Genomic DNA, 72,089 nt, shown 5'->3' with positions numbered 1-72,089 from the left:
GCTGCCCCATTTAGATAGAAATAGTCATTGAATTTTTTTCTTCTTCACTTTGATTAGAGATTTATCAATTTTATTGATATCATAGAACCAGATTTTGGGTTCATTGATTTTCCATTGTTTTAATTTTTTTGCCTTTCATCAATTTCTACTTTGATCCTTATTATTCTCTTTCTTCTGCTTATTTTGGGGTTAATTCTCTCTCTGTGCCACTTAGGCACCTCTATTGGGACTTATTTTTATTCCACAGAATATGATTCATATTGTTAAGTGTTCCATGTGTACTTGAGAAGAATGTATATTCTACTGTTGCTCAGTAGAGTGTTCTATAAGTGTCAATCAAGTCTAGTTGGTTGATTGTGTTGTTCAAGTCTGCTTCATATCCTTGATGATTTTCTGCTTATATTTTGTATCAGATATGAGAGAAGAGTATTGAAGTCCTTGACTATAGTTCTAGATTTGATTATTTCACTTTGCAGTTGTGAGATAATAGAAAAAATATATATTGGTCTCAGGCCCCAGTTTCTTGGACAGGGCTCCTAAAATCCTTGTAAATTCCTATGTGAGAAGAGTACCAGGAACATCTTTTGTTATAATATTTTCTCTTTGACCCCGGTTCCAGACACAGGGCTCCTGAAACCCTCGCAAATTCTCAAGTGATAAAAGGACTAGTGATGTGGGAAACAAAGGCAAAAGAGAGGTAGTTTAAATTAAAATCTCCTTACAGCTTGCATCCCACTGATAGATACCTGAAACATGTAAAGTGTGACCTTCAAGGAACTTGTGGCTGCCTTAGTGCCTTAATGTTTGAAAGGAACCTGATCTCGGCAGCAGCGGCCGACCCCTCAAGGTCCTGAAGCCTTTCTTCTAGATTCTTAGAGACTTGCACTATCCCTATCTCTGACTGATTAAAAAATATTCAATCAGTCACCCCTCACAATCCCAGAATAGTCCTTTCTGCCCACAAGTCCTGTCCCATGAATAGGGAAGGGGTTAAGGTATAAGCAGAAGAGAGAGGAGGCCCCTGAGTCCTCTGACTAGGCTCTGGAACTACTCCTGGCAGGTGGAGATGCTGAGACAGAGTGGAAAAAGAGATAAAGGAACAAACCTTGATGGCACAGGAATCTCAAGGCCACAAGCTTCCCAGTCAGTTCTCAATAAAAGACTATCACTAAAGGTCCCTTCAGGACCACTTTCACTCTAGAGAGTTTTTTCTTTCCTTTCTGCTCTCACCTTCACTTAATAAACGTACACTTCACTTCACCCTTTTGTGTCCATGAGATTCATTCTTGGACTCCTTGAAACAAGAACCCTGTAATCCCGCAACACTAGGCACATCTTTTGTTCCAGTGAGGCTGCTCTAGGTGTGATCCTGGGTGCTGATTGGTCACCAGAAAGTCCAAGCTAAGATTAGAAACTTGGAGTTTTCAGCCCTATCCACCCCATCCCCATCCTCCAGAAAAGGGGACAAGGGCTGGAAATGGAGTTAATAATTGACCATGCCTATGTGAGGAATTCTCCATAAAATCCCAGTAAGTATGGGATTCAAAGAGCTTCTAGGTTGGTGAACACATCCACATAGTAGGAGAGTGATACACCCTAACTCCATGTGGATAGAAGTTCTGGTGCTCAGGACCATCCTAGACCTAATCCTATGTATCTCTTCATCTGACTGTTCCTCTGTATCTTCAATCATATTCTTTAATAATCTGGTAAATAGGGGTGCCTGGGTGGCTCAGTTGGTTAAATGGCAGCCTTCATCTTAAGTCATGATCTTGGGGTCAGGGGATCAAGCCCCACATCAAACTCCTTGCTCAGTGGGGAGTCTGCTTGTCCCTCTGACCCTCACCACCTCCTTGTTCATGCTTTCTCTCTCTCTCTCTTTCAAATAAATAAATAAATAATTTTAAAAAATAAACTGGTAAACATAAGTGTTTCCTTGAGTCTTCTGAGTCACTGTAGCAAATTTATCAAATCCAAAGATTTGAGCTTCAGATTTCTAATCCATTAGTCAGAAGCAGAGGTCTTATGGGCCTGAGTTCTTAACCTGTGGATCAGGTAGTGTAAGAACTGAATTGAATTGAGTTAAATCACAGGATACCCAGCTGGTGTAGCAGAATTGCTTGATTGGGAAAACCCCACACACATCTGGTGTCAGAAGTGTTATGGGTGTGGTAGTACTGTGAGAATAAAGGAGAAACACAGGAGGAGGACTGGATTTTATCCTAACACAACAGTTCTAACAGGTTTTCCTCCATATGTTTTAATGTTCTGTTATTAGGTAGATAAACATAATTGTTATGTTCTTTTATCTAATTGACTAATTTATCATTATTAAATATCCTTATTGTAATGTGGTAATATTCTTTGCCTTAAAATCTACTTTGTCTCTTCTTTACACTAGAGTTAACATGGTATATTTTTATTGAAACTATTTTTATTCTATTTGTTTTTAAAAGTGAATTGTACCTCTTATACGCAGCAGATAGTTGTTTCATTTTTATCTGATCTGCCAATCTATGACATTAAACTGGAATGTCCAAACCAGTAATATTTTGTCATTATTGATATGATTTGGTTTGAGGCTAGTATTTTTCTATCTTTTATTTGTCCTATTTGTTCTCTGTTTCTTTTTCTCTCTTTTTCTGCCTTCTTTTCCCTTAGTCAAGTATTTTTCTGAATCCATTTTATCCCTGTTGCCAGCTTACTACCTATACCTTTTTAATTTTTTTGTTTAGTGGCCAGTCTTGGATTTATGGCATACATCTTTATTTTTTTAATTTAATTTTGTTTTGTCAGTGTTCCAAAATTCATTGTTTATGCACCACACCCAGTGTTCCATGCAATACTTGCCCTCCATAATACCCACCACCAGGTTCTTCCAACCCCTCACCCACCTCCCCTCCAAAACCCTCAGAGTCCACAGTCACAGTTTCTCAGGGTCCACAGTCACTCATGGTTTGTCTCCCCCTCTGATTTCTCCCAACCACTTCTCTCCATCTTCCAATGTCCTCCGTGTTATTCCTTATGCTCCACAAGTAAGTGAAACCATATGATAATTGACTCTCTCTGCTTGACTTATTTCACTCAGCATAATCTCCTCCAGTCCCATTCAGGTTAATACAAAAGTTGGGTATTCATCCTTTCTGATGGAGTCATAATACTCCATTGTATATATGGACCATATCTTCTTTATCCATTCGTCTGTTGAAGGGCATCTTGGCTCTTTCCACAGTTTGGCGACTGTGGTCATTGCTACTATGAACACTGGGAGTACAGATGGCCCTTCTTTTCACTATGTCTGTATCTTTGGGGTAAATACACAGTAGTTATGGCATGCATCTTTAACTTACTGTAGTCTACCTTCAAGTAATATTATGCCAGTTTGGGTACAATATAAGATCTTTAAAATAGCTTGCCCATTCTTGCCTCTTGACCTTTATTCCATTATTGCATACATTTTACTTTTACATATTTTATAAAACTTAAAATACATATTATTATTTTTGTTTAAACAGTCAATTTTCTTTTTAAAAGTTTTAAAAAAGAAAAACACTTTCTTATCCATTTTGTTGCCATTTCTAGAGAAAAACACCCTTCTGTGTGTCTCCTCCACTCTCAATACTCTACTATAATACAATTTCCTTTCTAACACCAGATGTGTGTGTGTGTGTGTGTGTGTATAGGGAGGCACTTCCCCATACCAAACAATTCTTTACCAGTTGAGTTTCCTAAAACTTAATTCCACAAGTTAAAGGCTCAATCCCACAAAACTGCCCCCATAACTTCAGACACCAATAGCAAGTCCAAGTTGTTACCTATGCTTCTGACCAACTGATTATGAATCAGGTTTTCGCATGACCCCCTCCTTGAGTTTAATTAATTTTCTAAACCAGCTCACATAACTTAGGAAAACATTTACTTACTAGATTACTGGTTTATTATAAAATATATAAATACTTATTTATAAATATATAAAATATATCTCAGGAACAGCCAGATGGAAGAGATACATAGGACAGAGTTTCCATGCTCTCTCCAGGCACACAATTCTCACATCCCCCAATATTTACCAACCTGAAAGTTCTCTGAACCCATCCATTTTGGTTTTCATCAAGGCTTTATTACATAAGCATGATGGATTAAGTCTTTGGCTGTAAGTGATTGAACTCAATCTCCAGCCCTTCTCCCTTTCCTGCAAGTTGGAGAGGATAGATAGAACTGTAATTTCCAACCCTGTTATCAGGCTTGGTTCCCCTGGCAACCAGCCTCCATCCTTAGAAGCTTTCCAAAAGTCACCTCATTAACATATTTTCAGGTGTTGTTGAAAGGGGTTTGTTATGAATAACAAAAGACATCCACTTCACCTTTATGCTCTGAAGCTATTTCAAGAACTGAGGACAAAAGACCAAATAGTATAACAAAGGAGGTCCCCATGGCTCTTAAGAAATTATAAGGGTTTTAGGAAATATGTGCCAGGAATAGCAGACAAAGACCAAATATGTATTTATTATAAATAGCAATATCACACCATTTTTGGCCCTCTTCATTCCTTTCTATAGATGCATATTTTTTTTAAAGATTTTATTTATTTATTTGACAGACAGAGATCACAAGTAGGCAGAGAGGCAGGCAGAGAGAGAGGAAGGGAAGCAGGCTCCCTGCTGAGCAGAGAGACAGGTGAGGGGCTCGATCCTAGGACCCTGAGATCATGACCTGAGCCGAAGGCAGAGGCTTTAACCCACTGAGCCACCCAGGCGCCCCTAGATGCATATTTTTATCTGCTATCATTTTCCTTCTTCATGAAGCACTTTCTTTAACATTGCTTATAGTACAGGTCTGCCAATAATAAATTATTTCAGCTTTTGTAAGTCTGAAAAAATGTCTTTATTTTACTTTCACTTTCAAAAGATTCTTGTCAGATATAGATTTTTACCTTGATTTTTTCTTTTGGTATGTTAAAAATGTTTCTTCACTGTCTTGAGTGCATTGTTTCCAAGGAGAAATAAGATGTCATCATTATTTTTGTTCCTCCAGATATAGCATGGCTTTTATCTGTGGATGTTTTATGACTTTGATCAGGAAAAAAATAACGACTTCCTCTTTTTCATCTTTTTTTGGCTACATAATAAGTTAAAAACTATTTTTAAATACATGATTTCTTTCTGAGTTTATGATTTTTTTCTGCCAATTACTAATATTTCATGTTTCCCAGACCTCAGCAACCAAGAAGTAGAATAACAATTAAAAAGGAATATTCCTTTAATTCTACTCTCACTATTCAGACACATTAGTCCTTACCAAATTCTACCTAAATGGCTTTGAATGAACCTATGGCAATTTCTTATGCCTCCAGTTTTTCTCACCTTGATCATTATCAAAATTATCTCAGATCCCATCCTCAAGGAACTGTTATGATTCCTTTTATTTTGTATTCTGCTTTTATTACCATAATCTTTCCCTAAAACTCAATCTTTGGGTCCCTGAGGCAGGGCTGATGGACAGTCTGAATGACTGACTAGGTTATATTTATCATTTTTCTCTTCGTGGCTTTGATATGCATTTTCCTGATGCATAAAAATGTTGAACATCTTTTCATGTACTCATGGGCCATTTGAGTAATGTCCATTTGGATCCATTTCCCATTTTTTAAGTTAGATTATTCATTTTTGAGTTGTACAAATTCTTTATATATTACATATACAAGTCCTTCATCAGATATATGATTTGCAAACATGTTCTCCCATTTTGAGTGTTTTCTTTTCATCTTCTTGATGGTATCCATTGAAGCAGGAAAGATTTTAATTTTGAAAATTCCAAATTTACCTACTAGTTTTTTATTTTGTTATTTGGACATTTGTATCATATCTAAGAGGGCTTTGCTTAACTTGTATTTACTCCTGTATTTTTCCCAAGATTTGTATAGCTTCAGCACTTATATTTAGGCCTATGATCCACTTTGTGCTAATTTTAGTATATAGTATGATGTAGGGTCAGGAGGCTTCATTCTATTCCTAGTTTGATGTTGTTCTTGTTGTTTTTTATCATTAAAGAGTATTGGATTTTGTCAAGTTTTTTTTCTGTGTCTGCCCAAATGATTATTTAGTTTTGTCCTTTATTTTATTGATATTGTGCTTTACTTTAGTAGATTTTTAGATGTCATACCAACTTAGCATTTCTTGGATATATTACACTTGGTTATGGAGTATAATTTTTTACATATGTCAGTGGGTTTGGTTTGATAGTATTTAACTGAGAATTTTGGCATAAAGGTCTGTGGTATTCTTTTCTTGTCATGCTTTTGTCTCCTTTTGTTAGCAGGAAAATACAAGCCTTACAGAATTTGCAAAATGTTTCTCTTCTATTTTCTGTAACAAATTGTAAACAGTTGATATTGATTATAATTAGTTATTTAAAAGTTTTGTAGAATTTATCAGTGAATTTGGACATGGACTTTTTCTTGTGGGAAGTTTTTTAAATTACAAATTCAATCTCTATGCTTGTTACAGGTCTACTTTGATTTTCTGCTTCTTGAATTTGTTTTAATAGTTTGTTTCTTTTTAGGAATATGTCCATTTCACCTACTCTATCTAATTTACTGGCAAACGGTTATTCATAGTATTCTCTTATTTTCTTTTTCTTTAATGTCTGTAGTAACAACTGCTCTCTCATTACTCCTTTTAGTAATTTGAGTCTTCTTTTTTCTTGGTCAGTTTAGCTAAAGATTTATGAATTTTGTTGGTCTTTTCAGAGAAACAATATTTTTGTTTTGTTGATTTTCAATGTATTGAGGCTTATTTTCTGGCTTAGTATATCGTCTATCCTGGGGAATGTTCCATGTGTACTTGAAAAGAATATGTATTCTGCCTTTTCAGAGGGGAGTATCCTATTAATCCTAGTTTTTTTATATTGCTGGGTTAATCTCCTATTTCCTCTTTGATCCTCTGCTTTGTTGTCCTTTTCATTCCTGAAAGTGGAGTATTAAAGTTTCCAACTATTGTTGAATTTTCCATACCTCTCTTAAATTCTATAACTTTCTGTTTCTCTTCTTTGGGGCTCTGGTTTTAGGTGGATATGCACCTGTGTTTGTAATTTTAATATCTTATAGATGGATATACTCTGTTATCATTATCAATTTTTTTACTTGTAATAAAATTTTCTGTTTTAAAGTCCATTTTTTCTAATATTATAGCTACTCCAGCTTTACTTAATGCTGAAAAATTGAATGCTTTCCCTTTAATTTCTGGAACAAAACAAAGAGACTCTTCTCATCACTCCTACTCAACATTGCAGTGGAAGTCCTAAACAGTGCAATTACTTATGAAAAAGAAACAACATTAGTACTAATTGAAAAGGGGAAAATCTTTCCTTATATGCAGACAACATAAGTGCCCAGAAAAAATTCCCAAGAAATCTACAAAACAAAACCCCTTAGAAATATCAAGTAAGTTTAACAAAAACTCAGGATATAAGTCAGTACACAAAATCTATCATATATCTAAAAACCAGTAATGAAATATAAAAAGTTTACAATACATCTAACAAACAAAATTGAAAAAAAAAACAATACAATTTATGATAACTCAAAGAATGGAAACAATTAGGTGTGAATTTAGCAAAAAATAAACAAGATCTGCATGTTGAAAACTATAAAGCACTGATTCAAGAAATCTAGGAATATCTAAAGAAATGGAAAGACATCTAGTATTCATGGATTTTTAGGATCTACATACTAAGATGAAGGATATCCCCAAATTAATCTAGATTTAACACAATTTCCACCAAAATCACAAGATTTTTTGTAGTTATAGAAAAGCTGATTCCATAACATATAGGAAAAATCAAAGGAATTAGAATAACTAATTTTGAAAAAGAAGAATAAATTTGAAGGAATCACACTACTTGAGATTAAAATTGACTTTGAAACTACAGTTATCAAGACAGTGTGGTATTGGTAATAGGAGGACATATATATTAGTGGAAAAGAATAGTGTATTTAGAAATACACCAATACAAATATGGTGAGCTGATTTTTTACAAAGGTGCAGTTTCAATGGAGAAAAAATAGTCCTTTTAACAAATAGTGTGCATATTAAAGCCACAGAGATTCTATGTACCACATACCTATTTGAATAATTACCATTAAGAGAAGTATGAATGGGTGCCTGCCTGGCCCTGCTGGAAGAGAATGTGACTCTTGATCTTGGGCTTGTGAGTTCAAGCCCCATGTTCGGAGTAGAAATTACTTAAATAAACACTTTTTAAAAAAAGTATGAAGAATACCAAGTGCTGGCAAGGGTGTGAAGTAACTAGAACTCACACATTGCTGGTAGGAATGCAAAGTGGTTCACCCACTTTGAAAGACATTTTGGCAGTTTCTTATAAAGTTAGACATCCAGATACCATAACCATTTATGAGCAATCCTATTCCTAGGCCTTTCTTTTGAGATATTAAGACTATGTTCACACAAAAACCTGCATATATAAATGTTATAGTCTTTTAACTCATCATCTCCAAAAGTAGAAATTACCCAAGTGTTTCAATTGGTGAATGGATAAACAAGTTGTGATATACCTATACAATGAAATACTATTCAGAAATAAAAACTAATGAATAATTGATACATGTAACAACTTGGATAAATCTCAAAGGTGTTATCCTAGGTAAAAGAAGCCTGTCTCAAAAGGTTACTTGTTCTATGTTTCCATATATAGGACATTTTAGAAAAGTAGAAACTAGATTGAAAGAAAACAGGAGTCTTTGCAAGGGTTTTTGGTCAAGGAAGACTGTGTGACTAAAACAGGGGGACTTTTGGGGGTTAAGGGGTTGTTCTGTATCCTGACTGTGGTGTGGTTACATGAACCTATGCATGTGTTAGTACTCATAGTACTGTTCATACCAAAAAAGTAATTTATTATATGTAATTTTAAGAAATGACAAATCTCTTTATGTAACAAGATGAAACACATGCCTACATATATATAGTTAAGTAAAAAAATTCTTGGTGTAAAATAGTTTGTATTATATGCTGTTGTTTGGTAAAAACATAAAAAATATATATACATGTGTATGTTCGCGTATGTATAAAATATCTTTGAAAGAATAACTAAGAAATTCACTAGGTGACTAGGGGATAAGTATAACATGGAAAGTTTTTATTGTATATGATTTTCTGTCAGTTTGGGTAACTGTTTAAAATTATTCTTTATGTCTTTATCATATATGGTATATACAAAATAATACATGTGGTTTTAATGGGCACCCAGAATTGAAAACTACTGCTTTATAAGTTCCATATTTATTATGCTATTTTTGTTTATTGTTTGTCTTCCTCACTAAAATGTAAGTTTTAAAAGTGTGAGGATTTTTTCCACTCCTTTGTTTATGCAAGTATCTCTACTGCCTTAAACAGCGACAACCTCATAGTAGTTGACCAACAAATGTTTGTTGAGTGAATAAAATAAAATGATAAGAACAGGATGTATGGTGGACTCAAAAAAGAGGAACAGTTGTCTGGTTTGGGTTAAGGAGTGAAATTAAGAGTCAGTAGGTCTTAATGAAAGAGTTAAAATATCAGCAGATATATGAAAGGTGAATACTAGATAGCAGAGTGAAAGCATACATTATTTGAGATCTCAGTGCACTTTCCAAATTGTAAGCACTTGTGTGAGACTTTGACTTAGGGCGGGAAAAGCTGAGTGGTGAGAGATGAGGCTGGAGAGAGAGACCAAGTTAGACTTTTGTATATCATGCTAAGAGGTTGGGATTTGGGGAGAAACATGAGGGGTCTGAACTAAGTGATCCTTATGACTGAGAGAAATGGATGAAGTCTATAAATATCCATATATCACCCTTTCAACTTTTTCATGTGGCAATCTTCACCCCCTCCCCCGTGTACATTGCTATCCTACTTACTTGCTTTATTTCTTCTTAGTACTTGTCACTTTCTGGCATGTAATTTCTTAAATATTTTATTATCTGCCACAAGAATGTAGTTTCTGTGAGAGCAGAAATTTTTGTCCATTTTGGTCATGGTTCTATCTTTAGAGCCTGGTGCATATTAACAGTTTGATACATATTTGTTGCATGAATTTTTTAAAATTTTGAACATAGAGGAAGTCAAGGGAAAATTATCAAATTTCAATGCCTCTGGATTTCTGATAATCCACTGGCTAATTTTTCCAGATCAATTTGCAAATACAATTAATTATTAATAGCATAAGACCTAATTTTCTGTATTTATTCATTGACTACCACAATATCCTCTAAATCAACTTCTGTGCCTCCAGATTGCACCAGTACAGTCCATTTTCTATATTGTGGTTTTAAACATTACCACATACTTTCTTGTTTAAAATTCTTCTTTGGATTTCTGTTTTCCTTATAATTAATCTCAAACTCCATGATGTGGCTTGCAAGGTCCTTCCTTCTCTGGCCTCTTCTTACATTCAGCTTCATCACTCATTACTGTTCCTTTTACACTATAGTTCAAGTTCACTGACATTCTTCACTTTTATTCATCCATTCAATAATCTAGTCAACATTAAACAAGTCTTTATTGAGCAACCTTCAGGAGATAAGGTATATTTCAGGTTTTTAATATTCACCAATCAATGGGATGGCCACAGTTCCTAAACTGTCTCCTCTACCTATTATTTTGTCACATTACAGTGCTATTAGTTGTTTATGTATTCATTTCCCCCACTGCTTGGATATCCTTGAAATCCAGGACTGTGTCTTACTTTTCTTTATATGGGCAATATCAGGAACAGAGCCTTACACTGAGTGGTTGTTCAGAATCTCCTGGTTGAATGACAAAATATGAGTTAAAATGTTGAAATGAACTATAAAAATACCAGCAAAAGTAAGGACTTGGTACTGGTCCCTGTCATTTCCCTGACCACATTTTGGTTATTTACTCATCAGACAAACATTGATAATCACCTATTTTATGCCAGGCTCTTATGTGTTTAAAAATATCATCTTTAGTCCCTAAGCTGTGGGCTCCTATTGCAAAGCTCATGGTTGTAGCATAGTATTTGGTACATGGTAGATTCTCACTATATATTTATAGATTGACTGAAAATAACCACACACAAAAAGGGGAGAACTGGAGTACAGATTTGGGGCCCAGAAGAGCTTTCTGGAGGTAGTGGCAATAATTCAACACTGAACTTTTTTTTTAAAGGGTTTTATTTATTTATTTATTTGATAGAGACACAGCGAGAGGGGGAACATAAGCAGGGGGAGTGAGAGAGGGAAAAGCAGGCTTCCCCCGGAGCAGGGAGCCCAATGGGGGGGTAGATCCCAGCACACCGAGACCATGCCCTGAGCCAAAGGCAGATCCTTAACGACTGAGCCACCCGGGCGCCCCTCAATACTGAACTTTTAACCGCAGCAAAAATTATTCTTATTATTGAAAATTTGTTAGTTGCCCTTATCGGGCGGGGGTTGGTATATACATATACAAGAATGCTTTCTACATGAGTTTCCCTTATTTATTTGGAAATCTGAGTATGATATGTAGTTCTTTGGATACCGTTCCGAGACAAAAACTGATTCAGATTTAAGATTTTTAAAAATCTTGAGATCAAAGTATGCCACTAATAAAAATGTACTTTTTTTCCCCAACATAATGTCAGAAAACAGTAAAGCAGTATGACAAATACGTAATTGTTGACATCCAAGAGTCAAGGGACTAAGGGTTAGGAAGGTATTCAAAGGCTAAATCGACAAGGCGAAGTGACAAATTTGGGTACTTGGGGGCTGGCTGAAATAATGGGTTCTTGGAATGACTAGAGCTAGGATTTGTAAAAGGTTACGGATTCCCCCTCCTAGCGGGTTTACATCACTATCCAGCTTCTGATAGGGTGAGAGGGCCAGGGCGATAAAGTATTGTAAGGGATTGCTAGAGAGGCACAGGAAGTTGCCTGGCAAAGGGGGCGTGGCGGCGGAAGCAAGGCTTCTGCCAAACGAAGGAAAATAGCACTTCCGGTCACGCCATCGCTGCGTTGCGGCTTTCTTCAGGAAGGTGAGTGTAAAGAAAGAGGGTGATAATTTTCCCAAGTGAGTCCCTAGACACCCCGGAAAAACTTTCCTTCAACGTGGGGCGGAAAGAAGTTTTCATCCCCAGAGTACGTTGTGTGAAGGATGTTTCTGACGCTTAGGTTCCGGTCGCCTATCTAACCCCCTCTTCTGAAGATGACAGGCCGTCATCCTCTTCCCTTTTTCTCTTATAGTCCTTTTATCCCTGGTCATTCTTTACCTCTCCTCGTTATCCCAGATCCTGTTCCTGATCTTTCTGAGCCTGGGTCATCCGCTCTACCACAGATTCTTTTCCTACGTCTTACCTCTCACCTTGTTCCCCACCCTCTTTTAGCCTTAAAATTTTTGGATCCCCTTTCTCCCGCTCTTCCTTTTCCTTCGACTCCAGTACTTTGCTCCTCTCCCTGCCCCTTCCTCTCCCTCCCTTCTGATGCCTCTTGTTCCCCTCCTACAGAGGCCATTGAATTACATAATTCTGAAAACCAGGTATGTCTTCAATTTCATGGTCAATGCTGTTTTTGTTCTTAAAAATATTATTTTACTTGTTAATTATTTTTTTAAATTTTACTCTAAACAAAATGATACATCAGAAACTGCCCTGATTTTAACCCTCTGTTCATGACATTAAAAAAAAAAAACAAACAAACATGGGTGCCTGGGTGGCTCACTTGGTTAAAGAACTGCCTTGAGCTCAGGTCATGATCCTGGAGTCCTGGGATCGAGTCCTGCATCTGGCTCCCTGCTTAGCGGGGAGCCTGCTTCTCCCTCTGACCTTTTCTCTGTCATGTACTCTTTCTCATTCTCTCTCTCTCTCAAATAAATAGATTTTAAAAAATTGGCATAGAACTCAGTCTCCACTTTTTAAAGGAGCAAGAGTTTTGCCTGTTACCTGGTGTCAGCTCTTGACACTGGCAGTTTTCCCATCTCCTTTAGAACTTTTCATGGAATAGGACTGGTTGACAGATATGACATCCAATCACAAATTTATTTTTTCATATGAGTTACATTTATTATGCAAATCCTTTTCTGTTCTCTGGTAGCAACATTGAACAGGAAACTGGAAGATTTTTCAAAGTTTTCCTGGGAACTTTGCATGTATTCTCTATTTGGCGCAGAAATGCATTTTTCTGTCCCATTCATCAGGTTCAGTTCGTCTTGTGAGAACATTAGTTAATCATAATTTATTATTCCAGTTTTACCCAAGAGAGGGACATCATGATCATTAAACTTATGATGAGGGTCAGGGTTTTTCAGGCTCTAAAAGGGAATTTAATCAAGGATCTCCTTTTCTAATTTTGAAGATTTTTTATTTATTTATTTGACAGAGAGAGAGAGATCAGAAGTAGAGAGACAGGCAGAGAGAGAAGGGGGGAAACAGGCTTCCCGCTGAGCAGAGAGCCTGATGTGGGGCTCCATCTCAGGACTCGGGAGATCATGACCTGAGCTGAAGGCAGAGGCTTAACCCACTGAGCCACCCAGGTGCCCCTAATCAAGGATGTCCTTGAACAAGCAATTTATTTTTCTCCTCTTGTAACTACTGTGTTATACTTGCCAAATAAGAGGTAATCCTATTTTTTTTTCTGGGCCATGTATAATTTTCAGTTCTTTTAGAAGAAATGAGGCAGAAATTTTCTTGATACTAAAACACTTAGAAACTTTTTTGAAGGGTATTGCTGATGTCTGTGTATTCTTTATTCAAGTCATAATTACAGGGCATTTAAAAATCGCATGGCTTCAATCCAGTGGGCAACCATCATTTATTCATCCAAGAATTTTTTATTGAATAACTTTATGTGTCAGACAGTGTTGAGCACTGAGGATACAACAGTGGAAAATAGTTTATTAAACTGTAGTTGAGAGACAGTAAATGAATATATAATAAATATGAATAGGTTGTGATGGACAGGGGATGTACTATTTTAAATAGGATGGATAGGAAGGCCTCCCTGTAAGGCAACATTTGAGCAGAACCTAAAGGAAGTGAGGGCACAAACTAGACAGCTATTAGTGGGAAAAACAGGATGTATCTTTGTTGATGTCTCTATTTTTTGTTCACTCGCTTTCCTACACACCCCTTTTGCCTGTGGTCACTTTTCTGCATAGCTTTAATGCAGCACTCTGCATAGTGAAATAATCTAATCCAAGCACTTATATTTCCCATATTCTTTTTATCCTGGCTAACTTCTTGCTATCATTTAGGTATATTGTTATTTACCAACCCTGCTAGGAAGACATCTTTATATCCATCCTCACTTCTCTTTCAGTCTGTGTATCCATGGTGCATTGTGTGCTATCCCACAGCATAGTTAATTACCTCTTTCACTGCTCTTATCACTGTGTGTTCATGATATGTTGCCCATAAATGTTGGTATGTTAAATTGGAAGAATTTAGTACTTGATCTGTCTGTACAGGCAACCTTTTAAATATAGTTGTTCACTTAATGTTCGAAACCATCCTCTAAGGTCAGTATTATCATTGTCATCTTACTGATGATAAAACCAAGACTCAGAGCTGGATGGTAACTTACTATTGGTGGTGGAGTTCATGGAGGTATGGTCTGCGAAACACTCAGTCCTGGCCAGATTCTCTTTGTCTTTATGTCTGTCTCTCTTTCTCTGTTTATTAATGAGAAATAGAAAATATGTGGAGTATTTTACTGTTTTATAAGACACAATCTGGGAATAGAAATTTTATTTTAAAAATTTCCTTTCATAAATCAGATTATATTAGGTACGTGTTATAAATATTAAGAGCTGAGAGGCATGGTGACTCTTTTTACTTGAACATTTTTTAATTTAACAAGCATAATTTGAAAGAAGAGTATGAATACTTTTATGCTCTGAACCTAGATTCAACAGTTAACTTTTGCCATATTAGCTCACTTGTTCACTCCTTTGCTCACTCATCCATCCATCCATTCATTTCACAGTGTAAACACCTGTGTAACCAACATCCAAATTAAGAAATAGAATATGATTAGCATCTGAAGGCCCTTGAATGCGTCCCCTACCATTTGCATCTAAACTCCCATTAGTCACAATCCTAGCTTCTGTCACATTATAATAATTTTGTCTATTTTGGGACTTTGTAAAAATATTATAGTATAGTATTTTTTGTATGTGCCTGACTTCTCTGGCTTAAGATTTTTTTAAGGGGCACCTGGGTGGCTCAGTCGGTTAAGCGTCTGCCTTTGGCTCAGGTCTTGATCTCAGGGTCCTGGGATTGAGCCCTGCATTGGGCTCTCTGCTCAGCGAGGAGTCTGCTTCTCTCTCTCTCTCTCTCTCACTCTCAAAAAGTAAATAAAACCTTTTATAAAAAAGATTTTGTTTTTGAGATTCATCCATATTATTGGGTGCAGTGGTAATTCCTTCATTCTCATTGCTATGTATGCCATTGTTTGAATATATCATAGTAGATGGATATTTTGTTTATTTCCATTATTGGTCTGTAAATAATACTGTGAGCAATCTAGTCTTTTGGTAATATATGCACACATTTATTTTGGGCATATACCTAAGAGTAGAATTGCTGAATTATAGATTATGTATATGATTAGCTTTAGTAGATAATGTCAACTGGTTTTCCACAGATTTATTGCACTTTGCTTTGTTGCACTTTGCAGATACCGTTTTGTTGTTGTTGTTGTTGTTTTGTTGTTGGTATTGTTTTTTACAAATTGAAGGTTTGTGGCTGTCCTGAGTCAAACAAATCTATAGGCACCATTTTTCCAACAACATTTGCACACTTGATGTCTCTCTGTTACATTTTGTTAATTCTTGCAATATTTCAAACTTTTTCATTATTATTGTATTTGTTGATAGTGATCTGTGATCAGTAGTGATGACTTGCCAAAAGTTCAGATGACGGTTGGCATTTTTAAGAATATTTTAAATTACAGTATATACATTATTAAGCAATGCTATTGCATACTTAATAAACTACAGTACAATGTAAACATAACTTTTATATGCACTGAAAAACCAAAAAATTCATTTTACTTGCTTTATTGTGGCATTTATTTTATTGTGCTGGTATGGAACCAAATCCACAATGTCTCTGAGGTATGCTTGTACTATAAAACTCTCAGTATAAATCTTTAACAGTTCCACTTGCTCTAGAATATTGTCAGCACTTGTCATTGTTTTTGCTTTTGAAGTGAAAAAAAAAAGCCATTCTAGTGGTTATGAATGGTATCTTATTGTGATTTTAATTTGCAAATCTGATGATAAATGTGCATATGTTCATATGTTTGTAAGCCTGGATATCTTTTTATGAAATACCTGTTTAATCTTTGACTTTTTCTCCTGAACTATCTTTTTGGTTTGTAGGAGATCTTTTTATATTAAGAATGTTGATATTTTGGGGGCGCCTGGGTGGCTCAGATGGTTAAGTGTCTGCTTTTGGCTCAGGTCATGATCTCAGTGTTCTAGGATCAAGCCCCACATGGGGAAATCCCTGCTCAGCAGGGAGTCTGCTTCTCCCTCTGCCCCTCCCCCTGCTCATGCTCTCTCCCTCTCCCTCACTAAAATAAATAAATAATATCTTTAAAAAAAAAGAATGTTGATATTTTGTTAGATATGTTTATTACAAATCTCAGTTCCTTGCATTCTCAGTTTTTTAATGGCGTCCTTTGATGAACTGAATATCTCAATTTTAATATTGTTCAGTTTCATAGTTTTTCCCCTTTATGGCTAGCGCTTGTTTTGTTAGTCTGCATTTCTCAAAGTCCTGAAGACATTTTTCTGTGTTGTGCTATTGTTTAATCTTTCATTTGTATTCACAATTTATTTGAATTGATTTTGTGTATGATTTCAGTATGAGTAAAGCCACCCCCTTTTTGTATGTCAAAATGGGCATTTAGGGGCACCTGGGTAGCTTAGTCGCTTTAAGCGTCATGATTCCAGGTCAGGTAATGATCCCAGGGTCCTGGGATCTACCCCACATCAGGCTTCCTGCTCAGCCGGAAGTTTGCTTCTCCCTCTCTTTCTGCCCCTCCCCCCCGCTCATGCTTGCTCTCGCTCTCTTAAATAAATAAACCTTTAAAAAAAAGAAATGGACATTCAATCAACCCATTATCACTTATTGAAAAGATCATTGTTTCCCTTGTATAGAGTCATGTTTTTCATAAATCAAATGACTAGATTATATATGTGGGTTTGTTTCTGAATTCCTTTCTGTTTGGTTTATTTCTCTATTCTTGTATAAGTACCACTATCATAATGTCATTTTATAATATATCTTATATATAGTCATTTAGTCCTACAGTTTTGTTCTCTTTCTTCAGTAATGCCTACTTATTCTTGGTCTTTTGCATTTCCATATGTATTTTAGAATCAGCTTGTCAGTTTTCACAAAAATGCTTCTTGACATTTTGATTGAGATACCACTTAATAGATCAGTTTGAGGAGCGTGGATCATGGCACTTTACCCCTAAATATCTCATTGTTCATCTCCGAATATTACAGATGTTTTGTAAATAATTTAATTACCATTATGTTACCAAGAAAAGTTAAGAATAATTTCCTAATACCATCTAATACCTAACCATTTTCAAATTCCTTTTTTCCCCAATTAGCCTTTTATAGCTGTATTTCTGGTTTTTTAAAAAAGACAAGTAGTATTTACTAAGCATCTATTTTTCATCAGGAAATATATACATATCTAATCAAAACAAAAAGACTAAAGATGTACATATTCTTCCATTTTATATGAAAGGAAAGGAATTATACTTGGTTAAGAAATTTTTTTTTAATACTTGGTTAAGAAATTTAATCATAAAGCTTCAAAGGCTGTTTTTTGTTTTTTGTTTTTAATTTAATTTTATTTTTTCAGTGTTCCAAGATTCATTGTTTATGTACCACACCCAGTGCTCCATGGAATATGTGTCCTCCTTAATACCCACCTCCAAGCTCTTCCAAGCCCCCCCAAAACCCTCAGTTTGTTTCTCAGAGTCCACAGTCTTTCATGGTTCGTCTCCCCTCCAATTTCCCCCAATCCACTATTCCTTTCCTCCTCCTAATGTCCTCCATGTTATTCCTTATGCTCCACAAGTAAGTGAAACCATATGGTAATTGACTGTCTCTGCTTGACTTATTTCACTCAGCATAATCTCCTCCAGTCCCGTCCCTGTTGATACAAAAGTTGGGTATTCATCCTTTCTGATGGAGGCATAGTATTTCATTGTATATATGGACTGTGTCTTCTTTAACCATTTTTTGTTGAAGGGCATCTTGGTTCCCTCCACAGTTTGACGATTGTGGTCATTGCTGCTATGAACATTGGGGTACATATGGTCCTTCTTTTCACTACATTTGTGCCTTTGGGGTAAATACCCAGTAGTGCAATTGCAGGGTCATAGGGTAGTTCCATTTTTAATTCCTTAAGGAATCTCCATCAAAGGGTGTTCATATTCAAATGCATAGTTCTGTAATATGAAATCCCATGCTCTTATCACTGAAGATGATGTGTATGATATCATACACAAAAGAATAAAGCCCACGGCACAATAAAAAAAAAGAATAAAGGTAAAAATCAAATAATAAAGAGGAAGAAATCCTGGTGAGGAAACTGTTAATTATAAAATGTGAAATATAGGTCTTACAGCTGGTTTTTAAAACCATCACCCAATCGGGGTGCCTGGGTGGCTCAGTGGGTTAGGCCTCTGCCTTCGGCCCGGGTCATGATCTCAAGGTCCTGGGATTGAGCCCCATATCATGCTTTCTGCTCAGCGGGGAGCCTGCTTCCTCCTCTCTCTGCCTGCCTCTCTGCCTACGTGTGATCTCTCTCTCTCTCTCTCTGTGTCAAATAAATAAATAAAATCTTTAAAAAAAAACCATCACCCAACCTAAATTAAAGTATACTTATATTTTTTGGGATGTCTTTGTTGTCCTTTTCTCTATTTTGCTGAACTTGTGGCTATTTATATATTTAGTACTTTTCAATCCATTACAGTCATCATTTCTTCTGTTGCTCAAACTGTCCAGTTTGGAAGGAGCCAGTTGCAACCCTTGACATTGGCTTCTTTTTTCATTTATTACTGAAATTTTCAAATATATTTAGAGGATAGTAAAATAAACCAGAATGTATCCATTTCTCATCTTCAACAATTAATATCATTTGGCCAGTTGCCTTTGATTTTTTTCTCCTCACCTGCTTTTTTTCACTGGGTATTTTAAAGCAATCCCGGACGTTATATCATTACATGGGTAAATAACTCACTATCCATCTCTAGCTTTTTTTTTTTAAAGATCTTATTTATTTATTTGAGAGGGAGAGAGTGAGAGAGCAAGTAAGAGCAGGGGGAGGGAGAAGCAGACTTCCCTTGCTAAGTAGGAAGCTTGATGCTGTGGTTGGTCCCAGCTGCTGGGATCATGACCTGAGCCCAAAGCAGACACTTAACCATCTGAACTGCCCCACATCTCTAACTCTTAAGTGCATTCTATTAAGTAACCACAAGACCATCATACTTAATAAGATTAACAGTAATTCCTTATATTATCTAATGCCCAGTCCATATTCAAATTTCCATGACTGTCTTAAAGATGTCTTTTTAGGGGCACCTGAGTGGCTCAGTCAGTTAAGCGTCTGACTCTTGATTTTGGCTCAGGTCATGATCTCAGGAAATGATATCATGCCTGGTCCCTGTGTGGGGCTCAGCATTCTTTCTCTCCCTCTTCCTTAGTCCCTCCACCCTCACACGTACATGCGTGCTGTCTCTCTCTCTGAAATAAATAAATAAATCTTTTTAAAAAAGTATTAATAAAAAGATATATTTTTATAGTTGGCTTTGTTAAATCTATATCTAACCAAGGGCTACTGTTTATTGACATTAGATATTTTTCTTTTAAGTATTTTTTCCTAACTATCTGTAGTCACCCCCTACATTTTAAAGACCATTGATTTATTAGAGAAACTAAGTCATTTATCCTATCAATAAATGGATTTAGATGATTGCTTCCTTGAGGTATTCATTTTGTTTTCCCATCTGCATGTTTCTGTTCACTGGCATTTAGAACTAGAGGCTTGATTAGATTCAGTTTCAATTATTTTTTTAAAGATTTTATTTATTTATTTGTCAGAGAGAGAGCACAGTAGGGGGAGTGAGAGGTGGAGGGAGAAGCAAGCTCCCGCCTGAACAAGGAACCTGCTGTGGGACTCGGATCCCAGGATGCTGGGATCATGACCTGAGCCAAAGGCAGATACTTAATTGACTGAGCCACCCAGGCATCCCTTCATTTATTTTTTAAGGGAAAAAAAATCATTGCAGGTAGTGATACGCACTTTCTATTGTATTTCATCATATCTGGTTTAACTTTTTAACTGATTCTGGGATTGATTTGTGTTTTCAGGTTTTGTCAGCCTGATCTCTCCATTGTAGTATATCCTACCAAACTTTCTCCTGTTGATTTTAGCAGTCATTGAAGATAATTGTCTAAATTCATAATTTCAGTAGTAGTTGAAAGAAAGTGGTCTAATTTAATCAATCCTTCTGCGTTTATTAGCTGAAATTATTATATAAAAAGGCTTTTTTTAATCAACTCTTTTTTTGTTCCAAAATATAACTTATAAAAAGAAAGTCAAGGTGAATGCCCTTTTTTTCCTTTTTTTTACTTGTTAGAGTAAGGGTTGGTTTCCTAGAGACTTTCATTGTTTTCTTTAATATTATTAGGAATTCATGGATTTTTATGTGTTTTATTGTATGTATCCACTGTGATTGATTTTTGATGCTCAAACTGTCATTTTAGAAATTAGACTTTTCTATTTTGCTCCTGTATCCTTTACATGATATCATTAGCTCTTGCCTTCCTTGCTTTTTTTTTTTTAGCTTAAATTTTAGTTAGTTAACATACAGTGCAATATTGGTTTCTGGAGTAGAATTCAATGATTCATCACTTAACATATAACATACAGTGCTCATCACATCACAACAAGTGCCCTCTTTAACACTCTTCACCCACTTAGCCCTTCCTTGCTTTCTGACACAAGGTATTTTAGGCTCATTATGTACATTCCCTGCCCCAGTCCTAGAATCAGCCATTTTGCAAGGAGGCATGTATTCCTTCAGTAGGGATTGGTACTTAGAAAGCAAGATGTGAGTGCTCAGGGGATTATTACTATTTTCCTAGTCATCCTACTTGACCTTTTGTTGTGCCTTTTTCCTCACTATTTTGAATACAAGTGAATGACTCCACCAGCATTCCATTGAAAATTAAGCTAAGCATGGCTTTCATTTATTTATGTAGTCATTCATTCAGTAAAAATTTATATAACACACTACCTTGTATCTGATCTTAGGCTGGGTACAGAGGATGTAAAAGTAAAACTGACTGGTTTCTTGTTCTTAATGAAGATACTTATAATGGGTATGAGTAAATGAACAGACAGTGTCTATAAAGAGTATGATGAGTACTATGGTGAGTATAGGCAAGTGGAGCAAGTGATAGGCTGTGGGGGAACACAGAAAGGGCATCTGCAATGGCTTTGGAAAGAAAGATAATGTTTGATATTGGATGAATAGAGAAAGTATGAAGGTTTAAGAGCTTTGAAGGGTGTTCCAGTCAGAGGAAACTGGAAGAATTGTGGAGGAGGGATCTTGATATATTCAAAGAAAGACATACATGTATTTGGTTATAACTGGAACATAAGTTTTATGTAGAGGAGGAGAACTGAAACTGGAGACTTAGGGGCTAGGAAGTTGAGAACCCCAAAAGTCAGGTGAGAGAACTAGGATTTCACTCTGACGCCTGTGAGGAAGAAATAATGGAATTGTCCTAAGTGGATGAGATACACAGTTCTCTTTGTGATATACTGATGATACACTGGGTGGACTGATGGGCGTGGGACAGTAGGAGGCAGATGAGAGAGGTGTAACGGTCCGGGAGAGAGAGAGAATGCCATGTTACACTGCAGCCTGTGTGGGTGGGAGAGTCGTGTTTGTGTATTACATCTGTTATAATTTATTATAATACATAATAGATATACAAACATATGGTGCAGTGTAACATGACATTTTATATATATGTATAATATATATGGGTATAATATGTATATAAGATAGATATGTGCATACACATGTACATAGTGTTGCAAGTCTATAATTCTTTATGTGCATATATATGCAGGGGCAGTCTCATTGCAACAGGTCTAAAATAGAGAATATTTCTGTGAAGAAACATTGCCCAAGGACAGCCGAAAAGTGGAAAAGGGCTAACAAACACTCCCACCTTGACCAAATGTGAGTCATTCTCCTTGGAGCCCTCTTTTTCAACTAGATACCATCTTTGGATGTTGTCTTTGGCCTCTTTGGTCCAGGTTTTGAAAGAATCCTTGCTGAATCAACTTAATGAGATTGCCTCCCCACCCCCTTGATATGTGATCATCCAGGTCTGCCTTCAACAAGAATTCTAAGTCTCTTTAACAAGAATTCCCCTCTTCTTGATATTTTAATCAAGAATCTTGATGTTTTAAGCCCCTCCCCCACCATCCCCACCCAAATCTACTCCTTGGCTGTAGATTCCCAGCTGTCTTTACTGTATTCAGAGTAGAATCCATTTTCTTTTCCCTATTGCAATAGTCTTGACACCTATCGCAATAGTCCTTTTAATCTTACCATTTTAACAAGTGTCAGGATAATTTTTTCTTTAACAGACCCCGTGAGAACTTTTATTTATTGTGTACTTTTGCTTCAAAGCTCCACTAGTTGGCACTGAAGCCCAATTGTGTATCCTTGAGTAATCTGAGAATTCCTCTTCTTCCTGGGATTTAAGGATATGATAAGGAGTGAGATGATTGCTCAGATTCTCCCGGAGGTTGGAATGTAGCCTTGGCAGTTATGTCTGGGAGAATGGAATGATAATTGAAGATACTTATCTTCTTGTATGTGTTTGTGTGTGCCAGGCACTGTTGTATACTAATGAACATGTATTGTGTTTGTTTTTTGAGACTACTGTCTTAAACTTTTTTGTTTGTTTTAAACTTTTTAAAATATAAAAGTGAAATTCCTATACATGGTTATATAAGATGTAGACTGAGGGTCCTGTTACATTAGAGATTTAGAGGAAACAAGAGTAGTGAATATGTATGGATCAGTGTTAGTGAAGACTAATGTGCAGAGGACTAATAATATAATTGGTGAAAGTGTTCATGGAATGAGTGTAGACTTTCATGTCAAAGATCTTGTCTGTGAAAAGTGAAATAGATAATTGGTGGTACATGTATATTTTTAGGATGAGTGATATGAACATGTTTATGTGTTCTGCAGTAGAGGAGCTGATAAAAACAGAGGTTGAAAATAATAGAGAAAGGGGATAACTGGTGAAGCAAAATGTGGAAAAGATGTGTAGAGAACGTATGAAGTACTGGCCATGAACAAGACAAGGGGCGTCACTTCTGACACTGGTGTTAAGGAGAGTCAGAAAGGGATGTTTTTAATTTTTATGGTTTTGGAAAAGCAAGAAATAGGGAGAGTTTCTTTCTTTGTGCCCCTATATTCTATATGAATAAGGTAGTAAGGCCATTCTGGACTGTAAGAGGAGATGGCCAGGGGCTAGAGGAAAGAAGAGGAAACTTTGCATTCTTCTAGGAAGTGAAAGAAGATTGATGGGCAGTAATGAACACCTATCTAGGTTGGGAATGAAGTGTTTGTAGTTTTGTCTTTTTTTCTAGGTGTTCAGCTGCCAAAAAGTAGGTGTAAAGAAGGCAAACATTGGGTTTGATTTTAGACTGTGAATGTGGTCATGATGATTGTGGGGGGGTGGAAGGTTTGAGGGGCTAATAAATTGTTGAGATTACTGATGAGATTTGTTCAGGTTCTAGTCTCATCAGGGATCTAGTCTCACCAGGGAAAAGTATATTCTCAGGAAGATCCTGTGGATCCAGAGAAAGAGAAGCTGTGTGAATATATGTGTGGTTGTGGGAGAAGTTGTATAGAAATTTCAAAGGTTAAAAAGTAGAAGTAGCAAGGTGATATGGCAGAAAAGAAATTGTGGAGTAGATTATAGGAGTTTAACATTTCAGAGGATAAGTAGTTCTGGATGATCAGTGAGTTGTTGGAGTAGAGGAGGTCAGAGGATGGTGAAGCTGGGGTGATGGACAAGTTAGCCATGGGGTCATCAAAGATACTGTGGAAGATTAAAGGTGATAAAGAGTGGAGAGGAAGATGAGGAAGATGTTGTATTTTGTGAAAGGGGTGAGTATAGCTGTGAGACAGATGGCACTGAAATTCAAAGGAGCAGAGATTTTCACAGCAGGGAGATGATTTAAGGAATGAAAGCAGCAATGGCTCACATGAGTTCTTGCCCTTAACCAGTTTAGCAGCAGATTTCCTTGGATGGCCCTGGCTTTGTTTGTCTCAGTTTTGTCTTTGTCTCTGTCTTTGCCCTTTTTTTGGGGACGGGGGCAATAACCAGGGTTAGGGCCAAGAAAGGACTTGTGGTAAAATCTTGAATGTCAGGGAGCTAAGAGCATTCTATATTGGTTTCTATCTTTGGAGGGACTTAACTGCCCTTAGAAACTTCAAGGGAAATGGTACTGCTCTTAGGACCCTGGCTTGCCCATGTGTGTGTTTCCAGAAATCCTACTGCAGATGGATATGTTAGCCAGTTCATCTATAGCTTCTATTAGAGAGAGGTAGATACTTTTTATATAGTATTATTCATCATCTCAGAAAGATTGAGAACACATGCTTTAAGGGAATTCTATAGGAAGGCCCTGGATTCTTTCTTTTTTAAAAAAGTATTTTAAAATTGTGCAATATTAACAAAAATACCGAAAGTTGTGGAAAATGTAAATGTACACTAAAGTGAATAATTATAAAGTAAACGCCCATAAAAGAACCTTCCAGAACCAAACATAGAACATTGGAAAGTTATTCGGAAGCCTCCACTCATAATCCTCTCTCTCTTCCAGAGGTAACCATTTATCCTGACTTGACTTTTATGGTAATTACTTTTGTGCCTGTGTGTATAGACACATGTGCACATATACACCTATTTATACATTTTACTGTTAATAGATATTTGGATTGCCTTCTGGTTTTGGCTGTTGTGAATAGTGCTGCTAAGAACATTCTTGTACACCTGTTGGGTATGTGCATGAGTTTCTCTAAGATGTATAACTGGCAGAGGGATTACTTGGTAATAGTATGTGCATCTTTTCAACTTTATTAGATAATGGAAACCTGATCACCACAAGGATTGTACCAGTTTTGACTATGAAATATATGTGGATTTATACCTTGATTTTTTTTCCCTCCTTCACAGTTTTGAGGACAGAGATCTATGGCTTGGAGATGATTCCGAGTAGCCAAGACTTGTGATTTGCTGTGGATATGGGGGACTTGGTTACTATTTCACATTTCTCCTGAAACAATTGCATTTAGCTGCTTCAGAAGGCTTCCACAGGAGAACCTTCATTTGATCCTATCTTCCCCAGAATCTTAAGGCCCAAGAATTGGCCCAGCCTCTGAGGCCATTTGAGAATGAAAGAGGCTACATCATTATCCTGCAATGCAAACAGTTGATTTTAGCAATTAGCCAAGAGTTCTGTAGGGGGGGCTCTGAGTCAGTTTTGTCTTTTTCAGACTCAAGGGTGAAGAATCAGAACCAGGAAGTTAATAATCAGCATCTGTGGATGGCAGAATTTAAAGACTAGTATAGTGGCTTAGATGATCCTGTGTCTTTGGAGGGTCCTTGAACAACTATCCTTATCCAGCTCCCTCCTTGTTCCTTTCTTTCCCAGAATTTGTCCTTTAGGGAGTACTTGCACAGGGCCAGGAGGGTCCTAGCTTGTTTATTTCTTTCCCAGAGTTTCAAGGTTTTACAGAAGTACACTTGTAGTGATTAAAAATTAGGACTTTATTAACTTTCAGAAAATTGACAAAATGTTCTATATGAAGATACAAAATATCATACATATATTTTTTTTACTTTAAAACAAATAATGGAATAATAATTCCAAACATGAATTACAATCAGTATTTAATGTACCTTTTGGACCTGACTATATTTTTTAGTTATTTCACAAAAATTAATATATTAGCATATTTATACTTAGAAGATGCTTAGTTCATGTTTTAGTTCACTGTTTACTTTTTGCTACTATTATTATTTTTGCTTTCTCTATACATGTTGAGAATTTGCATTTTCAAGGTATGTCATTGAAGACAGTGGCATGTTTATTGTAGCTCTTCACTTGACATCCTTTCATCCGTTGGCTATTGTTTGTGTCAAGCTGTTTAATGCCTTGACTACAGCCCCTCACATACTTGCAAGGCAAAGATATTCTAGAAAACATGCCATCTTTCTTTATTATTGGTTGGATACTGCATCAACCCTGCTAGCTTTTACATGTTGTGCTCTGCTCTGTATTACATGGCAACCCACCTGAAGATGTCCATCTCACAGATATTGCTTGAATGGTATGTTATGCACAGGTTTGGCATACCAGCGTGCTGTGTTTTAGTAGTTGGGAATGTTAGGACCAGGGGTGTGGAAGAATCAGCAGGCTTATGAGAAAACTGTCTCATCTATGGCTAGATGAAGGGGTTTTCTAAAAATAACTGAAGGGTGTAGATAAGCTTATTTTTCAAGGAGGGGGATTCTCAAGGAATTCTTTCTTACCTTGATTTCATAAAGGTATTCTACTATATTCCCCTGTAAAATTTTTGTAAATTTCTTTTCATGATTAGTTTCCAGTTGTAATTTATTTTTGTGTATTATATGATGTAAAAAACTTACATTTTTTTTCTGAATGATTTATCTGTTGTTCCAGAACTATTTACTGAATAGTCTGTTCTTTCTCCACAGATTTATAATGTTGTCTCTATCATATACCAAGTTGTAATAGATGTAAATGTCTGCTTTTAGGCTTTCTATTCTGTTCCATTGGTCTATTTGTATCTCTTACTAGTCCTGCATTGTTAATTACTATAGCTTTGTAATGCATCTTAATATTTAGTAGGGAAAGACAGCTTTCTTATTACTCTTCCTCAAAAATACATTTTTTACCCTTACTTTTCCATGTGAATTTTAAGGTAAGCTTAACATGGTCTGTAAGAAACATTGAAATTTTGATTAGAACTTGTTCCTTTTCTCCATAAAGTGTCTCATGCATATTTTGTTAGACATATTTCTGTGTACCTGATAAGTTTTTTTGTTCTTGCTGATACTTTTAAATTATATTTTGTAATTGATTGTGACTGGTGTATGGGACTGCTTGATTCTGGTGCATTGTTTTTAGATCTGTTCACATTGCTTATCTCTTTCTAGGTCCAATTGTGGTTTATAGGTTTTGTTGAGTTTTTATATAAACTTTATATAAAACATACTTAAAAGTATGTAAATCATAACTATACTGCTCATTGAATTATCACAAAGTGTTTTTAGCTTGTTAGTGTAATTTGTGAATAATTCTAATTTTTCCCCTTTCAGTCCTTGTACCTCCAAATATTGATATCATTCTGTGTAAAATAAAATAGAATTTCTTTTCTAAAACTATTTTCACTGAAGCATTTCTGAGGCTTCATGCTCTAACTAGTGGTGTTTGATATGTAAATACATCTGAAGTTATCAAAGAAAGGAAATCACCTTTACTTGGAAATTCCAGCAACTTAATAAAAGAGCCTGTAGGGTAGTGGTATTTCAGTTAATTGACTGCAGTCCAGGATTTGGTGTTCAGCATTTTTGAAATGCTGATATGCAACTTGGGTGATAAACAAATATATACAAATTAATGTACTGAGACTAAGATAGATAAAGAAAGAAAAACACACCCATCCTACATGAATACATACTTTCTAGTGGCCAAAACACTCAAGTTCTCTTTCCAGAGCATGTCAGTTCCCATATTGGGATACTTAGGAAATCAAACTAAGAAGACAGCTTGTTGCTTACTTTGGGCATGGAATTAAAGCAAAGAAGGCAGAGAATCTCACAAACATGGGTTCTTTTGTGCAGTTGTTGATAATTTGAGGAATACAAGTGCTCAAATGTATTCAAAATGCTCTACCCTCTCTTTATCATACTCCAAGCAGTTTGAGGGACAGCAAAATGTAGTGGAAAAATATTGGACTTTGTTGACAGTCGAAGGGACTTGAATCCTAGCCCTTTGCTTATTGATCTTAGGCAAGTTACTTGTCAGAATTTCATTTTTCTCACTGGTGATAAAGAATCATGACACTGTTAATTTAAAAGAAATACAGTCTTTCAAATTATTTGTTATATAGTGTGTCCTACAGAATTGTAGGTTTATATTTGTTTATCCATGCCTGTAGGTGAAGAGGAAAGTGCCAGTGATTCCTTCTGATTTGTCAGAATGATCTTATAAGTATTAATCTGTTTCCAAATACAGAGATTGACATTACGACTTGATCGCTAGGTTGTATTAGCTTCCTGTTGCTGCTGTAATAAATTATGACAAATGTAAATAATAAATATATTTATTATCTTACAATACTGGAGGTCAGCAGTCCTAAAAATCAAGGTGTTGGCAGGCTTGAGCTCCCTCCAGAGGCTCTAAGGAAGAATATTTTCCCTTTCTTTTTTCAGCTTCTAGAGATCACCTGCCATCCTTTGTTCATGGTCCTTTTTTCTCTCTACAGGTCCAGCAGTATAGCATCTTCATCACCTCTGACTCTGACATTCTACTTCCATTGTTATATCTCCATCCTTTGATCCTTCTGTTTTTTATAAGGATTCTTGTAATTACATGGAGCCCACCAGGGTAATCCAGGATAACTTCTTCATTTTAAGATCCTTGATCACTTATGCAAAGTCCCATTTGCCATATAAAGTAACATATTCACAGGATCAGGACATCTTTGTTAGGCTACTGTTCTGTCTACTACATCAGGTTAATGAGTTAACAAGCAAGATACCTAGTTAGAATTACACATTTCTTTAGTAGGTTATTTTTATAGAACAAAACATCAGTTTCTAAAGTTGTGGGAGAGCTACAAAATGTCTTTCTTTAAATAGTACTTCCAAGGAAAGATTTGTATTAACAGAGAATAGAATTATTTGGTAGCAGTTATGATTATTCATAAGTCTCCATATTGTAAAAGAGAACTAGATTGACATTCTTGTTAAAATTTCTCAATTTAACATCTTTTAAATTTAGACTATTTGAAATAAGTATGAAGCAAGATGGTTTCTACCCCTCCACAGCTTGAGGGAAGGGAGTACAAAGCCTCCATCTTTCTTTGAGTTTCCTTTTGTTGATTATGAAGATTTGTATTTGTAAAGTTAGGCTCTGGAATTTCATTCACTAATTTTAAGTAAACACGTCTGGAGCCCAATTTTGCTTGTGGAAATGGACAAAGGGTTGAAAAGAATTTTATTATCAATGAAATTCTATATTTTGTGCCTTGTAAAGTAGTTCTTAATATTCGCTGTGATCACTTTACAAGGCCCTGACCTGTTTAGTGAATGAAAGGAACTTTAATACTCTTTTCTGTATTTTCCACCTTTTTGTCTCCTTGTCCTGTACTGTAATAATTTTTACAAATTATTTTCTTAATTTGTTGATTAATGCAGTACCTTGGATTTTTCATTTGAGGCACTATTTTATTCTTCCAAAAGTTTGATGAGATTTAATTGTGATATACACCATTAAAGTTTCCTGTTGCTTGGAAATACTTTCAAGTTTGTTATTTACTTCTTTATCTGTAGTAAAATATTGATCTTATAATTTGTGTTTGCTAACCTCAGTGTTAAGTCTTTTCTGTTACTAGCTGATCCTGCTGTTTTGCTCCTTTATCTAATTCAAGGCTCAAGAATCTCTAGGGCAAGTCATGTAATTCAGCCAGAGCTGCAGAATGACCTGCTTCCATTCATCAGCCCCCTGAGAGGGTAGACTTTTGGGGTCCCTGATTATTGTGGGGAGAGTCTCCTATTAGTTTTCCTACTCTGTATATACTTTAATCTTAATCTTTAATACTTATATACTTTAATCTGTCTCTTTTGCCTTCAAAACAACCAAAATGAAAGTTAAAATTTTTTTTGGAATGGACAAATGCCTTCAGGGCAGAAAATGCCTCCCTGCTTATCTATTTCTCTGGATTCCCATTTTCCCCTGCTGTTTCCCTGATGCTTCCATTTTTTTTTTTATTGTCCTGTATTTTTATTTTTATTTTTATTTATTTTTTTTAAAGATTTTATTTATTTATTTGACAGACAGAGATCACAAGTAGGCAGAGAGACAGAGGAGGAAGCAGGCTCCCTGCTGAGCAGAGAGTCCGATGCGGGGCTTGATCCCAGGACCCTGGGATCATGACCTGAGCCGAAGGCAGAGGCTTTAACCCACTGAGCCACCCAGGCGCCCCTGTATTTTTATTTTTAAGAAGATGTTATTTCTTTTTCATCAAGATTTTGCTTTGTTTTGAGCATGAGGGTTTGTCCAAACAACCTTGTGGGGAATAACCAGAAGTAGGAAAATTTCCTATAGCTCTTTCCTACATTTTCTTTGAGATTAGGTTTAGGCTCAGAACTTCTCATTACCTTCTGGGTTTTCTTTTCTTTATTTTGTAGACAAAACATACAGTGTTCAGAAGAGTAGGTACTTGCCCAGGGTCACCTAGCAAGTAAATAGTAATACTGTTTTTTTTTAAAAGATTTTATCTGTTTGACAGAGGGAAAGAGATCACAAGTATGCAGAGCAGCAGGCAGAGAGAGAGGGGGAAGCAGGCTCCCTGCTGAGCAGAGAGGCCCCCATGCAGGGGCTCCACCCCAGGACTCTCAGATCATGACCTGGGCCGAAGGCAGAGGCTTAACCCACTGAACCACCCAGGCGCCCCAGTAATACTGGTTTCAAGCCCAGCTTTGTCCAGTCCTGAAGTCTGTGTGCTTAACCAGTCCAATGCACTGCATCCTTTGGATTCTGTTGTTTTTTGTTCCTGGAATATGGGACAGCTTTCTTCTAGGAGGAGGATAAATGTTGCATTGTGTTTCTCTTACCAAGTTTTTATCCCTCAAGGGATAAAAGGTCTGCACCCTCTGAGGAACACATGTATTTCTGTGCCTCTTTCAGAAGATTGATGCCTGTTTCCAAGACATTCTAATAAATACGAGACCCTCTTCTACCACCTACCCTTGGCCTTTCAGAACTGAATTTAGGGACAGTCAGTATCCCAGATTTAACCACAAAGTTTTATTTTCTTTTTAACTGCAGGATAGTCCACTCGAAAGACCAAAATGCACTCCCAACTGAATTTAGAAGGAGCTAAGGACAAAGGGATCCAGGAAGAAATTCTCTTAGGTGAGCGAAGACGGGAGAATGAGACAGGTAGGAGCTTGAGAATTTATAGTTTTGTTAGTGTTAAGAAAATTTTGGAATTTTGGTTGGTGAATGCCTGCAGGGCACCTTGACATGGTGAAAAACACAGGAACTTTGGAGCCAGACACAGTTGAATTGACACTCAGTTCCCTTACTTATTAACTCTAAAATATTGGGTGAATCATTTCTCCTCTCTGGCTTCAGTTTCTTCATCTATATTATTTGAATAATAATACCTATCTCTCAAGGTTTTCATGTGAAATATAGGTAATATACTTTGGTGAAGTGTTTGTGCTTGGTACAGGCTTACTAAATAATTATAGTAGTGTTATCATTCTTGTTGCAACTGTAGGGGCAAAAAATGTTCACTTCTTTTTTTTTTCTAGGTGGACTATTTCATGTATTTATTATCTGTTTGCATTTCTTTTTTGTGAATGGTTCACTCATGTTCTTTGCCTGTTTCTGTATTTGGGTCTATCATTTAGTTGATAAGATTTTGACTGAGAATAGTATCTACTTCAAAGAGGGAAATTTCAGAAAAAGAGTTCTAAAGAATGTTAGAGACCCAGAATTCAGGGCCAGTTCATCATAGTCTCTGCTGTGGAGAAGACTTGGCATGTGATGACATAGGCTGCAAGAAAGCTTGGCAGGGAAGGATCTAACATAACATACTCCCTTCTCTGCAGAAATCTGTTATAGGCACAATACTGCCACTTACAATATATAATCCTACCAAAGAGACAGACTGTAAGTACATTGAGGAAAGACCGAGCTAGATGTTTTTGTATGAGGAAAACCTTTAGGAGAAAGAGCAGAGAGGTATGGTGGTTTATTTTTTTCAATTTATTTTTTTATTTAAGTTCAATTAATTAACATACAATGTATTGTTAGTTTCAGAGGTAGAGTTCAGTGATTCATCAGTTTTATATAGTACCCATGCTCATTACATCACGTGCCCTCCTTAATGTCCATTGCCCAGGGATGGAGTAACTGGGTAACAGAAGTATAGTTTATAGGACCATAACTCTGTGAAGGTTTTAGAATTTGTGAGACACTAGAAAATTTCCAATGGGGAGAAAGCCTTTTGTTGGTGTTCAAGGTCGATGCCTCAGAGTACTCATAGTAGAGACAAACCCTGTGAAGGTAATGAATATAGAAATTTTTTGTCATGATGCTGAGCTTATTTGACATCTGAGGATTCACACCTGAGAATTTATTAATTCATATGGCTATGAAAACATGAAGAGGCCTCAGGCCGAATTTAATTCTCTTTCAACACCAGAGATTTCTTTCCAGAAGTTTTCACCAGAAAACTTTCCCATTGTGAGAGAAATTACATTGGGTAATCAAGCTTTTTCAATTATATGAAAATGCAGAGAGAAACTCTTTGAATGTTTTGACTATGGGAAAGACTTGAGGACAAGCTCAGACTTAAAAATTTTTTTTTTAATTTTTACTTTTTTTTAAAGATTTTATTTATTTATTTGACAGAGAGGGGGTGGAGTGGGGGGAGAGAACAAGCAGTGGGAGCAGCAAAAGGAGAGAGAGAAGCAGGCTCTCTGCTGAGCAGGGAGCCTGATGCAGGGCTTGATCCCAGGACCCTAGGATTGTAACCTGAGTTGAAGGCAGACATTTAACCAACTGAACCACTCAGGCACTCCCAGACTTTTTTTTTTAATGTAAGAGGGTTCATAGGGGAGGAGAACTCTATGTTTGCAATGCCCGTGGGAAGACTTGCAGATCCAGCTCAAACTTTGCTAAGCATGAAAGAATTGACAGTGCAAAGAAACCTTATGGTGTGTAATAAATGTGGGGAAGGGATTTTGGTAATAGTCAGCCCTTATGGAACATCAGAAAACTTAAAATGGAGATAGAAGGAGATCCTTGTTTATCATCTGTCAATTCATTGTGGAGGAAACTGTACCTGTAATGAATAAGCTTTCATTTAGAGGCTGTTTTATCTATCGTCAAGTAATTCATAAGGGCGGGATCTTCTATGTTTATAAAAAATGTGAGTATGCTTTCAGCAGGATTTAGTCTTTGGTGGGTCCATAGTGGAGAAGAATCTTTCAGGTACAGTGAATGTAGAAAGGCCTTCAGTTTTATTTGAAAGATTTTATTTATTTATTAGAGAGAGAATGAGAATACAAACAGGGGGAGAGGCAGAGAGAGAAGCAGAATCCCCATTCAGCAGATAGCCTGATGCAGGACTCCATCTCTGGACTCTGCGATCATGACTTGAGCCACCCATGCATTCTGAAATGGCCTTCAATTTGAAGTGTAATTGTATTCAGCATTAGACAGTACAGGTATCTTACTGATGTAATGATGTGGGAAGGTCTTTGTGAGAAAATCAGATCATGGTAGAAATGAAAAAAGATTCATAATAAAAGTTACACTTGTTCCATATAATTATACACCTGCCATGTGCCAAGCAGTGTAAGAACTTTATGTAGTTTGTTTAATCATTTAGCTCTTGTAACAAGCATTTGATATAGGAATTCTTATCCTTGTTTTACATGTGAAGAAACTGAAGAAATGAGATGGAAGAATTTTCCTAAGGTCACATAGCTATCACTGGAAGAGCCAGGATTTGAATCCTACATAATTTAATTGTTAGGGGTTTCTAATGGCGATGTGTATATTTTCAGAGATGTGTTAGCCTTTATTCATCATTAAGGAATTAATTCCAGAAATTGGAATTCACTCTTTAGTGCAGTGAGTTTTGGAAGCCTTAAGTCAGTTTTGGAATCTTGTAGATGGTCCCAGAAATTGCACATTGGGCTCCATAAAATGGAGTAAGTTTCTCTGGCTCCCTTTGAATAGGGATTACCTCTAATCTTAGAAGATTTCACTCATAACAAAATTCTGTTCTCAAATGTCCATCCTGTAACCACTTCTCATGGTTTAGGCAATTTGGTGTAGTGTAGAGAGCACAGACTCTGAGATTAACTAGGACAGCTTCATCATCAGGAAGTAAGGGAGAGCTGTCCAATTCTAAGAAAGACTGAGTAGGAATGGAAGACAGACAGATGTCCTGGGAGCTTTAGAAACAGAGTCAGGTCATTTTAAGAATTATAACTATTTGAGCCAAAATAAACAGAATCTAGTCCATAAGGAATAAAGAAACTAGGCTATATGCTATGATTTTCTCCTTGGGTGGGTATAAAGCTTGCTTGTTTGTTACCTAGTATTCAGAGGAACTGCTACTTGAAATTGCCACAGGAATATTCAATTTTCTAGCACTCAGAAATCAGTGTGAGTGATATTAGAATGAGATTTTTGGGATTTGGAAAAAGTGCTCCAGTAGGTTGTTTTTCATTTGAGAAAAAGGTTTTTTTAGTCTTTACTGTACTTTTCCAGGGGGTCTGGATGCAGAAGAAATGAAGGTGATAAGTTGATCCATTGTTTCTCCAAGTGTGATAGGCCTGTTACCTGGTCTTTCAGGTTAGCACTTTGCTTGTTACCAGATTTCTGATCCTTAGAGATGAATATTTTCTGAATGAATTGACAAAACTGAAGTATAAATCAGAATGTCAATATATGGGATTTTGTCTTCTCTGATAACAAGATGTCTCTCCAATGGGCAGTGCTGGATGCACATGAACAGAATTTACCTCACAATGTTGATTTTTGCTACAACATTCCTTTGTTACATGTGCCATTGCTGTAGTCATACTGTTGCAAATGTTGTTTAGGAGATACTCTACCTAATCCCATATTAATTCTCTTAGATCAACTCTGATAATTATTGAGGCACATCATTGTGGCAGCCCATGCTCTAGGAGGAGAAATAAATTGTATATGTCATGCCAATTCCAGCTGATTGAAATAGGTTTTCATAGTATGCTGTCTTGAGAACGAGTCTGAGGTCCAGGGAAACAATATTGGAGATGATAACTAATGTCTGCTATAGATGTGAGTTTGGTGTCAGACTGGCCTCATATATTATATCCTCATGATGACTCTTAGTCATTCAGAAACATTTGTTAAACATCTTCTCTATACCAGGCACTGTGATAGATACTTTGAGTAGAGATGTGAGTAAGACACGCTTTTTTGCTTCCAAAGGAGCTAATACTAGTAGAAGAGACATGTAAACAAATATACACAGCAGACTCTTACACATGTTTGACAAAAAAAATACATATAGAGTACATTAGAGACACAAAGGAGAAAATAGTTAATTTCAGTGGGTGGGAGAGGGTTACAGAAAGAAATTAATGCTTAAGTTAAATGATGAAAGGTGTATAGATGTTACCAGTGTTAGCTTCTGGGGCTGAGGAATAGCAGAGGGTCAGTCATTCCAAGCAGTGGTGGTATGAGCAAAGATACATCATATGAAATAACTGTTTACAGTATGTTTATGGTATGTTTAAGAAGCTAAGTATAGTTGGAACATAGAGAGTGAGAGAGGGTGTGATGAAAAGGAGACTGGTTAGATCAGGGAGAGCCTTGAGTGCTATACAAATAACAGTGGGGAGATATTTGGAGATTTTAATCACAGGATTAACAGGATCAGATTTGCATTTTAGAACTATCTAGTCAATGAGAGTATAATGGATAGACTGGAAAAGCAGAACGGGGTACAGGAAGACCAATTCAGAGGTTATTACAGAAGAGTAGAGCTGTTGAAGCCTGAGTTAAGGCAATGGGAAGGAAATGAGAATACATACATGTGAGAAATTAAGAACTCAGTCACTGACTGAATATGGGGCGGGGGGTGAGAGCCAGTGGAGAAGAAGAAATCTAGTGTGATCCTCCATTTTCTTTCTGCCATAGGTGGTTGAGATGTAAAAGCCACCCGTGGGGGTGCCTGGGTGGCTCAGTCCGTTAATCATCTGCCTTCGGTTCAGGTCATGATCCCAGGTTTCCGGGATTGAGCCCTGCATTAGGCTCCCTGACCATGGGGAGTCTGCTTCTCCCTCTCCCTCTGCCCCTCCTTCCCCCACTACCGTGTTCGCTCTCTCTCTCAAATAAATCCTTTAAAAAAAAAAGCCATTCCATGAGCTGCGTAGCTTAGAATGGGGAGCGGATTTGGCAGGGGGAAGTGTGGCGGGGGGGTGGTGGTGATGAGTTCCGTATTGAACATGCAAAGTGTCAAGCACCTTCAGAGTGTCCAAGCGGAATTATCCAGTAGATAGTCAGGAATTGATTAAGCTGCCATTAAGCAAGTAAGATTATAGATAGATTTGGAAGTCATTAAGCATAGAGGTGGTGGTTTTAAGGTATGAATGGGACTGATCCAGGGAAGTGTATGGAGTGAGGGAATAAAAGGCGAGCGCAGGAGAGCAGAGCAGAATCCCTGAAACAAGCATTTTAAGGGAGGGCAAAAGCAAGCTGAGAAAGAGCTGCAGGAAAAGTAGGAGGGGGACCAGAGGAACTATTACATTCTTGTTGTGCCCTCTTGTGGTGGTCCAAGCTTCTTTCCCAGAATAAATCTTCCCTTTCCTGTTTTTAGTCTCTAGGTTCCCTGGTTCCTGACTGATTTGGACCCCAAATTCCCAGTACACGCTACCTGTAAGACTGGGGCTACCAAGTCCTCTGGAAGTCACTTCTCATGTGTAAAACTCCTCTTTAATAATTTAAGAGCAATTTGGAGCACCCCTTTATGAAAGAGTTGCAAAAGAATAAAAAGCAAACATCGGGGGCCCCTCAGTTTCTACATTTACATGTACTCTACCTCTTTTGATCTGTTCTGTTGGCCATATTAATTTCAGCAATTCCCAGGTCTCATCACATCCCTTTCCTTTATAATTAAATGGCTCTGGTCATAACTAAAGTATATTTTATTTTGTGTTTTTATTATATATATATTATAATAACATAATATATATTATTTATTATAGTAAGACCTATATATGGCTTAAATACCAAATAGTAACAAAAAATAGTATTGTTTACCTTCACCTTTTCCACTCACCAGGCTCAAATACCTGAAGTAGCCTGCTTTGAAATACATTGGCTATTTCTGGTTTTTATCTCAATAATGCTAAATAATATGGCTATACTGGCATAGCTTGGAGATACTCTGGGTTCAGTTCCAGACAACTGCAAAAGTGAATATTGCAATAAAGTAAGTCAAATGAATTTTTTTGGTTTTGCATGTAAAATTTGTGTTTACACTATACTGTAGTCCCTTAAGTGTACAATAACATTATGTCTAAAAAAGCAACATACAGCCCTTAATTGAAAAATACTTTATTGCTAAAAAATGATGACCATCATATCATCTGAGCTTTCAGTGAGTTGTAATCACTGATCACAGATCACCATAACAAATATGATAATACTAAAAAATTTTGAAATACTGTGAGAATTACCAAAATGTAGCACAGAGACACAAAATGAGCAAATGCTGTTGGAAAATTGGTACCAATACATTTGCTCGATGCAAAGCTGCCACAAATCTTCAATTTGTTTAAAAAAAAAAAAGGCGCAACAATCTGGGGTGCCTGGATGGCTCAGTTGGTTGTTTGTTTTTGGCTCAGGTCATGATCTGAGTCCAGGGATGGAGCCCCACGTTGGGCTCCCTGCTCACTGGAGAGCCTGCTTCTCCTTCTCCCTCTGTCCCTCTGCCCCCCTCCCCGCTCTCTCTCTCTCTCGCTCACTCGCTCTTGCTATCTCTATCCCAAATAAATAAATAAAATCTTTTTGAAAAAACGTAGCTATCTATGAAGCTTTATAAAGTGAAGTGCAACAAAACAAAATACGCATGTATATTGCATTATTTCAGATATTAGCTGTTGATTGCCCATTTATAGTAGATAAAAATTAAACTCTCTACCATTTTTCTTCTCCATCCTTTTAATATAGTTATAGCATATATTTTGGTTAATGATAATGTTTATTAACATTGGGCAAACTACTAAAGAGACGAGTAGTTAATTGTGATTACATTTCTCTTGTATACCTTTTTGTCATTTCTAGAGATAATAATTGCTTTTCCCCTCCATTTTTTAATATATTCCTATCCTTTCCATCAGATCTCTCATGTCTGATTTTTTTCTGCATGTTCCCAAGTAAGTCAGAGTATCCAAAAAAATTTTTTTCTGGAAATCCCCTTCCTAGGGCCTTTTCTTCTGCTTCAATCTGGACTATTTCTACTCCTGATTCCTGGAAGCTTTTAGGATTTCCACTTTATCACTGATTCCCGAAATTTCGTGATGGCATCTGTTGTGCTGGACACTTGGTAGTCTCCTTCAGTTCGTATTTAGGCTCTAGAAATTTTTATTATTTCTTTTTATAATTTGCAAGCTCCGTAAGGACAGTGATTTTTATCTAATTTCTGTGTCTCCAGTGCCTGAGTAATAATTATGCCTGATACATGATAGGCACTTATTATTTGTTAAATGAATTGCTATTTACATTTAAAATAATATAAATAAAGTAATATCAGTAAACCCACTAGCCAGGACAAGTAAGAGAACATTGGTGGTACCTTAGTGCCCACCCTCCCCATGTGCCCTTCTGGTCACACTCCTGTCTGTCTCCACCTAGAGATAGCACTACACTGGCCATTGTATTAATAATCCCCCTGGTTTTCTTATAGTTTTATCACCTGTATGTTACAGGTGATACTGTAAACAACATTCTGTTTAATTTTGAAAAAAAAATGAAAAGCAAGCACAAATCTAGTTGCATGAGGAATGGGTGATTTGCCCTTGTTAGTCTTCCAAGAAAACGGGTTCTGGGCCGAAGACTGACTTCACCTTCCCTGAAAATTTAATAAAGCCATTTCTGGGAAAATTAGCAAATGACGTCATGAAGTTTGGTGTTAGATGAAAGTCCTATGTCTATCCAATTTATTTTTTCTATTGTAGGTAATTTTTTTCTTTATCTGTAAGCTTATAGGATATTTTCTTTATTATTTGAATTCAGAAATTTTGATCAGGGTATGCTTAAGTGTGTCTTAGAATGGAAGCTCCATGAAGGCAGGGATTTTTGTCTATTTTGTTCACTGATATATCTTAAGTCCCTAGAAAAGTGCCAGATACATAATAGATCCTTATTAGATGTATTGATTAAATGACTTGTAGAAGCATAAATTAATAAATGGATGGGTGAATGGATAGGTAAGTCAATCTTGTCTGGAATTCAGAGGGCCCTTTTTCTTCTGTCATTTATTTAATGTGGCCTCTCCTGCCCATGTCTCTTTTCTCCTTTAACTCCCCTATCTACCCATCTATATTCACATGGTATGATCCTAAGTATCTTGTCCTTCAATGACTCTATTACTTTATAATAATTGTAATTTTTATTATTATTATTATTATTAAAGTGTTGTGTATAAATTTCTATAAATTTCTAGTCCGGTAACTCAGAGCTCATTAGTGACCCATCATTTTTCATTTTATTATTTAATTGGAACATTTTAAAGCTTTGAACTTCCAGAAAATTTTTGATAAGTATGTGCTGAGCTTGACTTTTCTTAGTTGTACTTATTACTCTTTGGTCAGGTTTTCACATATTTTATCCAACAGTTTTTTTTTATTTCTCTTTGACTGCTGAGATGTAATTTTGTTTGTATTTTTGCTTTTATGAGTGATCACTTTATTAGCCTCAATGTAGATTGGAAAAGGCACATTTGAGTCAGTACCTCTAGAACACCAACTATGTGTAAGTATGAAAAGTGTTCCTCTGCAAAAGTGGTCACATATGAATTCTAATCCTTACACTGCTGTATTTACAGAGAACAGTTGGCATTCCTTCACAACACTGATTGTTCCAGGGTAGAACTGAAAATTTCAATATTTGGGCCTAGTCACCTTGGACACAAATTGTTCTCTGAAATGGTGGTCTTTTAGTGAGAGCAGACAAACACAGTATTTAAGTTTGTATGCAGGGGCTCCAAAGCTGGCATGAAGCTAACTAGCAAAAAGAATGAGAACTAAAATGACTGCTGGATCCAAATTTTTAGAGAACTTGTTTTTAACAAGAGCATCCTATCAGACTAAATTCTAGTTTTTTATTAAAAGTTTTTTTTACCCTATAAGGAATGGTTCACACTGATCTTCCTTTAATAAGGCTTCCGTAAATCTGGATGAATGGCCGAACCCCTTTCTAATATTCCATATAAAGTTTTGCCACCCCATTCCAGGACAGAGCTCTTTTGGTTTTGCCATCCTAAGACTTAACAGTATAGCCAAGTAAGATCAATCCGGTTGGTATCTGCTCCCCCACTACTCTGATTAAGTAGTACTTACTGTACAATGGTAACTCTACTCCTTCAGATTCTGGACTCCCTAATCTAGAGGAATTGGGAGTTTAGGGGTGGTGACATACAGTTTCCTTGTTTAGACCTATTCTTAGTTGCTGCCAAGTGTTTGTCTTGAGTTCTAATCAAAAACAAGCCTCACTTAAAAACTTACCTGTGTTCAAACAATAAAGCCAGTAAAGAATTTTCATGATTTCAAAGATGTGGGAATTTTAAGAGACTAATAAATAACACTTTGTCTTCCCTGCCTAGGTTCAGACCAGTTGAAATACAAATTCAGGAATCAGATAGATGGAGATCAAAATATCATCTTCATTACTGATACAGATGGTTGGAGAAGGCAGTTTTAGTGTGAACTTCCTAATGCTGGACCCCAGCTGAAAAACCAAGAGACTCCAGGCCAAAAGTAGGCCCCTTATTGAATGGCAAGGAGCTAGTCAGAATGCATGTTCTCCATAGGCATACAAACCCCTGGGAGAAAAGCAGAGAGCAAGGGCATGAGCCAAGCACACACAGATATGTCTTTCAAACATACTAGTCTTATAACTTATTCATTCTCCCGTGGGCAGAAAAGCAAGAGTGTTAGTCTACTTGAAGTCCTTCCACATGGAAATATGAGAAGTAAAGATTAAGTGTTCCGTCTAACACAGCTCAGTGATATATTCAGTATTGCTGCCATTTGCTTGAAGCTGTCTGTCTCTGCAGGACCAAAAATATCACAGTTTTCCTGTAACAAGAAAAGCTATTAGAATGTTTTGGGAAGTCTTAAGTATAGTGCAAAGAGCTTAACTGCATAGATCATAATTAAAAACGGACACATCAGTGAAGTATTTAAAAACCTCATCTAAATGCTGTACTAAAACATGAAGAAATGCTTCTTAAAGGCAAATATACCAAAAGGAATCCATTCACAACTATTTACCAAGTGTGAACATTAAATATTGTACCTTTGTACCTTCTGAGCATGATATGTTCCTCTACTTACTAGAGCTTTAAATGAAGCTTCAGGTGAGAAATTTCTCTGTATTATCTGGGTGCATGTAATATCTTCATATTGGGAAAGTGTGTGGGTATGGGTGCGGAGAAGAGAAGGGAAGGGAAAAAAGAAAATGGGATTTCAGGGGATGGGCACCATGTGTAAAATTGGATGATCTGGGCCACGTTTTTGATGCAGAGGTGAGGAGAGTATTGAGTGACAGTAGGATAGTGGGAGTGATATGAACAAGCAAGGTGTGTGATAATCATGACATTGGGGACAGTGAATAATGGGGGAGAATGGTCTGAAATCACTGAAAATGAAGGAGGTTCAGTGTGAATGATAGTGATAGGACAAGATCAGAATATATGTGATAATGGTAGTTATGGACATGATGTATGTCATACTGTGGAAGATGAGAATTGTGTGTGTGTGTGTGTGTGCATAGTTATGTGAGAAAGTGAGGAGGGAGAGATAATGGTAAAGGACACAATGAAACAGTGGTATTATTATGTGTAAAAATGTGGATGGGTATTTCAAGTAATCATAGGAGGAAGTAAACAGTAGGTGGAATGAGGAAAGTTTAAGCTATAGTAGAAGATAGATTCGTAGTAGAAGTGATAGGGTTAGTGTTTGTACGTATATGTAATGCAGGGGGAAATGAGAAGTGTATCCACTTTTAGGAGCAGAGAGACGTGGTGAGTATGTGTGATAAGGGGGAGTGTAGAAAGTGTTATGATAATTTGGAGTGTGGTTATCACGAATGTCTGAGTGAGGTTGTTGAATAAAGCATATGATGGGAAAATTGCAGTTTCGGGTGTCATTGAGGAGTGGGAAAAGTATGTGTGTGACAAATCTGAAAATGAGTTGTTTAAAATGATTAGGAGATATCTTTATTTATCTAAAATCCAGTGGGTTGAAGTTCCGCATGATTTCTTCAGTGTCTCAGACCCCAGACATATATTTTTTTTTGTTTCATGACCGTTAGCGTGCGGCTCCCATCTTTCAGGTACCTCATGGTTGCAGGATGCCCTATACAATTTTATTCATCATGTCTGCTTCAGGTAGGAAGATAAGGAAGAGGAGAGGACAAAATACCTTGTCAGTAGAATTAGTTTGCTTTATACAGCACTTTCCCAAAAATCTTACCCAACAATTTCCACTTACATCCATAGGACAGAACTGATACATGGCCACCACTATCTACAAGGGTGTCTGGGAAGTGTAAGTTTACAGCTAAGAATGTTGTCACCTATAATAAAAGTCAAGGTTTATTTAGTAAGAAAGAAGGGATGTTAGGTAGGATATAGCTAAGAGAGAAGGAGAATGGTTGTGGATATGGGAGAGAGGGTACCTGTACCCCTGAAGCAAATAATACATTATATGTTAATTAAAAAAATAAATAAATAAGGTGTGCAATGTAAAAAAAAAAAATCCCAGAGGTAACAGATACAGGTAGGATTCAATGTACAAGGGGCACTATAAGACTGGCATAGTTTGAGATTCTGGAGATAAAAATAGACATGTTTTCTCTGCCCTCATGGAGCTTACTGTCTTGCAATTAAAGACAGACATTAATCACAGACCCAAATATTTGTGAGGTTGACACTGTAATAAGTGTTGTGGAAGCTAAGTGCATGGTTCTGCAAATAGATTTAAAGAGGGTTTGACCTACTCTGGAAGGCCAACAAAGGAGGGAAGTGACAATTGAATTGAGACCAGAAGGCAGATTCAGAATTAATTGGTTGAAGGATGGATGGATGGTTGGGATGGGGAAGAGTGTTCCCAGAAGAGGAAATGGCATGAACAAAGGCACTCCTGTACTCTTTTTATTTTTAAAATGTATTTTATTTTTATTTCATTTAGAATATTTGTTTCTGTTGTTTCTTCAAGTTCACTAACGTATTCACTAATTAATTCCATCCAGTGAATATTTCATTTCAAATATTATGGTTTTTATTACTAGACATGACTTGTACTTTATTAAAAATGTCTAATTTCTCTACTTAACATGACTATTTTTCTAGCTTTTTGCACATAAGGAATATAGTTATAGTACTTTTTTTTAGAGAGAGAGACAGAGAACTCTCATGGGGGTGGAGGGAAGGGCAGAGGGAGAAGAGAGTATCTTAAGCAGGTGCTGGAGCCTGAGGTGGGGCTTATTCTCACCACCCTGAGATCATGACCTGAACTAAAATCAAGGGTCAGATGCTTAAATCAGCTGAGCCACACAGACATCCCAATTATAGTAACTTTTTAAATTAGCTTGTCTGCTAAATATAACATCTTTGTAAGTTGTGGGTCGATTTGGATTGATTGATTTCTTTTGCCCTCACATTTTTCTGCTTCCTTGCATGCCTGGTTTTGTTTTTTGTTTGTTTTTTGAATGCTAGGCATTATGAACTTTACCTTTGAACTTTACATTTTTGTGAAATTTTGGTAAATTTTTTGCCTGTTGGTGCTAGATATTTTTGTATTATACATCTTCTTGAGGTTTTTATGGGATGCAGTTATTTCGAAGGAGTTAAATCTTTCTTGAGTCTTGGTTTTAAGATTTTAGGCAGGACAACAGCAGTGTTTTGCGTAAAGCTAATTATCCCAGACTAGTGAAGCGAGGCCCATCTGAACACCCCATGCCTCATGAATTATGAGTTTTTCTGCTCTGGATGGTAGGAATAGGTGGGAACAGGCATTATCCCCAGACATGTGTGAGCTTTTGACATTTGTACCCTCTAATCTTTTCAGGTGGTTCTTTCCCCAGCTTTGGGTAATTTACTTATATGCATTTAACTGATCAATATTCTGCTGGATAGTTTATGACAATCTTCCAAAATTCTTCAGAATTCTCCTTAAGTGCAGCTCTCTACTTTTTGGTATTCTTGTTCTCTGAACTCTAACCACCTTGTTCTTTCTGATCTCATCTCTGTTAACTCAGCGAAGGAAATCCTCTGGGCTCCGACTGCATTCTCCTTCATTGCACCATGAACTAGAAACTCTTCCAAATTGTAGAGGCCCACCTCATTCCCCGTCGCCGCCACCATGACCATCTCTCAGGGATCACTATTTTTTCACAGCCTGATGTCTGATGTCTTAGAAATAATGATTTCATATGTTTGTCCCCCCCACCTTTTTTAGTGTTTTTGCCAGGTTGGAGGGTAAATCCAGTCCCTGACTTGCCTTATAGGAATCTGTATGGTGGAGACTTGTTAGACAGTCCTTTCCTTTTCCTTTTCCTTTTTCTCTTCCTTTGCTTCTTCCTTTTTTCTTCTCCTCTCTTCTCCTTTGAGCTTGTTAATTTCCTCAGTACTGCCAAGTATCAGATATAAGTGACAGTTGTACTTCTAAAATTTTTATTATCAAGGTGAGAAGGAGGAGTCTGAACAAAACAAGAAACATTCAAAATCAGGGGTTTAAAGAAGATCTTTATTTTTTTTAAGATTTTATTTATTTATTTGACAGACAGAGATCACAAGTAGGCAGAGAGGCAGGCAGAGAGAGAGGAAGGGAAGCAGGCTCCCTGCTGAGCAGAGAGCCCTATGCGGGGCTTGATCCCAGGACCCCGAGATCATGACCTGAGCCGAAGGCAGAGGCTTAACCCACTGAGCCACCCAGGTGCCCCTAAAGAAGTTCTTTAGATCACAGAGAATATGACCACATATTCCAAGAGTATATCTTCATGACTTCAAACTTAAGAAACTTATGAGTATAAAGTTAGGTTAAAGAGGCAGATTTACTTCCCTTCAAAGGATAGATGTTTAAGGCTTGGGATAGATACAGGATTGGAAACAAGACTACAGTAAATGTTAGAATAATTGTGCTCTAATCTCAGACACTGTTGTTCATGAGGATGAACCCATACATAGGGCAGGCAGCCCATGGTGTGGGTCATAGGATCTTAGCTTTCTTTATCCAATTTCAATTTCAGAGATTATAGGTCACCAAAAAAGTTATGATAGTGAGAAAACATGTATAAAGCACATTAAAGAGCCTTTAGCCGGGCTTCAGATTTTGCTAACATCAGAAAATTCATCAGTAGAGATAAACCCTATGAATGTAGTGATCATGGGTCTTCAGCCAGAGTTCAAATGTTAGTTCTGTATAGTTGAATACATAGTGAAGTGAAGCTATAGGAATGTAGTCAATGTAGAAAAGCCTTTAGGAGCGACAAACCTGAGTAGTCATCAGAAATTTGAATCTAGGGAAAAACTATTAAATATCTAAAATGTGATAAAATACATCCCTCTGTTCTTATCCCACGCAGGCTCCCCGATCTCTATAAGTGATTCTTTGGATTGCTGCTCCCATGGCTTTGATAAAGGAGGGAAAACACTCTTTCCCAAACCAAAGACTTACAACACTGAATTCTTGTCTAATTTTTTCTAGTCTTTAAGTACATTTGGTCATGAAGGAATAGGATAAGTATCAACTGGGTGACTACTCTGCTATTCTACGTAAGTCCTGTAGGAATGTGTTCAGAACTCCTTGGTGGCTCCCTTTAGAATAGGGAGATACTTGGTATCTTTTTTTTTTTTAAGCTATGTGGCTTTAACTAAAATTCTGAGGCAACTTTAAAAGTCACATTCAATAGCCTGCTAAATTGGTATTGTGTTTTCTTCATGCTGTAATAAAAATAGGCTTCTGTCATTGTTTAAACATCAGAATAATTTAGATTTGTATAATTTCTCCCTAAGAACAAAGTCTTAATAAATAAATTACTAAGAAGGTATGGATTATTTTAGGTGCCTAAGTATGCATTTCTGAATTACTTTCCTTAAAAATGAGTATTTACTTGGCTTTTGAATGAGTAAGGACACCCCTAACATTTTTTTTAAATGGAGGAAATGATGGTAGAAAAGAAAGTAATAATTTGCGTGTTTTCCTAGATCAAGAAATCAGAAACAAAATTAAATGACTTAATTAAATAACTAAATTAATTAAATGACTAAAAAACATTGAAAAGTGTGTTCTCTTAGTTAATTAGTTAATTATATATTAACTATTTAATTAATTTAATTTATTTAATTAAGTGCTGTCTTCATTAATCATAAATACAATGTAAATCAATTGAATATCTTGTCTATCAAACCAGAAAAGATACTTTTAAAGCAAATACTGAATATGATCAAGGGCACATGAGGACTCTTCTACATTGCTAGTGTTGATAAAACTTTCTGGAAAGCATTTGGATATTGAATAACAGCCTTAAAATAGTTCATGCCTCTTTGACCTAGTAATTCCATTTCTAATAATATACCCTAAGGAAATAATTGGAGATATACAGAGAGCTTTGTGTGGAAAAATCACCGCAATGATAATCTAATGGACAAAAATAAATGGAAACAACACCCTTTGTTAATTAGTTGAGTAGGTACATTTATATAATGGGATAGTATATAATTATAAAGAAGTTTACAAAGGCTTTTTAATATCTTGGAAAATGTTATAATGTCAGAATAATTGTTAAGTAACATTATGTTCTAAAACAGTTGCAGATGCAGTATATTATCATTGTGCATGGGGAGGTGTGATATTGGAGTTGTTATGGGCCATTTTTCCAGTGTTTTTCACATGATCCTTGTTTCATAAAATGAAACCAGAACATGCCATAAGCTGAAGTATGTGATGACTTAACTTCAGCTCTGTATCCCTTATAGTTGTTAATGCTTCATGATTCTCAAATTAGGAGGTTTATAAGTTTTATACTGATGGTGAACATTGAGGACACCTTTGGAGCTAAATCTTATCCCAGGTATCTAAGAACATTCAGATATACTTGTGAATTTTCCAGTCCAAATGACAGAGGGTCTCTAAGCCACAAGATACCAAAAGCCCATATGGTAAGATTATCTGATGAGATATCAAACAAACACCCTCAGACTGCATGAGGTTCTCCTTGCAGGGTTACTCTTGTCTCTTCTGATAATCTTCTCCTTGTTAATGGAGTATTAATTGCTGTGGAGATGGGAGTGAGGAATTAATTGGAAGGGAATAGGGAATTGGTCAGTGTGAAGGAAAATGCAACCTATTTAAGTTTATGCCAAGATCATTTGAAATGTCATTTTGCCTGCTCTCATGCTGAAAATTGGCATAAAAAACTCCATAAAGTATCTCAAAATTCTGCAAGTCTAACTGGACTTAGTTTTGTTTACATTTGACTGAGATGCAGTAGTCCTTGAAAAGAGGTAATACATGTGTTTTTGCTCATTATTGTTTCCCCAGCACTTACCACAATGCATAGCATCTAGCAGGCATACTTAAATTTCTTTAAAAATTCTTACACAGATAGAAATACAGGAGGTAAAATCAAGTTAGCTTCCATCCAAAAACATGGAAGGATTTTAAGAATTCTATAGTACTCATTTTGAGGCACCATAATTTTATTTTTTTACTTTTTTAATTTCCAGTATAGTTAACATACAGTATAATATTAGTTTCAGATATACAATATAATGATTCAACAATTCTATACATTACTCAGTGCTCATCGTGATGCTTGTGTTCTTTAATCCTCATCATCTATTTCACCCATCCCCCGACCCACCTCCTCTCTGGTAACCATCAGTTTGCTCGCTGTAGTTGAGTCTGTTTCTTGGTTTGTTTCTCTCTCTCTTTTCCCTTTACTTGTTGGGTTTGTTTCTTAAATTACACATAGGAGTGAATTCATAGGGTATTACCTTCCTCTGACTGACTTTGCTTAGCCTTATACTCTTTAGCTCCATTCATTCTTGTTATGGGTGAATAATATTCCATTGTATATATACACCACATCTTCTTTATCCATTACTCTATCAAGGGGCACCTGGGCTGCTTCCATAATTTGACTTCTGTAAATACTGTTGTAATAAGCATAGGGATGCATATATCTCTTTGAATTAGTGTTTTTGTATTTTGGGGGTACATATCCAGTAGGAAGCATCCTAATATTTTATGTTTGGGTCTCAATGTATAGCATCTATGTAGAAGTTTCAAAAAGGACCCATTATTTCATATGATTATTCTATCACTCACTCCACTATGATTTTGCTTTTATTTCTTCTTGCATATCTGTTAAATTATGATTTTTATATTATTCAGTGAACTTTTCATCTAAAATAATTTTTTACCTTAAAATACTATGTCTGATATTAATATATCATTTGTTTATTGTGTGCCATAACTTATTCCATCCTTTTATTTTTATCCTGGATATATGTTTATGTTTGAAATGTTTCTCTTATGTATTGCACGCAATGATGGAGAAATGTTTTCCATCAATTTCCTTTGACTAAAGCATCCCAAAATATCTATAATTGCAGTTTTGATTTCCTCTTTAAAGGAAAACTTCATTTATTCCTTCTCCAATGTTCCTGTCTTTATGTAGTTCCAAGTTTCTGCCCTATATTGTTTTCCTTCTCCAAGATAATCTTTTAACATGTTCTTATAGGATAGATCTACTGGTGATGAATTCCTTCAGTTTTTGTTTGTCTGAGAAAGTATTTCTCTTTCACTTTTATTTTTTTTAAAGATTTTATTTATTTGACACACAGAGAGAGATCACAAGTAGGCAGAGAGGCAGGCAGAGAGAGAGGGGGAAACAGGCTCCCTGCTGAGCAGAGAGCCCAATGCGGGGGCTTCATCCCAGGACCCTAAGACCATGACCTGAGCCGAAGGCAGAGGCTTAACCCTCTGAGCCACCCAGGCACCCCTCTCCTTCACTTTTAAAGGATACTTTGCTAGATACAGAAATATAGGTCAGTGGGTTTTTTTCTTTAATGTTTTAAATATTTTCCTCCACACTCTACTTGCTTGTGTGGTTTCTGATGAGAAGCCTTCAGTAGTTCTTATCCATATTCCATTTTAAGTAAGATACTTTTTTCTTCTAGCTTCTTTCAGGATTTTCTCTTTGTCTTTGATCTTCTACAGTTTGAAAAGTATGTGCCTCAGTGTAAATCTTTTAGTATTTCCCCGTTTGATGTTCTTTAAGCTTTCTGGATCTATGATTTGTTGTCTTCATTAATTTTGGAAAATTCTTAACCATTATTATTTGCAGTATTTCTTCGCTTCATTCTCTCTCTGTGTTCCGGTAATGCATATATTCCATCTTTTGAAATTGTCCCACAATTCTTAAATGTTCTTTTTTTTTAAGATTTTATTTATTTATTTTTTTATTTGTCAGAGAGAGAGAGAGCACAAGTGGCAGAGTGACAGGCAGAGGCAGAGAGAGAAGCAGGCTCCCTGCTGAGCAAGGAGCCTGATGCAGGACTCAATCCCAGAACCTTGGGATCATGACCTGAGTCAAAGGCAGTGGCTTAACCGACTGAGCCACCCAGGCATCCCAGTGTTCTGGGTTTTTTAAAATTGTTTTTCCTATTTACTTTTCAGTTTGGTATCTCTTAGTCTACCTTCTAGCTTTCCTCAGCTGTGTCCAGTCTACTGATGAATCCACCAAAGGCATTCTTCAGTTGTTATGATTTTTTTCTAGCATTTCTTTTTTGATTTTTTTCTTAGAATTTCCATCATTCTACTTACTTTACCCACATCTATCCTTTGCGTGTTGTTGGCTTTTTTCATTAGATCCTTTAATGTATTAATTGCAGTGTGTTGAATTCCTTGTTTGGTAAGTCCAACACTCTTTCATATTTGAGTCTTATGCTTCCTTTGTCTCTTCAGACTTTTTCTTTTTGCTTTTTGGTGTGCCTTCTAATTTTTTTTTGAAAGCTGGACATGATGTATTAGGTAATAGGAAGTGAGATAGATTGGTCTCTAGTGTGAAGATATTTGTTAATCTTGTCAGGAGTAGGCTTTGTTTAAAGTTTCCTTCAGTATTAGATGTCAGAGGCTCCATATTCTTCTAGCATCCTAGATTTTGTTTCCTCTTTTGACTTTGGGCTTCCTTAAGTTCTCTTCCTTAGTCTGTCTTGCAGTTCATTCCGTTATAACCCATTGTTAATATATTGGAGCCCTGCTGCTGGGGTGGTATGGTATGGGAGAAAAGGGAGTGTTTTATAATATTCTAGTTAAATGTCAGAGTTTTAGTGCGCCTATGACCTTTGCAGGTATTTCTTCTTGTGTAGTTCCCTTCTCTGTGTCCCTGCCTTAGGTGAGATAGGAAAACTAGAGGGAGTGGAGTGAGCAGGATGTCCTTCCACCATGGTTCTGGAACAAGGCTCTGGTAGTCTTTCCTCCTGAAGAGTAGGCTTTTGTTATGGAGAAGGTTCTGGGCATATTTCATTAGGATATTCACAAGGACTCTTCCCCTCTTCCTGCCAGGGCTACAAGGGTGTCTTTCTTAGATCTGCACTCTGACAACCTGGTGAGATTCCTGGAAGTAAAACCCATGAAAGTGTGCCTCCCCCAAGACTTCCACTCCTGGGAGTTTCTCACTTTCACTGTAGTCCACACTCAGCCTCCAGCAACTTGTCAAAGTTATCAGTTAAGTGTTCCTACAAGTTTATAGCTTTAGTGGCTTCGGTTTCGGGTAAGTATATCTCATTTGTGATTCTGGATTTGCCTATTCTTCAAGATTTCAGGATGGTGGTTTGTTTTAAACCTCATTTCTCTGTCGAGTCCAAGAAAAGTCACTGATTTTTTGTTTGTTTAGCCTTTTGTTTTTAGCACTTCTTTTCAAGTCTGTACCTCCAGCTTCACGTTGATTGTGTTGAGAAGAAAAGCAGACAAGAAGCAAAGAGTCAGTAGATGTTGGGGGTACCTGAAAACTGGAGAAACCTAGGCCCTGTATTTCAGGGATGGGAAGAAGCCCCAGGTTGATTTGTGAGATCCTCTAGCAATGTGACCTTGTGCCTCACTTCCTGGGTAAGGCTAAGATAGCTGAAGACTATAAAATAGAAATGGTTTTGTGGTGTCTATAGGGATTTTGAGCTTTAGGCCTCCTCACATAGTTTTTCTCAGCTCAGGGCATATTACAAAAGTATAAAAATATATTAGCAAAGACAGCCTCACAGAGATGAACAGGCCCCATCATATGATAGGAGCAGCAGAATATTCCCCATGTATATGAGTGGTATATGATGCCCTCAGAGAGAGGCAACTATTTTCATTCATTCGTTCTCTGATCCCTGTTTTCTTCTTTCTTCTTTCCTCCTTCTACCTTTTCCTCTTCTCCACCCTTTCAGTTTTTCTTTCTCCATTTCTCCCTCTCTTCATGCTCCCTTCTAACAGTAAGATGATAGAATAGAATACAGTTAAGATGTGCTTAAAATTGTAGACTCAGCAGGCATAGGTGGTGGATTACATTTGTGAATAAGGCATAGGGAATATTATGAATAAGTAAAATAGGAGAGAAACTACTAAATATGGTTTTTAAAACTATTTGTAAAAAAGCAACAAACATTCTAAGTGGTAAAATGGTAAAGTCATTTCAGGAAAAAGAAAAGGATGTTACTTACTGAGATTATTACCCAAAATTGTTCTTGATGTTTTAGCAAATCATCTAAAACAACAAAATAAGTGCTATATATATTATAAGAGATCAAATTATTTTTCTTACAGTATGGCCATACATTAGAAATTCCAATGGTTTTACATTTTTAAAAAGCATTAGAATTGAGGATTTCCGCTTCTAGCAGGAAGAGGTAAATGGTGTAATACACTTCCCTATTGATCCCTAAGCATTGTATATAAACCAAACATGAGAAGACCTTGAAAGTTAGAGATAAGATGACACAACTTCTAGGGAATTTGGATCCCAAGGAATGACATGGTGGTGAGTTCCCTGGGTTTTCTTTTGGCCTTATATATCCCAGACCAGATGCTGGAGAAGCTTACAAACTGGAAACCCCGAAGGACATAGACCAAAAAATAAAAAGCCCCAACATAACTCTGTTCTTTCCATATCTAAAAGACAAAGACAACATTGCAAGACAGAAATTATTTTTCAGACAATAACTGCCCTAGTCTAGCTAAATGCCAGAGGGGAGACTGTGGCCCTACACCTACCAGAAAAAGCCAGCTAGAGACCCTGTACTTCCACCCTTCACGGGCTGTAATGAGGTCGTTAATCTCCTGACAGAGTGTCAGGGAAGGGCAAATGGGGAGTGGGAATAGCCCAGTCCCCACAATGTCAGAAGGCATGTGGGGAGCCTGGATCTCCATCCCTAAAGGTGATAATGAGATGCATCTCCCTCTAACCAATGAAGTTATGTCAAAAGGAGGTGTAGTGGACAAGTGGGATTTTTATCACCACCCAGCACTAAATATGATAACACATTTGCTGTGTAATCAGGTACCCAGGTCCCTCCCAGTCAGGCTGATACCAGTAAAACCTTAATATGGAGCTGGAACTCTCACTTAGCCCTCAATAAAAAGGAGCCCCTCTCTGTCAGGTATCACTGAAGGCTGAGTGGGAATGTGGACTCACCCACATGTGATAAAACAGAAGATTTAAATAAGATTCACATCCTCATAACATACTATGTAAAATATCTAGGATTCAGTTGAAAATAACTAGTTATATCAAGAACTATGGTAATTACAGCTTGAATGAGAAAAGACAGTTAACACACACCAACACCAAGATGACACAGATATTAGAATCATCTAACAACAATTTTTAAATAGACATCATAAGCATGTTTCAAAGAGCAGTTGTGAGCATTCTTAGAAAAAATGGAAAGGGGCACTTGGGTGGCTCAAATGGTTAAGCATCTGCCTTTGGCTCAGGTCATGATCCCAGGATCCTGTGATCGAGCCTCAGATCAGGCTCCCTGCTTGGCAGGGAACCTGCTTCTCCCTTTTCCTCTACTGTTCCCCTTGTTTGTGCTCTCTCACTCTCTTTGTCAAATGAATAAAATCTTAAAAAAAAAAAAAAAGAACAAATGGAAAAACAGAAAGTCTCGAAAAAGAAACAAAATCTTCCAAAGAGGGGCGCCTGGGTGGCTCAGTCGGTTAAGCGTCTGCCTTCAGCTCAGGTCATGATCCCAGTGTGCTGGGATCGAGTCCGCATTGGGCTCCCTGCCCAGTGAGGAATCTGCTTTTCCGTCTCCCTCTGCCCTGCTCGTGTTTTTTTTATCAGTCTCTCTCGCTCTCATTCTTTCTCTGACAAATAAATAAAATCTTTAAAAAAAAGAAAGAAAATCTCTCAAAGAAATAGAAGATATAAAGAAGAATTAGAAGGAAATTGAAAACTGAAAACTAATAAATGAACTTTAAAAAAAAACTCAATAAATGACTTCAACAGGAGGATAATGACAGAAGAATAAATCCATGAACTCTAAGATGGAACAATAGAATTATCCAGTCAGACCAACAGAGAAAAAAATAGAGTGTGAAACAAAAACAGAGCCTCAGGCCCTTGTTGGACTGTTACAAAATAGCATAGGTGTCCTCACAGTCACAGAAGAAGAGAGAAAGAAGGATTAGAAAAGTAGCTGAAAATTTCCCAAATTTGGAAAAAAGCATAATCTCATAGAATCAAGAAGCTGAGTAAACTCCAAAAAAGATACTGCCAAATAAATTCATATCAAAGCACATCATTTTCAAACTTGTGAAAGCTAAAGACAGAAATTAAAAATCTTGAAAGCCAGCAGAGAGAGAAATGATACTTTGCCTGTAGGAGAACACCAAATTGATGACAGTAGTTATCTCATTCGAAAGCATGGAGGCTGCAGTATTTTTTAAGGGCTCTGAGTATGAAAGGGCTCTGAGTATGAAACTGTCAACCAAAAATTATACACTCAATGAAAATATTCTTTAGTAATATATATAGAGGAAATTGAGACATTTTCAAGACAAGGGAAACTAAGAGAATTTGTTACCAGCCTTCTTATCCTAAAAGAATGCCTGGAGAAAGTTCTTGAAAAAGAAACGAAACGATAAAGGGTTTTGGACCATCAGTAAGGAAGAAAGGGCAACAAAAAGAATAAAATATGGGTAAACATAATATACTTTCCTTTTCCTCTTGAGTTCTTTAAATTATGCTTGATGATTAAAGCCATAATTAGAACAGTGTCTGTAGTTCTTAATGTATGAAGAGGAGATATTTAAGATAAATGTAATATAAATAATGGTAAAAGCATGGAAACAGAGGTAAGGTTTCTATACTTCACTAAATGGCCAAAATGTTACATGAGTGGTGTGTTGATCTCAGACTTCTTAGCCTCCAGAATTGCAAGAAATAAATTTAATAAATAAATAAATAAATAAATATGCAACTAGGCACCCAGATTTCTTCCAGTCAGGACAAGATCAGTAAAACCTTAAAATATATGAATGTCGGGATACCTGGGTGGCTCAGTTACCTGGGTGGCTCAATCAGTTAAGTGCCTGCCTTTCTCTCAGGTCATGATCCCAGGGTCCTTGCTGGGGGAGTGGGAGCCTGCTTCTCCCTCTTCCTGCTGCTCCCCCCTGCTTGTGCTCTTTCTCTCTCTCTCAGTCTCTCTCTGACAAATAAATAAAATCATTAAAAATCAAAAATAAAATGTGTGTGTATACACACACATATATGTACATATATACATATATGATATGATAATATATAATATGATAATATATATAATGTGATACCTATAGCAATCACTATAAAAGTCTGTTTAAAGTTATATGCTCAAAAACATTATAGATAAAATAGACTTTATCTTAGTCCATTTGGGCTCCTGTAATGAAATATCACAGACTAGGTAGCTTATAAACAACAGAAATTTATTTATTACAGTACTCAAGGCTGAGAAGCCAAAGATCAGGGCACCAGCATGGTTACATTTGGTGAGGGCTCTATTCATAGCCCTCTTTTCCTGGCCTCTTCTCACTGTGTCCTCATATGGTGGGAGGGATTAAAAAACTATCTCTGGAGCCTCTAAGGCACTAATCCCTTTCATGAGAACTCTACCCTCACAACCTCAATACCTCCCAAAGGCCCACCTCCTAATACTATCACCTATGGGGATGTTAGGATTTCAACATATGAATTTTAGAGGGATACAAACAGAATAGTGGAGTTCTAGAAAAAAGTTTAGCTTATTGGAAGGCAAGAAAGAGAAATGAAAAAGAGAAAAAGAAACCAATTAGAAAATGGGCAAAAGATATGAAGAAACATTTTACCAAAGAGGATATATGGATGGCAAATAAGTACAGGTTAAAAATGTTCAACATCATTAGATATTAGGGAAATGTAAATGTTATTGGTTCATATTTATGAGAGTGGCTAAAAAAGTACAACAGGTTGCTGGCAAGGATTTGGAGAAAATGGATCACTCATACGTTGCTGGTGCGAATGTAAAATGATACAACCACTCTGGGAAAGTTTGGCAGTTTCTTATAAAACTAACATGTTCTTATTATACTACCCAGCAATTGCAGTCCTGGGCATTTATCCCAGAGAAATGAGAACTTATGGTCACAGAAAAAAGAAAAACTGTACACAAATGTTTATAGCAGCGTTTTTCATAATAGCCCCAAACCGGAAACTACCCAGATGTCCTTCAGTGGGTGAATTGTTAAACGAACTGTGGCACAACTAGATCATGGAATAGTACTAAGCAATGAAAAGGAACAAACCATTAATACATACACGTAACAAATTGGGTGTATTTCACGGGTATTATGCTGAGTGAAAAAAAAAAGTCATAATGTGACATAGGATTCTATTTTATAATCTTTGGAAGTGTTGAAGTTATGAAGTTGGAAAACACATTAATGGCTGCTAAGGGTTAGGGATAGTGGAGGGAAGGATGATGAATTTGAGTGTACAGGGAAATCTGTGGGGATGTTCTAATTCTGTATATTGGTTGCTATGGTGATTACTATAGAAACCTCCATATGTGGTAGAACGATACACATATATCATACCAGTGTCAGTTTCTTGGTTTTGATATTGCATTATAGTTTCATAACTGTGCCCATTGGGGGAAGTGGCTGAAGAGGTACATAGGATTTCTCTGTACTATCTTTGCAATTGCCTATGTATCTATAGTTATTTCAGAATAAAAAGTTAAACATTTTTAAAGTAGAATTAATAAAATTTGTTTTTTTCAGAAATCATGCTGGTTGTGTTAGCTAAGTGTTAGCTGGTTGGCTACCATTACTGCCACCAATGAACACTGGATACTACATGCTGCCGTTAGTCTTGCTACCAAAGCTGCTCCTAGAAACGGATTGTAGTAGAATTGACTCCACAGATGTGTGGGGTCTGTAAACCCTATGATTTAAAAAAAATTAAAAGTCTGTATATTCCAAAGATAGGTCTGATTCTTAACAAGCTCCTGGGGGATAATCTCTAAGCCCTTGGCATATTCAGCCTGAGTAGAGTGTCTTTTTGTTTGCTTGGAACTTTGGGCCATACTAGATGGTTTATGTTAACAGTGTGATTTATAGTAGGCCTTGGCCCTTTTGGTATTATATATTACATATACAGTGGGCCTGTGGCCTTGTGGTACCTCTGCACAGGCTGGAGGCTGAGTAACTAAGGTCAGCCACACGAGTGTTCAGTGCCTACCTGACTGACCCTCAGTAAAATCCCAGCCCAGGCAAACTTCCCAGGTTGCCACCTAACTTGCTGGGAGATTTAAGCACCAGCCATACAACTACACTGAGAGAAGACAACCAGAAGCATATGCCTAGTTTCTCCTGGAGTCTTTCCTCTGCATCTTTTGGTTTTGTTGATTTAAAATCAGTATGCTTTTGCTGTAATAAAAAATAACCATGACTTTAACACCTTTTCTGAGTTCTGTGAGTCCTTCTAGTGAATCATTGAACCTCAGGGTAGTTTTCAGGACCTTGCCACACTGATAAATCCTAGATCACATTCTCTTGGCTGCTAAGAGAATGTGAAAAAGTAAATATCTGGCCTTCATAAAGGCTTTTGCAGCTTGAACTGTTATGTAGTATATAGTATGTAACACAGTATTCCCTTACTAAAACATGAAAAAAATAATTGAAGTATATCTAGCCCCAAGGGTTTTCAATAAGCATCTGTAGGACTGTAGAAAGAGTCCTAAAAATAAGAAAAAAGATAAAAAGACTTGCACAATTACTTTACAAAAAATCTAATAGGTCCATTAATACATGAATGTGTGTTTCACTACATGCCTCAGAAATGTAAATTAAAACCACAGGAGAGATACCAATAAAATACATGTCACATTGACACAAAGTTTGGAAAAGTTTTTATATTACCAAGCACTGTAGAGTATGTCAGTCTTATTCCTGGGCATTTGGTGTCACAGGAATGAAAAACATTAAGCATTAAATACAAGGATATATGTACAAGTATTTTATTGCAGTGTTGTGTGCATGTATTTGCTCCCCAAAACATTGAAGCTAGGTGACCGTCATTGGGGAAATGACTGACTACATTGCAGTACATACCTATCATAGAATATTATGCAGCAGTGTTAAAAAATGAGTCAGAGGTAGATTAGTGTTAACTATAATAAATCTGTTGAATTAAAGTGTATATGACCTTAATTTTTGTGAAATAGTAAAAAATAAGTAAAAAATAGTAAAAAATAATGACTTTTTAAACATGGAAAGATACAAAAATGGTTGTTAAAATGCATGTTTGGCAGATGAGGGTTGAGGTGGAGGAAAGGAGTGGGAGGCAGTTAAGTGAAAGAATGCAGTTTAAAATACAGCATATCTATAATCCCATTTTTGTAAGCATATGTATGCACAAAGTATTACATGAAAAGGTAGCATCAAAATCTTATTATCAGTTATCTCAGGTTGGTATGATGCCATTTGGAGTGATGTTTACTCAGTTTCTAAAATACTTAATGTTATTATTTAAATTCTTTTTATTTTCATATTTTAATATTTATTTAGTGTGTGTGTGAGTGGGGGTAGGGACAGAGGAAGAGAAAGAGAATCTCAAACAGACTCCACACTGAGCATAGTGCCTGACGCAGGGCTCCATCTCACAACCCTGAGATCATGACCTTAGCTGAAATCAAGAGTCAGGTGTTCAACCGACTGAGCCACCCAGGTGCCGCAATGTTTAAATTTTTAATGACAAATATGCACTGTTTGCATAAGGAAACACAGGAAGGAAAAAAAGAATACCTCTCAGTTTTCTGGCTTGAGCAAGAGGGTGGATGGTGTGATTCATTCATTCATTAACAAACATTTTTGAGCACACAAAATATGCCAGGTGTCATTGTAGATAAAGGGTATACAGCAGTGAATAAAACAAAATGAAAATCCATTTCCCTAAATGGCTTTTTATTCTAAGGGGGAGAGAGTGGCATGACTAAGGGAGAAACACAGTGTCCGTGAGGAAGAGGATATGTACAAAGGAATCAGTTTGAGACCTATTAAATTTGAAAATATTGAAGAATATCCAGTTGCAGAAGTGAGGCAGGCAGTTGGATTATGGATCTAGAGTTCATAGGCCAAAGCAAGACTGGAGATACAGATGTAGAAGCAGATAGCATATAAAATGATGTTTCAGACCTGCTTTCCTGAGTCTGATCACGTCCCACTGCAGACACTTTACAGAGGAAGTGCTGAGGAAAAACAGGCAGCTGACAGGGGAGGTTGCTATGCAACAGATGAGGAAAGTCATCCAGCCAGGCAGAATTGATGTTGGCCCTTGGGGACCAAATGCTGCCATCTTCCTAGCATTAGCTTTCTTTCATATGCAGACTCCTGGCAGGACGTGATTCCAGAACAAATGTGAAATGTACCAAGGTCTGCCTTGTATTTTTGGAAAGTATCAGTTAATTGGAGTCGTTTCACATCTGTATATGATTTTCTCTCTGAGTCTCCAGTCATCTGGAAGCATATCAGCATGTGTGTCCTTGGGTCGGACACCAGTCAGTGCTATTTGTGCTTCCCATTTTGTATGTTGAGAATCTGGCTCAGGAAGTGGAATGACCTGAGCCAGCTCACACAGCTAGGGGTAGAATATACCAGCAATTCATCCCAGGAGTTGAGGCCCAAGCCCTGGAAGGAACCAGGGTAAACATTTACACTAAATCCAGGCTTGCCGTGGTTCAGGCACGTAAGAGCCTGATTGTCCTGGCTTCTCAAGCGGGCACCAGGAAGGCCTCAGGGGCAGCGGTGTTTGTGCCACTCACAGGGAGAGAACTGACAATGGGAGCAGGGAGAGGAACCCCCCCCCCAGGAACAATTCCCACACCTGGATGGACCCACATAGAGGGGATGGGGACTAGGGGTCTCTGTTCTCCCACATGCAGAGCATGAGCTTAAGTCCTGGGGAATACAAACCTTGCTTGTTTAGAATAGGTGTTGACAGGGCACAGGAGGTGTATGTGTGGGCTGTCCCTCAAAACTGAAGAGAGTAGGGTGCCTCAGTTCCCAGGCCAGTACTAGTGGAACAAGGATTTTGGAGTCAAGAGGACCCAAGGCTCACATTTTGCATTTTCTCTTCACTGGTTCTGTGGCCTTCTCTAGGTAATTCAGTGTGTCTGTGCTTTAGCTTTCTGACCTGTAAAATGGGGTTGCTGACATTAACCTCCCAGGGCTGCCTGAGAGAAAGACAACCCCCAGCACAGATTGCGTGGTGATGTTCAAGCTGTTCCCTTCCCTCCCCTCCTCACCTGCGCACGAAATATGCGCATGGCTGGAGCTGCACAAAGGGCAGGAAAGAAGCTAATGTTTATGAGTCTGGGATCTGTTGAGAGGGATCATACGAATTCTTGTGACAGGTGCAGACTTTCTACCTCCAACAGTCTGGCCATTCCTTTCCCTGGGTCCCAAAGTAGGTGAGCTTAGCAGGAGCCTAGCACTTGTTGCAGTAGAGACCCCACACGGACACCTCCTTAATAGTGACCTAAGTGGTGCTAGGCGCGGGGGTGTGTGTGTGTGTGGAGGTGCTTGCCGACTGGACAGGAGGGGCCACAAGAGGGGGGGATAGAACAGAGACGCATTGCGGAAAAGGTAGGGGGCCGGCGAGTGGGGCAAGGGGTGGGACCTAAAGGCACAACGCATCTGTTTGGGGGAGGGGATATTGATGAAGGAGGTGGGACCGTGGTATACTGTCGACCTGGTTGGTGGTGGGATGGTGTGTTGGCAAAGGGGCGGGATTGCCTCCCACTGCACATGCGCATCATGGTGTTCAGGACGAAGCTTTTGTTGGGGAAGCGGGCGGGACTTTTATTTGGTCGGTCAGGTCTTGCGCATGCGCACAACTATCTGAGGCGGTGGGTGGTATATTAGGCGGAGAGGCGGGGTCGTCCTAGCTGCCGCGCTGGCATTTTCTCCTGGACAAGGAGAGGGTGCGGCTGCTGAGAGCTGAGCACTGCAATCCCGATCCTCTGAGTCGTGAAGAAGGGAGGCAACGAGGGGGTTGGGGTTGGGGCCTGAGGCAAGGTGAGATTTAGCCCCCAGACAGGGCATCTGCCCCCTGGTGCGGGCCTCCCATTTTTCATTTCGATCCCTTTACCCCGGATTCTGATCCCCCTTCCACCCCCCGAACCCCCATTCACGCCCCTTACCCGATCCTCCCTTACTCAGAACCCCTGTTCGTTCTCCGAACCCCTCCCATCGTTAAAAATCTCCACAGATTTCTCGACCTCAATCTGTACTGTCATACGATTCCTCCTGATTCGAAACCTCCATTCAATTTACCATATGCGAGTCCCAACCCACTTCCCCTGGATTCAGAACTGTTACTGGCTTTCCAAACCCCGATTTGAAGCTTCTCCCCGTCAGTAGCTTCTCGGGATTCAGAGCCTCCATCCTGACACCCATTCACTTTTCCCACACTGATCCAGCCCGTTCCCTTCACATTCAGCGCCTCATTCTCCCCCACAGTCAAACCCGACCCCCCTCCCCCAAATTCGGTCCTTCCTATTTGCCCTCTGTAGTATAACGCCCAGCTCCTCCCCCACATCCCCCAGGCTCTGCTCTTGCCAGAGGGACAGGAGCCATGGCTCAGAAAATGGACTGTGGTGCGGGCCTCCTCGGCTTCCAGGTGAGATCTCCACTCCCCACCCCACCATTTCCTTAGCCGACAGTTCCCTGGGGCCCCTTTGGCCGCCCAAAAGCCTGGATCTGATTTTGCCTTCTTCGTGCCTAGGCTCCGTCGTCTTTCAAATTCCCATGGTTTATTGGGGCGGGGGGAGGGTTGTCCCTTTTCAGCCATCAGTCCCTGCTTAGAGAAAGGGGAGACCCTGTTAGTACTCAGGGCAATCTGCCCAGAGAATGCGGGTTGGGTAAGGAACCATTTTCTTCCACAGCCCTGACGCTTGTAGAGCAGTCTGCCACCCCCTCCCCCAACCTCCCGTCGCCACCCTCCCTCTCTCCTGCATTCCCCACGCCTGCAACGCACCCCCCCCTCCCCACTATTCCCCTCAACTCCTCGAGGCGGCAGCCTTGCTCTGGCTCGCCTCGCATCCATAGCTCCTGCCACACACCGCAATTCTCTGCTCTAACCTCCTCCATCACCCCCCACCCCCCCCTTCATTCTACTTCGTCCCCCTCCTCATTCCGCCCCACCCCTCATTTAGTCCTGCCCCACTCCATCCCTACCACACGTTTTGTTACCATTCCGCTTCCCATCACCCCTTGCTGGTCTTCTAGATCTGCGCCTCAGCCTTTTTGCACCATCCGTCTGCCTGCACTTCCCCTGCACTGCTTCTCCAACCCTCCTGCTTCCACTTCGGAGGCCCAGAAATTTCCTTTTCTCCCCCTGTATTTGCAGGCTGAGGCCTCCGTAGAAGACAGCACCTTGCTTATGCAGACCCTGATGGAGGCCATCCAGATTTCGGAGGCTCCACCTACCAACCAGGCTACAGCAGCTGGGCCTAATGCTAGTCCCCAGAGTTCACAGCCCCCAACAGCCAGTGAGATGGCCGATATTCAGGTTTTAGCAGCTGCCGCTAGGCCCAAAACAGCCTTTAAGGCTCCGAATGCCCCCACAAAAGGCCCAAATGGTGCCTATGATTTCTCTCAGGCTCTGAATGCCAAGGAGATGCCCAATGCGCCACCTAAGGCAGCCTTTAAGTCCCAGAATCCCACCCCAAAGGGCCCAAATGCTGCCTATGATTTTTCCCAGGCAGCAACCACCAGTGAGTTAACTGCTAACAAGTCTGAGACAGCCTTTAAGGCCCAGAATGCCACTACTAAGGTGGGCCCAAATGCCACCTACAATTTCTCTCAGTCTCTCAGTGCCAGTGAGACGGCCAACACTCAGCCCAAGACAGCCTTTAAGGCTTGGAATGACACCACTAAGACCCCAACAGTTGATACGCAGACCCAGAATATTAACCAAGCCAAGATGGCCACTAACCAGCCTGAGGTAGAGACCAACCCAGGTATCCCTGAATCTGATGGTGCAGCTGCACAGACATCAGCAGATGGTTCCCAGGCTCAGAATCTGGAGTCCAGGACTATAATTCGGGGCAAGAGGACCCGCAAGGTGAGATCCCTGCTAGCTCCACTTTGCTTTGGGCTCTCTCCTTTCTTCTCTGAGGTTCGTTTGTTCTAAATAACACACAAAAAAGTACGTTTATAATGGCCTGTATTCAGTTAGGTTGTAGGGGATGATAGGTGAATGTGATAATTTCTGCCCTCTGGATATCCACAGACTAATGGGGAGATGAGACATGGACACATAATGTATACACTGTGTACGTAATTCAGTTTACATTTTCATAATAGCCACTGTGTATTAGGTCTTGAGCTAGGCACATTCACGCAGGTTATCTCATTCAGTCTTCAAGATGTTACCAGCTAGGGTTTATAGTCTCAGTTTCCCAGAGAAGGAAATTAAGTTCTAGAGAGGTGAAGTGACTTGAGTGATTTGTCCAGGGTGGTACAAGCAGAGCCAGTGTTGGACATAGGAAGAGGAGAAGCTTCAGGCCCCACCCTTGGGTTGCTCCTGTCCTGATGCAGAGATGAAACTCCTGCTTTGAAGACAGTGAAAGACAAGCCCAGGACTCAGGGTGACCATTGGCTAGTGGGTCAGGCTGTCACTACAGGTGAGGGTTTTAGGGGACCTTCCTGTAATAGATAGGGTGAGGAAACAAACATCTGGTGACCTTGGACCTTCCTTCTCTCTAATGATGCAGATTAATAACTTGAACGTGGACGAGAACAGCAGTGGGGATCAGAGGCGGGCCCCACTGGCTACAGGGACGTGGAGGTCTGCACCGGTTCCAGTTACCACTCAGAACCCCCCTGGCGCACCCCCCAATGTGCTCTGGCAGACCCCATTGGCCTGGCAGAACCCGTCAGGCTGGCAAAACCAGCCAGCCAGGCAGACCCCACCAGCACGTCAGAGCCCCCCAGCTAGGCAGACCCCACCAGCCTGGCAAAACCCAGTTGCTTGGCAGAACCCAGTGATCTGGCCAAACCCAGTGATCTGGCAGAATCCAGTGATCTGGCCGAACCCCATTGTCTGGCCTGGTCCAGTTGTCTGGCCGAACCCACTGGCCTGGCAAAATCCACCTGGGTGGCAGACCCCACCTGGATGGCAGAACCCACCAGGCTGGCAGGGTCCTCCAGATTGGCAAGGCCCTCCTGACTGGCCCCTACCACCTGACTGGCCTCTACCACCTGACTGGCCAATTCCCACTGACTGGCCGCTCCCACCTGACTGGATCCCCACTGACTGGCCAGTTCCACCTGACTGGCAGAACCTGCGACCTTCACCAAACCTGCGCCCCTCTCCCAATTCGCGTGCCTCACAGAACCTGGGTGCCTCACAGCCCCGAGATGTGGCCCTTCTTCAGGAAAGAGTAAGAACTGTTATTCCTAGTCACTTTTCCCTCTCTTCCTCCTTTTTTTGTTGTCCTTCTATCTTCTAACTCCTATTCATTCAAGTTTCCTATAACTATTTTAATAACTTTAATGATTTCCTTTTTTCCCCTCATAGGCAAATAAGTTGGTCAAGTACCTGATGCTTAAAGATTATACCAAGGTGCCCATCAAGCGCTCAGGTAGGAACCCAATGCCCTCCCCCAGCACTCTGCCCTTCCCCTCACCCCATGCTCTATGGACATCCCTTTGCTTATATGTCCCCTCCCCTTTAGTCCCCTTTCTGTGGCTGATTCTTCATTTTTCATTCTTGAGGGCCCTGACTCTGTTCCCTTTAGCAGGACTGGCAAAGGGGTTGTAGTTCCATGGCCCCTGCTCAGCTCAGGTACCCTGTTCTCTCTCCTGCAGAAATGCTGAGGGATATCATCCGTGAATACACTGATGTTTATCCAGAAATCATTGAACGTGCATGCTTTGTCCTGGAGAAGGTGAGAAGGCAGCCCTGAGGAACAGGGATAATGAGGGAAGGTTTTGATAACAAAGATTCATGGGATTCCTACTGGGAGTTTAGAGCTGAAGTCTCACAGGGAGGTGAGCAACTGAATATGGGTAGCCAGTGCTAGATACTGTAATTTCATAGTCTGTTTTCTTGTCCCTGTAGAAATTTGGGATTCAACTGAAGGAGATTGACAAAGAAGAACACCTGTATATTCTCATCAGTACCCCTGAGTCCCTGGCTGGCATATTGGGAACGTAAGATGGGAAAAGAGGTGGAACATTGCCTTTCTCAGTGGTGCTTTTTTCTGGGAGTGTCAAGTAGGTCATGGTCCAAGATTCAGGATCACATACCAGCTCATGGTCAGAACGGAGGTAGAATTACCCCCTTGATAAGGAATACTGGGGAAGCTAGATGGGTAAGCTGCCCCGGGTGTCTAATACAAATGGCTACTGAAAACACATTTTTTGTACCCCTTTAGGACCAAAGACACACCCAAGCTGGGTCTCCTCTTAGTGATATTGGGCGTTATCTTCATGAATGGCAACCGTGCCAGTGAAGGTGAGTGGCTGGACCTGCAGCTGGGGGTTGGCTACAGCCTGATTTCCGTGCTCATTTTCCGTGCATTGTCTCCCCTTGCCTCCCATTGCAGCTGTCCTCTGGGAGGCACTACGCAAGATGGGACTGCGTCCTGGGTATGACTGGGCTCTTTCATCTCTTGCCTGTTTATATTATCCTTTGGCAACAGAGGATGGTCCCAGGATTGCATCAGCCTGGTGGTCTAGGGGAATTGGTTTGGGGAGGTACAGAGCCCAAGGATGTACCCTGGGTGGATGGGCAAATAGTTCTGAACTCTATGTCTCTTCTCTCATCTCTGACCTCTGTGCTTGGAAGCTCTTTTCTTTTCTTTGGACAGTGTCATAGTTTCTGATTATGGGTTTGTTTTTTTATACTATCAGGGTGAGACATCCTCTTCTTGGAGATCTGAGGAAACTTCTCACTTATGAGTTTGTAAAGCAAAAGTAAGTGCTATCTAAGGGATTTTGTCGGTCCTCATGAGTTCTTTGTGCTGGTCAGCCTCAGACAATCCTTCCTATGCTCATTTCTTACACTATACGTATACATTCACATAGAAAAACACATACATACTTGGAAGTGTTTATCAAGTATCCCTGCTTGTGGTTGGATTTTTCTGCAGTATATTTATCTTGCAAGTAAAGCCTGTCCACTATACCCACACTTGACGTTTCCAAGGCTGAGGTGTACAGTAATCATTGCAGTGGGCCAACTGTGTCTCAATAACAAGATTACAAGAATGTGGAGTTAGAGCTGGCACACAAGGGGTGAGATTAAGCATTGTCCTTTCTATGACCTTATATAAGCCACCCTGCAGTTCTAGGTGGCTGCTTAATGTAGAAGCACTGGTACAGGAGTTTGAAGACCTGGCTCTTAGAATATAATTAAGCTAGGTTTATGGGGTGCCCGGGTGGCTCAGTTGGTTAAGCATCTGGCTTGATCTCAGCTCAGGTGTCAATCTGAAGGTCGTGAGTTCAAGTCCAGCATTGGGCTTCACACCGGACATGGAGCCAATTTAAAATAAAAATAAAAATAAATTTGAAAAAAAAATAGAATTAAGCTGGGTTATGAATGAATCCGGGGGGAGGGGTTGCTACCTAAAATTGAGGGTTTTGAATATAGTATGATGCATTGTTGGACTACCATTCTTGCCTGGGTAGAAACAAATACTTTTCTGCTCTATAAGGTACCTGGATTACAGACGAGTGCCCAACAGCAACCCTCCTGAGTATGAGTTCCTCTGGGGCCTCCGTTCCTACCATGAAACTAGCAAGATGAAAGTGCTGAGATTCATTGCAGAGGTAATAGGGGAACTATTCCAGAGTTGATAGGTGAAGGGATGATGTATGACTGGCTGGGAAAGGCCCAGAGCAGGAAAAAGACCTCAGATATTGCACATGGTAGGTGCTGCATTATTTGTGGTATTTATTGTTGCTGTTATGTAAACAGTAGCACAAAGTAGAGTACTAAATATATAGCAGGTGTGTCGTAAATATTAACTCCTACTATTACGGGTTTTGTTTTACTTTCTATTCTTCATCTCAGGTTCAGAAAAGAGATCCTCGTGACTGGACTGCACAGTTCATGGAGGCTGCAGATGAGGCCTTGGATGCTCTGGATGCTGCTGCAGCTGAGGCTGAGGCCCGGGCTGAAGCAAGAACCCGCATGGGGATTGGAGATGAGGCCGTATCTGGGCCCTGGAGCTGGGATGACATTGAATTTGAGCTGCTGACCTGGGATGAGGAAGGAGATTTTGGCGATCCCTGGTCTAGAATCCCATTTACTTTCTGGGCCAGATACCACCAGAATGCCCGCTCCAGATTTCCTCAGACCTTCGCTGGCCCCATTATTGGCCCTGGTGGTACAGCCAGTGCCAACTTTGCTGCCAACTTTGGTGCCATTGGTTTCTTCTGGGTTGAGTGAGATGTTGGGTAGGTATATAACTTTGGTTTGGGCAGTTAGGGTCATTGGGAGATAGAGGGTATGTGGGAATGTATTTATATGCACGATTTGTGAGTCCTGGGAAACCCATGGTGGGGAGATGAGGAAAGTACAGGGAAGCACTATTTGGTATTTTTATTTCTTACTATTGGAAATATATCCTTGATTATTAATTTTTTCTTTCTTATGTCCACAGATATTGCTAATCAGTTGCAATAGTCTTTTCCCTGAGTGAGGCTGAAGCCTCAGATTCCTTCTAAACACAGCTATCTAGAGAGCCACGTCCTGTTGACTGAAAGTGGCATGCAAGATAAATTTATTTGCTGTTCCTTGTCTGTTGCTTTTTTCCCCCCTTGTGTGCTGTCAAGTTTTGGTATCAGAAATAAACATTGAAACTGCAAAGTGAATTAGATGTGCTCTCTGGTTTTTCCATGTTGGGGAGAGATCAACTTGTATATATGGGAAAGAGAGGGCCTCAGTTCTAGCCTAAGGTGCAGATTAGCTTTCAACTGGTAAAAATATGGGTAGATTCTGTTTAGGGATTACGAAACAAAGGAGGAAGTAATGAACACAAATGTTAATGAGGTCCAAGAACGAGTATGGTTTACTTTATAAATTCTGCTTAGGTGACTCATATGTAAGAGACATGCTGCTAGGTGTCTTGGAGTGACATTAAAAGATGAAATAATGAGAGAGGGTGTAGGTGGTCAGATAGTTGCATTTAAGAAGACAGAGGAGGTAGAACTCCAGTTAATGACAAGGCCCAAAGAGGGGGTGGTTGAAGGAGAGGGAAAATAACTGTTCCTGGAGATGATGTCCCTGGGATTCCAGGGTGTTGGTTGTATTATCTGTGTGGAAAGTGAAATAACTCCAGGATCAGGGCAGGAGTAGGAACAGGGAACACTATGATCCTGGTATTAGAGTCTCGTGTGTGAGAAAAAAAATCTCATCTCCTTAGCCACATTGTCCATAAAGAGATGGGCTCACAAGGCCCTCCCTTTTCATCTCTGGGAATGTTGCCCAGGAACCTGTCCCTCTAGAAAGCCCTCACAATCCCCCACTGCAATAAGACCAGGGCCTCATCACAGGGACAAGTTTTTATGGATAGTGACGGAAACCTCACATTGGCCTCTTATCCCCCATGCAAGGAGAAAGCGTAATCTTTGTTGCTCAGAGAACAAGAATTGAGAAAGTAAGACAAGGCTTTGTATAAAGCTAGATTACCTTGTGACTGAACAAGGACCTGGTTTGAGCTTCTGAGATCTTCACTGGAACTCTCACTGTGGCTGAAATTAGGCCTAAAGCCATAACTTCCTCAGAGGCTTGGTGGTACCTAATCATGTGGGCAAGGACAGAAACGAACTCCCAGGGTAAAAAAAAAACAAGAGCAAAGTCAATTTAGCCTCCTAGGAATGGTGTGCAGGGCTTCCTCAGGTTCTGGAGTGATATCCATTCTGTGGGGGAAGGAGAGAGAGCCCAGGATTAATAGGAAGGAGCCAGCACTGTGGAGCCCCAGCCCCTCCCCCGCCTCTTGTCCTCACTGCCAGGCTCCCCTCCTTCAGCCAGGCCTGGATCCTGACCCTTTTCTCAGGCATGTCTCCGGGGAATCTCAATCTGAGGACTTTGGGGATACGGGTTGCTCTATCCCTGCATCTCTGTGGTACCTTAGGCCTGTGCCACGGTTCCTGCATTTCTGTGTGCTAGTTATTCTTGTTGGTATGAAACACCCATGCTCTGTGGGATTGGGTAGGCCTTTCTGTGCAAATTGGTGCTTTCACCATGTGTTGGGTTAGGCCACAGAGTCCCTCACCTACTTCGGGTTTCTCCTGGTATATGTTTACGGCTCCCACATTCAGGCAGATGGACTCCACTTTGCAGTCTCAGAAAAGAACGAACTGCCCATCTATAAGCTCCCCAAGGTAAGTACAGGTCTTACTTGAAGTGTCATTCACTCCCACACCCATCACCACCCACACCCCCAGCTCCATCCTGTGTGCAGATTGAGACTGTTCGTAGGGAGGGGAATGTAGACCAGTTGTGTGATGTATGGGGAAGGCACCAAGTCTAAGAGAAGCCAATAAGATGTTCTACCAGCTGCCCCTAGGAGTCTCAGAGTTCTCTGAGCCTCAGTTGCTCAACTGAGAATGGGAAGATGAGAATAGATAATCTCTGGGAACTCCCCCAACTCTTGAGCTCGTAGGACAGTAGTCTAATCTATATAATAGTGATGAATCCCTGTGGATCTTCTAAGCTGTGTTAGGTGCTGATGTGGTGGAAGAGTCTTGGAGCAATCAATCCCAGGTAAAGTTTATTTAAAGAGAAATGTGGTTATGGCAACACCAGAGGTGTGGAAGTTCACAAGGGAATTCTGGAAGCCTAAAGAGAAGGAAAGTTATCATTGGATCCTGGGGATGGCAGAAAAGCCCAATACCCATGGAAGCCCCTTTAACTCAATCTGTGGATTATATTCTACTCTGGGCTTCAGTGCAATGTCTTCCCTTTTCATACCCCAGAAGAGATTTGATTCTGTCGCTTCCTTGCTCACAAAAGTCTAGTGCAATTTGGACAGTTGGCAAAATCTACTGAATAAAGTCTTTAAATTAGATAATAGAATTATATCAATGTTAGTGATCTGATTTTGATTATTATACTGTTTTCTGTAAGAGAATGCCTTTGTAACTTACACTAAAAATATTTTAAAAGTTGTGTGTGTGTGTGTGTGTGTGTGGAGAGAGAGAGGATAAAATAAATACAGTGCGTGTTAACATTGGGGAATCTGGGTTAAGTGTATTAACTGGGTTAAGTGTAAGGAACTATTTTTACTATTACTTCAACTTTCTTTTTTTAAGATTTTACTTATTTGTCAGAGAAATAGCGAGAGAGAGAGAGAGAGAGCGAGAGCGCACAAGCAGGGGAAGTGGCAGGCAGTGGGAGAAGCAAGCTCCCTGCTGAGCAAGGAGCCTGACTGGGACTCCATCTTAGAACCCTGGGATCACGATCTCCTGAGCCAAAGGCAAACGCTTAACCCACTGAGCCACCCAGGCATCCCTCTTGCAACTTTTCGTAAGTCTTGAGTTACATCAGAATAACAAGAAATAAAAATTATTCTTATTTTAACAAACAATCACTAAAGTTTACTTATCTACCTATACACACTTCTTGCCATTAAACCCTTTGGAAAAAGGACACTGTAACATGATGCAGTTATTCTTCATGCAAACAAAAGTGTCTTCGCTCCTCTCTAAATAGGAAAAAAAAAAACCCTAAGTTTCATAAGTTGTTGCATCCAGATCTAAGTCCGGGGTTAATTGTTCATCCCAATTAGCAGAGATTTTGAATGAAGACATTTGGGGAAATGCACACAAAACAGATTTAGGGAAGTGGTATATGAACTTCTTGGGACTGGTCAGGAACATGAGACTATTATGTTAGATGTGAATGCTCACCAAAAGGCTTTCTCAGTAATTGGGTGGGCAATATGACCTACTGAGTAGTGGTCAGTAAGCCTCTTTATTCAGCTACTCCTGTACTTGCTCAATGGGCACCTGTACAAAGTGGTCACAGTAGCATGATCAGAGGTTATGTATGTATGACCTCAGCAACATGGTTTCCCCTCACAGGGACTGATGTGACCACCCTCCTACCAACTGCTGAATGCCCAACTTGGCAATACTATACTAAGTTCCTGATGTGTACCAATCTCAAGGGGACCAGTCAGATACCTGGGAGTATGGTAATTAATTGGACCAATTATGTCATGAAGAAGTTACTTGACTTTATAATTTCTCTGGAATAAATGAGTATCTTCACTATGGATTTACCTTTTCTGCCTGCAGTACTTCTGTCAGCACCACTATCTGTGATCTTACAGAGGACGCCTCATCCTCAGTTGTGAAATTTCATACAGTGTTGCTTCTGATCAAGGGGTTCACTTTAAACCCCAAAGTTTGTTGATTGGCTTATACCCATGGAATTCACTGGTTGTGCACTGCACAACACAGAAAAAAGTTGTCCTTTTACAATGGAATAATAACTCTTGAAGACAGCTATGGCACCAGTCAAGAGGCAACACTTAATGTGTTAGAGGTGTTGTCCTACAATATATAGTATATATTCTAGTCACCAATATATATAATGCCATCTAGTCAATAACTAGGATTCCTAAGTCTAAGAACTAAATGATGAAAGTTAGAGTTGTTCCTAAAGACATATTCACAAAATGTTTTGTTAATGATCCCTGTAACTGTGTGCTCTACCAGGTTAGAATTTTTAGTACCCAAGCAAGTCATGTTTCTATCAGGTTACTAAACAATGATTTCATTGCTTTGGAAGTTGAGATGTCTACCTGGCAGTTTTGGAATCATCATGCCAATGGACAAAAAGGTAAAAATGGGGGCTTTTGTACTGGCTAAGATGATTGATTTCAATTTTCATGAGGAAGTAGGGTTGCTGCTACATAATGGAGGTAGAAAGCAATGTGTCTGGAGGCTTGAAGATCTTCTAGGGTGCCTTTATCAAATCCCAAAGTGGTAAAAATTATTGGGCTACAGCGACCCCATACATGCAAGGCTACCAATACCTCAGACTACAAACATGAATAAATGTTTGAATCATTTTTCTAGGTAAAGAGCCCATCTGACTGAGATGGGGACTTGATAGAAAGCATGATGTGGAAAGTAAAGGAAAAGAATTTATACCAACTTTGACCTGGTAACCAGTTTTAGAAGTGAAGACTACAGTAGTTACTCATATTTTATCATTTATAGTATGTACATATTTACATATTTTAATGTGTCCCATTTAATTCTCTCTTTTACCTACTATCTTATGTATGGTGAGTTGGTGACAGTTGAGTTTTTTTTTTTTTGAACTATTATACATCTCTTATTTTTTTATTTTATTTTTTTTAATTTTATT

General features: G+C 38.7%; 1 protein-coding gene across 5 annotated transcripts; it reads left to right on the top strand.

The window, feature by feature from the left end:
* The first annotated feature begins 11,952 nt into the window (after positions 1-11,952).
* On the top strand, positions 11,953-67,579 carry MAGED1 (MAGE family member D1). 5 transcript variants are annotated; one of them, XM_032849732.1, is made up of 14 exons: positions 11,958-12,029; positions 31,209-31,322; positions 61,300-61,373; positions 62,103-62,819; positions 63,472-64,140; positions 64,278-64,341; positions 64,568-64,647; positions 64,821-64,912; positions 65,137-65,216; positions 65,308-65,350; positions 65,615-65,677; positions 66,418-66,532; positions 66,777-67,162; positions 67,369-67,579. In XM_032849732.1, the coding sequence occupies exons 2-13, from the start codon at positions 31,232-31,234 to the stop codon at positions 67,152-67,154; spliced, it is 2,466 nt and encodes an 821-aa protein (XP_032705623.1). In that variant the 5' UTR covers positions 11,958-12,029; positions 31,209-31,231; the 3' UTR covers positions 67,155-67,162; positions 67,369-67,579. The 5 variants fall into 5 exon arrangements, with proteins under 5 accessions (XP_032705626.1, XP_032705623.1, XP_032705624.1 ...); XM_032849733.1 differs by having other exon boundaries at positions 11,970-12,029; positions 31,209-31,295; XM_032849735.1 differs by lacking the exon at positions 31,209-31,322 and having other exon boundaries at positions 11,953-12,029.
* Positions 67,580-72,089: the final 4,510 nt, after the last annotated feature.

This window comes from Lontra canadensis, unplaced genomic scaffold, assembly GCF_010015895.1.
Source record: "Lontra canadensis isolate GAN:19392208 unplaced genomic scaffold, GSC_riverotter_1.0 scaffold244, whole genome shotgun sequence".
Taxonomy (NCBI): domain Eukaryota; kingdom Metazoa; phylum Chordata; class Mammalia; order Carnivora; family Mustelidae; genus Lontra; species Lontra canadensis.
Note: the sequence above shows the minus strand (reverse complement) of the source record. Positions and strands in the feature narration are given on the sequence as shown.

Excerpts from the sequence above, each read along its gene's own strand:
- MAGED1 (XM_032849732.1), top strand. The coding sequence starts at position 31,232 with ATGCACTCCCAACTGAATTTAGAAGGAGCTAAGGACAAAGGGATCCAG. Across the intron at positions 31,323-61,299 it reads AAGACGGGAGAATGAGACAG|GCTCTGCTCTTGCCAGAGGG; the intron begins GTAGGAGCTTGA and ends CACATCCCCCAG. Across the intron at positions 64,648-64,820 it reads CATGCTTTGTCCTGGAGAAG|AAATTTGGGATTCAACTGAA; the intron begins GTGAGAAGGCAG and ends TTGTCCCTGTAG.